This window comes from Macaca thibetana, chromosome 2 (genome assembly GCF_024542745.1).
Source record: "Macaca thibetana thibetana isolate TM-01 chromosome 2, ASM2454274v1, whole genome shotgun sequence".
NCBI classification, from domain to species: Eukaryota; Metazoa; Chordata; class Mammalia; order Primates; family Cercopithecidae; genus Macaca; species Macaca thibetana.
Window position 1 is genome coordinate 134,649,773 of NC_065579.1, and position 66,319 is coordinate 134,716,091.

Here is a 66,319-nt window from a genome sequence, read left to right on the forward strand (position 1 = left end):
GACCCTCTCCTTACACAAAATTAAGAAATTAGCTGGGTATGGTGGTGCACACCTGTGGTCCCAGCTACTCAGGAGGCTGAGAGGGGAGGATGACACGGGCCCAGGAGGTCAAGGCTGCAGTGAGCCGTGATGATGCCTCTGAACTCCAGCACAGGGTGAGAAAGCAAGACCCTGTCACAAAAAAAAAAGAAGGAAAAAAAAAAAAAACCCAAAAACCTCTTTACTCTTTTGTATTTGTTTGCTAGGGCTGCTGTAATGAAGTACCACTAATTGGGTGCCTTAAAACCACAGAAACTTATTGTCTCACAGTTCTGCGGGTTAGCAGTCTAAAGTCACAGTGCCCCAGAGCCATTTTCTTTCTGAAGCTCTGGGGGAAAATCCTTCCTCTCCTCTTCTGGCTTCTGGTGGTTTGCTGGCAATCCTCAGTGTTCTCTGACTTGCAGCTGTAACAACTCAATCTCTGCCTTGGTCGTCCATGATATTCTCTCTCATGTGTCGGTATTTCTTCTCCTCTTCTTAAAAGGATGCCAATCATAGTGGATGGAGGAAGCACCCTATTTCAGTATAAGATGATCTCATCTTAATTAATTACATCTATAGTGACCCTGTTTCAAACAAGGTCACATGCTGAAATACTGGGAGTTAGGATTTCAATATCTCCCCTCCTCTTCCCACCCCTCCCCTCCCCTCCTACCTTTCTCTCTTTTCCTCTTCCTTCCTTCCTTCCTTCCTCCCTCCCTCCCACCCGCCCTTGCCCTCGCCCTCTCTCTCCTGACCTCTGGTGATCCACTTGTCTTGGCCTCCCAAAGTGCTGGGATCATAGGCATGAGCCATCACGTGCCCGTCTTTCCCTTCTCCCTCCCCCGCCTCCTCCTCACCCTCCCTTTCCTCTTCCCTTTCCCCTTCCCTTCCCTTTCTATTTTTTAATTAGAGACAAGGTCTCACTTTGCTGCTCTGGCTGGTCTTGAAGTCTTGAGTGCAAGCAATCTCCCACCTCGGTCTCCCAAATCCTGCGAGGATTACAGGCATGAGCCACCACATCCAGCCTTCAATATGTCTTTTTTTAAGGAGGGAGGGGACACAATTCAACCCCTAAAACCCCCTTACAGTCAGTTTGCCACAGTTGTGCCATCGTGAGCTGCTGTTGCTTCTTTTTTCTTTCTAAATAATCAATAGACACAGAGAAACGAACTAAAAATATCAGTTGGATCACTCTCCTGGCTTCCCATCACACTGAGAGTAAAATCCAAGGTAGGCCTACCATGCCAACTTTCAATCTGCTCCCTTCCTCCTTCTCCATCCACATCTGTTCCAACACCCCGCTTCACTCATCTGTGCCAGCCACGCCGACTGTCTTTCTCTGCCCAGAGCATTCTGCACTCCTCCCAGACTGGATCTTTGCTGTTCCTTCTGCCTGGAATGTGCTTCCACCGGATGTCTGCCCGGATCTCTTTCTCACTTCCTCTAAGTCTTTCCACCCAGGGCCACCTGATCCGAAGTAGAACAGTCCTCTCCTGTTCTTTCGCTTGTTCGGCTTCCTTTACTACATGCTATTATGTCTCAGATTTATTTGTTTATTTTATTTTTTTGAGACAGGGCCTTACTTTGTTACCCAGGCTGGAGCACAGTCATGGCTCACTGAAGCCTCTGATTCCTCAGCTCAGGTGATCCTCCTGCCTCAGCTTCCCAAGAAGCTGGGACTACAGGCATGCGCACCACACCTGGCTAAGTTTTTCAGTTTTTTTTGTAGAGACAGGGTCTCATTATCTTGTCCAAGCTGGTCTTGAACTCCTGGGTTCAGGTGATCTCCCTGCCTCAGCCTCCCAAAGGGCTGGGATTATAGGAGTGAGCCGCCAGGCCTCATTTCTTAATTTGTTTATTATAGTATATGTCTCCCCCGCTGGATTGTAGGCTCCATGAGGGAAGGAATTTTTTTTTCATTTTAAAGTCTTAAATATATGTTAAAGTAAATTATATTGTGGCCAGGCATGGTGGCTCATGCCTGTAATCCCAGCATGTAATCATATGCGTTATTATTTTCTCATCTTACATTCCAAATATCATTATGTACATAGTCTGAACCCTGACTTTTTTTGTTTTTTTTTAAACAGTCTATTTTTTTTTTTTTGGAGAGGGAGTGTCGCTCTGTTGCCCAGGCTGGAGTGCAGTGGCGCAATCTCAGCTTGCTACAAGCTCCGCCTCTCAGGTTCACAATATTCTCCTGCTTCAGCCTCCCCAGTAGCTGGGACTACAGGCTTCCGACACCACGCCCAGCTAATTTTTTGTATGTTTAGTAGAGACAGGTTTTCACCGTGTTAGCCAGGATGGTCTCGATCTCCTGACCTTGTGATCCACCCGCCTCGGCCTCCCAAAGTGCTAGGATTACAGGCATGAGCCACTGCGCCTGGCCTTGAGACAGTCTTAATCTGGACTGGCTGGAATGCAGTGGTGCAATCTCAGCCCGTTGCAACCTCTGCCTCCTGGGTTCAAGGGATTCTCCTGCCTCAGCCTCATGAATAGCTAGGATTATAGGCATGCACCACCACGCTTGGCTAATTTTTGTAATTTTAGTAGAGATGGGGTTTTGCCATGTTGGCCAGGCTGGCCTCAAATTCCCAGCCTCAAGTGATCTGCCCTCCCAAAGTGCTGGGACTACAGGTGTGAGCCACTGTGCCCAGCCATGAACCTTGATTTTTTTGTCTCTTGAAAATATTTCCTCATCATCATTCCTTATCAGTTTACAGATAAGTTTCTTCTTCTTATATATATATATATTTTTACAGCTGCATAGTATTCCTTTCTGGGGACACATCCTGGTTAATCAATTCCCTATTGATAGACACTCATTGCTTCCCATTGTAAACTAAAAATAAAATCCTAGGCTGGGCCTGGTGGGTCACGCCTGTAATCCCAGTACTTTGGGAGGCTAAGGTGGGTGGATCATGAGGTCAAGAGATTGAGACCATCCTGGCCAACATGGTGAAACCCCATCTCTACTAAAAATACAAAAATTAGCCTGGCTTGGTGTCGCGCCTGTAGTCCCAGCTACTCGGGAGGCTGAGGGAGGAGAATTGCTTGAACCCAGGAGCCTGAGGTTGCAGTGAGCTGAGATTGCGCCACTGCACTCCAGCCTGGCAACAGAGGGAGACTCATCTCAAAAGAAAAAAAAAAAAAAAATTCCTGGGCTGGGTGTGGGCATGGTGGCTCAAGCCTGTAATCCCAACACTTTGAGAGACTGAAGCAGGAGGATCACTTGAGCCTAAGAATTCAAGGCTGCAATGAGCTATGATCTGCCATTGCACTCCAACCTGGGCAACTGTGCTTAACTCTGTCTCGAAATCAAATAAACAAGAAAACTGAGCTCCCTCAAGTGACTACACAGACCCTTCCTGGACAAAGAGATCCTAGGAAAATCTTAGAAACTGAGTTCCTTCCCTTGACAAGATGGGAAGTCAGTCACACCTGGTTATACCTCCTCCTTTGTGTGGTTTAGAAACAACAAATGACCAACATTAACGTTAAAATAGAGATCATAAGACTGACAGAATGGACTCTGTGACAATTAGATAGCAAATTATAAACAGGACCTAAGGCCATACTAGGCAAGGGTTAAATGACTAACTGCAAGGTTTTTCTTTTTCTCTACCAGCTAAACCAGCACTGGCCTGGAAATAAATACAATTAAAACAGTTACAACTCTCTTCCAGATGCAGGCTAATTGATCTGTTCCTCAAGCCTAACTGTGGCTTTGATTAGACAAGCGACTGACTTCTGTAACTTTCTCCTGTTAAGAGACAGCTTACTATGCATCCATGCATTGGTTCTGGCTGGCTTTTTGTTTTGTTTTTTTGTTTTGTTTTTTTGAGATGGAGTCTTGCCCTGTCACCCAGGATGGCTGGGGCATGATCTCGGTCACTGCAACCTCCGCCTCCCGGATTCAAGCGATTCTCCTGCCTCAGTCTCCGGCATAGCTGGGATTACAGGCGCATGCCACCATGTCTGGCTAATTTTTGTATTTTTAGTAGAGACGGGGTTTCACCATGTTGGTCAGGCTGGTCTTGAACTCCTGACCTGAGGTGACCTGCCCGCCTTGGCCTCCCAATGTGTTGGGATTACAGGCATGAGCCACTGCACCTGGCCTGGGCTAATTTTTTGTATCTTTAGTAGAGACAGGGTTTCACCATGTTGGCCAGGCTGGTCTCAAATTCCTGACCTCGTGATCCACCTGCCTCAGCCTCCCAAAGTGTTGGGATTACAGGCTGTGAGCCACCACGCCCAGCTCAGTTCTGGCTGGTTTTACAGAGGCCAAGCAGTTGAATGCCTTTCTGGTCCCTGATTCACTTTCTGTTTGGAGGGCCTGATTATAATACATTTACTTTATTTATTTATTAATTTTTTTTTTGAGACAGGGTCTCACTCTATCACCCAGGCTGAAGTGCAGTGGCATGATCTCGGCTCACTGCAACCTTCGCCTTCTGGGTTCACACAATTCTCCCACCTCAGCTTCCCAAGCAGCTGAGACTACAGGTGCATACCACCACGTTCGGCTAATTTTGTATTTTTAGTAGAGATGGGGCTTCACCATGTTGGTCAGGCTGGTCTCAAACTCCTGACCTCAGGTGATCTGCCCGCCTTGGCCTCCCAAAGTGCTGGGATTACAGGCATGAGCCACCACACCCTGCCTGATTATAATACATTTAAATATTAAGTCGCCACCCTTAAATGAACAAGGTCATATGAACCATACAGATTTGTTCACTATGTAAGTGTCAAGACCACCACCTTCATACATATTAATAGCTCCTTTCATAAGTGAAATATGTTTACTTGGCCAACCCTTCAATATAAATTCTTGTTGCACCGTTCCCTCTCTCAAAGTGCTTACTTTTTTTTTTTTTAGCCTGAGGCTGCACTTCCTGCCTACAGGTTATAATCCTCTTCTTAAGAAATAAAGCTCTCCTTTCTAAATTTATAAACTGTGTGATTTTTAAGTTAACACTATTTTTGCTACTACCAAAAATGTAGGACAGGAAGTTTTATTCCACGCTAACTCTTCCAGAGTCTTGAAGTCTTCCTGCAGAGTAGATTGCTGATGAACGATTATAGAAAAAAAATGAATGAATGAATTAACGAATGAATAAGTGGATGAATGACGAAAGAACCAACAGTGAATGAATGGAGAGAAAGCCTCAAGGGGGCCCGCGGGTACGCTGTGCTGCGGGGCATTCCCACCAGGTGGCGCTGCAAGCGGCGGGGGGGCCTGGTCAGACGGGCCGCGCCGCTCTTGCCGTGGGTGCAGACGGCGGCGCCGGGAAGGGCGTGGGGGGTAGGGCGAGTCATATGACCCGCTTAGCTTCCTGGCTCTGGCCGCTGCTGCCCGCCGGTGTGCGCCCGTGTCGCGCCGGGGCACCGAGGAGCCGTTGGGGGGTCTGGGCGGAGGCCCGCTCGTGTGGAAGTCGTCGACGCCGCTGCTCGTCCGTCCTCCCGTCCGTCCTCGATCCCGGCCGCCATCATGCTGGCGCTCATCTCCCGCCTGCTGGACTGGTTCCGTTCGCTCTTCTGGAAGGAGGAGATGGAGCTGACGCTCGTGGGGCTGCAGTACTCGGGCAAGACCACCTTCGTCAATGTCATCGCGGTGAGTGCCCGCCCACTCTCTCGCCCGGGGCTCCGCAGCCCGGAGTCCGGCCCGGCGCCTCTAGAAGGCCTGAGTCTAGAAGGCCCTCGGCGCGATGGGACTGATGGCGGGGGGGGGCGTGCGAAGCTGGGCCTGTCGCCTCCCGAGGGCCAGAATTTGGAATTTCCCGCGTGTTGGCGGCGCGGGGAGTAGCACTGAGATCGGCAGCGGAAGGGTTAAGTCTATGTAGACATTTTCCAAGGGCTGTGTCCTCAACGCCGCGGGGGCTCGGAAAGAGTTAAATTGGGCTTGTCACATTTTTTAAAGCACTTGGGGATTGGGGTTTCCATTGGGTTTGCCCAGTAGGGGCAGCCAAAGAGTTAAGTCCAGTTTGTCACTTTCCCAAAGGGTGGGATTTGGCAAATCCGTCAGCCCTATGAGAAAGCGTAAGCATTAAGATCTTCTCTTAAGTTGCCACTTTGGACCAATAGCCCCATTGTGAAAGCAGGAGACCAGTGTGGGCGCCTTCCTGAATTTTGTGGGCAGCTCGCCCCATCTAATTTAGTTACTTGTTTTCACCCGTCACCCAGGCGCGGAGGCCAAGCTGATTGCTGAGCTCCAGCTAGCCCACAATACATAGTATTTATGAAGCTAAAAGTTAATTGTTTTAAGAGAGTAGATAAGATGGATCTGCAGTCAGCATAAAGTTAACTACCCTGCGAAAAAGGGGTTGGTCTTTCAATGGTGTTTTTCACTTGAAGAGAAAAGAAGGTACTGGGCAGGTACACAGCTTAGCAGGCGCAGGGAATGGGTGGAAGGAAAATTGCAGGGAGGACTTACATAGAATGTGGTGTTTGTTCATCAATGATTGAGTAGAAAGATGATTATTTCGTTTTGCTTGTTTGGTTGGTTGGGAAAGAAATAGGAGCGAAAAATTTCTCCTTGATCTTTATTTAGAGCCCAGGAGTTGCTGTGACTCAGTTTTAGCTGGTAGTGGCTTGTACACGCCAGGGGAGTTTTAGAACTGTTCTGAAGAGAGATGGCAGCAGTTCTTCCACCTTTTCAATGACTGTTGAAATCCTGAAGACTAGCTGTCCGACTGGTTAGGTTACACAAGAATAATTCAAACACAGCTTTCATGTTTGAGAAAATAGGTAACTTGTGATTCTTAGTCCTTGCAGTAATAAAGCAACAGGAGTGAGTAAGTCTTGGAGAAAAAGAGATTAGCAGAAACCCCAACGTCCTTTGAAGAATGGTGTGTATAAGGAAGTTTGACCTGCTTGTTGTTCGGCTCCTTTTCTAATATTATTATTATTACTTTTTTTTTTTTTTTTTTTTGAGACGGAGTTTCGCATTGTCCCCCAGGCTGGAGTGCAGTGGCGAGATCTCAGCTCACTGCAACCTCCACCTCCCACGTTCAAGCGATTTTCCTGCCTCCACCTCCTGAGTAGCTGGGATTACAGACGTCCTCCACCACGGCCGGCTAATTACTTTTAGTAGAGACGGGTTTTGCTGTGTTGCTCAGACTGGTCTCAAACTCCTGACCTCATGTGATCCACCCGACTTGGACTCTTAAATTGCTGGGATTACAGGCGTGAGCCACCGTGCCTGGCCGCCTATTGTAATATTATGATTTTTTGAGCTTCCACAGGAATAGAAGGGTGGAATGTGTATCTAATACTACTAATTTTTTTTTTTTTTTTTTTTTTTTTTTTTTCTGGTAGAGACAAGATCTTCCTATGTTGCCCAGGCCAGCCTTGAGCTCCTGGGCTCAATCGAGCCTCCTGCCTTGGCCTCCTAAAGTGCTGGGATTACAGGCATGAGCCACTGTTCCTGGCCTAATACCACTAAAATTAATGAGGAAAAATGAACTTACATATTTATATTAGAATTTACATATTTTATATTAGAATTTTTTTTTCTTTTTTTTTTTTTTGAAGACAGGATCTTCGCCCAGACTGGAGTGCAGTGGTGCAGTCGTAGCTCACTGCAGCCTCCAACTCCTGGGCTCATGTGATCCTCCCTGCCTCAGCCTCCCAAGTAGCTGGGACTACAGGCACGTGCCACTACCGTGGCTGGCTATTTATTTATTTTTTTAATTTTTTTTTATAGAGATGGGCTCTTGCTATGTTGCCAGGGCTGGTCTTGAACTCCTGGCCTCAAGCAGTCTTCCTGCCTTGGCCTTCCAGCGTACTGGGATTATAGGCTTGAAGCATCACATCCTGCTAGAACTTTTATATAATGTGGAAAAGATGAGGCGTAAGCTTGAGTGAAGTTGAGCTCAGTTAACTAAATTTTCTCATGTCCCTTTGAGCTGAGAATTGGAGTCATCTTGTAAATCTTGTTCTTTTGACAACATTGAATTAATGTATCATGTAGATAGGTGTATTAATACAGCCAGTTGTATTTGTTGCAGTTAGGTCGTTATGCATGGGAAGTCTGAAAAGTTGAGCAAATCTTTGAGAAACTTCTTGCTGATTTTCATGCTTCTGTTTTCAGTAGACAGTGTAGCTTAATGAGCATGACCTTTGAAGTCAGACAACCCTGGATTTGAAATCTGGCTCTGCCACTTAGCAGCCTTATATCCTCTTTGAGTCCTTACTTTCCCATCTATTAAATGGAGGTAATGATATATTTCTTACAGAGTTACTCTAGGGATTAAATGACATGAAAAATGTTAAGTAGCTAGCACTCATATTGGCCCACAGAAGGGGATAGGTAAATGGTAACTGTTGTTATTATTTGTAATTGGGTGTACCCATTGAATGCAGGAACAATGGCTTGAAAAATACTGAGAAGGGACTCAGGTAGTATCATTTTCTACTTTGAATCACTATTCAGATGTGGGCTGCAGTAGTGGATTTATGGATTGTGGAAAGTGATCACATCATGTGTTCCCCCCACCCCCCCATTAGATTATTATGCTTAACAACAACAAAACTAATGCAAAGCTGTTGAAGTCAAAGTGAACCAGTGGCTCCACTATTACCTCTTTTAATATGGAGTCCTGCTCTGTTGCCCAGGCTGGAGTGCAGTGGCGTGATCTTGGCTGACTGCAGCCTCTGCCTCCTGGGTTCAGGCTATTCTTGTGCCTCAGCCTACCGAGTAGCTGGGACTACAGGTGTGCGCCACCATACCCAGCTAATTTTTGTATTTTTAGTAGAGATGGGGTTTCACTATGTTGGGCAGGCTGTTCTTGAACTCTTGGTCTCAAGTAATGTGCCTGCCTTGGTCTCCCAAAGTGCTGGGATTACAGGTGTGAGCCACTGTGCCTGGCCCACTGTTATCATTAGACTATCCTTTTAAAAACTGTAATGGTGTGGGTAGCTTCAGTTAAGAAAAAGAAAGTCACAAAGATAAGGTGATGGATGTGGTAATTAGCTTGATTTAGTCATTCCACATGGTAAACATGTATCAGAACATCTTGTATTCCATAAATGTATACAGTTATGATTTGTCAATTAAAAGTAATACTAATTTAAAAAAGAAAAAAAAATCTGAGCTGTAATTCACTGATGCTTTTAAGATGCTGAAAAGAGGACCTCAGTAAATTTCATACTTTTTAACCTCAAGGCTCTAACCTAACCCCTGATTCTTATAGAATATATTGAGGATGTAGTGATTAAAATCCAAGTTAGTGATTAAAGATGATTTTACAGATTTTTAGGTAGAAACAATGTGTCCAAAATAGTAAGCTTAGCCTTTTAAGAAATCAGCTGCATTTTTTGTATTGTATATAAAATGTTTGCTTTATAGAATCAGACATACAGATGTATTGAGTACTACATGTCACTCTAGAAAGTTGACCATTTATTCATTCAAATTTAAGAAGCAACTTCTCAGGTATGAAAAGCTTCAGCTGAAGCCAGTTTTCTTTTTGTAAAAATCAACATTTTGTAAACAAATTAAAAGGTCACTACATGTGCCTTAAACATTAAGGAAGATTTAATAGATGTCATTTAACTTACTCAAAAGGTTCATGAAGCTGAATTACTATTATATGTAGGGTTTGGTTTAAGTCTAAAAGACAATGCTGTTTAGTTACAGAATGCTCAGACTTAAAATGCTTTTCCGTAGGATTTTAAAACTGAAATGATACCTCATTTAATCCAATTTTATGTAGAGACACTTGATATATGTAGTATTCTCTTTTGTTTTGGACGTTATAAAAAAGTAACACCCTAGTTTTTAATTTTCTGATTAGTGTCAGGGAATGAAGTATTTTCCATTGCTAACTGTTCTGGCAGTTATTGCACAATAAGTCATGTGCCTACATGTGTAATGTATGTTGAGTAATCGTTATTTTTAACTGGGGCTCTTAGACATGTTATAGTTATTTAAAAAATAGGATTTACCAAAATAATACGGGATAAATCTTATGGACATTACGTATTTTTTAAATGGAAGTATAAAAATTTGTTTACACGTTTGCGCGTTGTTGATATCTGAGGTTAATCCAAGGAAAAGTTTATTACTGCTGAGAATTAGGAAAAGAAGATATTTGGGAAGACTGTGGAAATATGAACCTAGAATCATTTTTAAAAGAGTTTGTAGAAACCTTAATTAAGTAGTCTAATTTAACCTTCAGTTTTTAGATGTGGCTAGCAGATCCAGTGAGGTTAAGTGGAATTCCTAAGGCAACAAAGCTAATTAGTAGCAGAGATAGAATTAGAATCCAGGACCAGTGTACTTTCTACTTTTCCCACCTCTTTAGATCCAGCTGAGGTTAGAACCATAGAACTGTGAATTGGGAGATCTTAATCCATTAAACATCTTTTTTGTATTTAATTTAAAAAATCAGCTGCACTTTTTGTATTGTATATAAAATGTTTGCTTTATAGAATCAGAAATACAGACGTAATGAGCACTCTGTGTCACTCTAGAAAGTAGAGAGAGTTTTAAATCCAGGCATCTTAAGCATATTGACTAACATTTGAGGACTGTATATTTATCTATGAACATGAATTAGGAGAAGGAATGATAATCTGTGGAAAGTGAGAGTGGAATATTATGTTTGGATATTTAAATAACTGGCTCGCAGACATTGTTGAGTTGTTGAAGTACCTTTAATATCTTTAAAAAGCAGAGGGCCGGGCGCAGTGACTCATGCCTGTAATCCCAGCACTTTAGGAGGCCGAGACGGGCGGATCATGAGGTCAGGAGTTTGAGACCCGCCCGACCAACATGGTGAAACCCTGTCTCTACTAAAAATGCAAAAATTAGCTTGGCATTACTCAGGAGACTGAGGCAAGAGAATCGCTTGAACCTGGGAGGCGGAGGTTGCGTTGAGCCGAATTTGGGCGACTGCACTCCAGCCTGGGCCACGGAGTGAAAATCTGTCTCAAAAAAAGAAAAACCAAAAGCAGAAATAATTTTGTATTTGGTTGTATTGCTTATTATTTAATTTCTTGGGAGGTAAGAATGGCAAAAACCATTTTTAAAGAAAATGGGCTGTGGTTCAAGTCTAGGTGTTTTACACATCTGAAACTTACTGGAGAAGCTAGTCTTCCAATAAGGTGGTTTTCAAGTATAGATTCCAAATTGTGGAAAATGAGGCATGTTACAAAGGAACATCTCTACCTTCCATAAAGTACTCTACCCTTCATCCCCTCTCCAGTTACCTGTTTTTCCTTGCAGACCAAGAATCTTGAAAGCCAAATGTTCTCATTAAGAAGCTGTTAGAGTGCAATAATGCATTCTAAATGACTGTCTTAGATATTTCATAAGTTAATGGATTTTTTAAGTTTTTCAAAGATATAGTAAGTAGATGGTTACTGAACATGGATACAAAATACAATGAACCTATAAAAAAGTTACTCAAATATTATTTAAACATTTTTTTTCTGAAAATTTTGTGTTACCAAAACAATACAGGCTCATTAGTGGAGATAAGAAAAGAATAGTATAAAGTAGAAGAAGCCACTTATTTCTACCATCCAAGATTAACTACTATAAACATTAAAAGCATTTCGTTTTTATCTTTTTAATATGTCTATCCAGATGTCTTTTAAAAAGTTCTGAGATAATATTACTTATAATGCTTTATATTCTGGTTTAATTGTTAACAGTGTATGCATTTTTCTATCTAAAACATTTTTCATGTCTTCATAGTTTATTCCATTGTGGTATGTCTTGTGGATATACCCTATTTGGTAATTCCCTCATTGGACATTTGAGCGATTTCCTATGTTTTCCTGTTGTACTCAATTTGATCTGCATTTCCTGAGGATGCATTCCAGAGTTGGTGTTTTTGGGTCAAAAATGCATATTATGTCATATGGCCAAATTGCTTTCCAGAAAGCGTGTACTCCCACTGAGAAGGTCTAAACAGTTTTTTTTTGTTTGTTTGTTTTTTGTTTTTTAAGACAGAGTCTCACTCTTGTTGCCCAGGCTGGAGTGCAGTGACACGGTCTTGGCACGCTGCAACCTCCACCTCCTGGGTTCAAGCGATTCTCCTGCCTCAGCTTCCCGAGTAGGTGGGATTACAGGCTTTTGCCACCTCACCCAGCTAATTCTGAACAGATTTCATGTATAAAGTTGGACTTTGGTTAAGCACTTTGTCCTCTGGTATTTTTTAGGACATACATAGTTTTGTTGATGAAGTAAAGCAGTATTTTAAAATTATCCTATTAGATACTGCTCTGTTTGTGTTTAATGCATTTTAAGAAGTTCCTTTTTATATTTCAGCAACTGCCAAGACTGATAACTATAGAGAACATAATTCTTTCTGAGACAAGTTCTTCCTCTGTTGCCCATGCTGGAGTGTAGTGGCATGATCATGGCTTATTGCAGCCTCCACCCGCTGGGCTCTGGCTCAAGAGATCCTCCCACCTTAGCCTCCCAAGTAGTAAGGACCACAGGCGTATGTCACTATGCCTGGCTAATTTTTTTAAAAAAGATTTTTGCTGCTGGGTGTGGTGGCTCACGCCTGTAATCTCAGGATTTAGGGAGTTAGAGGCAGGAGGATTACTTGAGGCCAGGAGTTTAAGACCAGCCTGGGCAACATAGTGAGGCCACATTTTCCACATTGTCTCTCTCTCTCTCTCTCTTTTTTTTTTTTTTTTCAGACGGAGTCTTGCTCTGTCGCCCAGGCTGTAGTATAGTGGCATGATCTTGGCTCACTGTGACCTCTGCCTCCTGGGTTCAAGTGATTCTCCTGCCTCAGCCTCCCAAGTAGCTGGGACTACAGGCACGTGCCACCACACCCAGCTAGTTTTTGTATTTTTAGTAGAGACAGGGTTTCACCATGTTGGCAAGGCTGGCCTTGAACTCCTGACCTCAGGTGATCTGCCTGCCTCAGCCTCCCAAAGTATTATTATTATTATTATTATTATTATTATTTTATTTTATTTTTTTTTTGAGACAGAGTCTTGCTCTGTCACCCAGGCTGGAGTGCAGTGGTGCGATCTTGGCTCACTGCAGCCTCCACCTCCCAGGTTCAAGCAATTCTCCTGCCTCAGCCTCCCGAGTAGCTGGGACTACAGGCGCCTGCCAACACGCCCGGCTAATTTTTTGTATTTTTAGTGGAGACGGGGTTTCACCGTGTTAGCTAGGATGGTCTCGATCTCCTGACCTCGTGAGCCACCTGCCTTGGCCTCGCAAAGTGCTGGGATTACAGACGTGAGCCACTGCACCTGGCCCTATTTTTTTTTTTTTTTTAGTAGAGACTGGATCTTACTATGTTGCCCAGGCTGGTCCCGGAACTCCTGAGCTCAAGAGATTCTCCTGCCTCAGCCTCCCAAAGTGCTGAGATTACAAGCAGGAGCCACCATGCTTGCCCCTGAGACCATAGTTCTTTTATGTTGACCTTCCCAGGGAAGCCATGTAAGTATAAATATAGCTTACCCCCTTTAGTTATCATGCTACTGTTTTGTTTTAAAAGTATTGGTAGATTGCATATTCCATAACCCTGATATGTTTCAATATAATCCTTACCTAATCTTAGACCTATTATAGTGGGATGCTGCTTGCTTGTGTTTTTTTTTTTGTGGGGGGGCAGGTGAGGGGATGGAATCTTGCTCTGTTGCCCAGGCTGAAGGGCAGTGGTGTGATCTCAGCTGACTGTAACTTCGGCCTTCTGGGTTCAGGTGATTCTCCTGCCTCAGCCTCTCCCCAGTAGCTGGGATTACAGGCGTGCGTCACCACGCCTGGCTAATTTTTTGTATTTTTAGTAGAGATGGGGTTTCGCTATGTTGGCCAGGCGAGTCTCAAACTTCTGACCTCAAGTGATCTGCCTGCCTCAGCCAGGCATGAGCCACCATACCCAGCCTATGAACCTATATTCTTACTTCAGTATGCAAAATGTAGCATAATGTTAAGAATGAGGTTGCTTAAAATCTAGATTAGATACGTTGCCTGCCTTTTCTTCACTCTTTTTTTTTTTTTTTTTGAGACAGAGTCTCTCACTCTGTCATCCACACTGGGAATGCAGTGGCACGGGGGTTCAAGTGATTCTCCTGCCTCAGCCTCCTGAGTAGCTAGGACTACAGGTACCCGCCCCTACACCCAGCTAATTTTTGTATTTTTAGTAGAGACGAGGTTTCACCATGTGGGCCAGGCTGGTCTCAAACTCCTGTGATCCGCCCGCCTCAGCCTCCCAAAGTGCTGGGATTACAGGTGTGAGCCTCCGTGCCTGGCCACTGTTTTCTTGAAAGCTCATTTTGTCCAGAGAATGTTTTAATGCCAATACATGGGCTTCATCATTTGTAAATAGTTCTTATCAGAGGAAAATCTAGGAAAAGAAAGGAAACCTACATTTCTCACCTTCATAATTTAGGTATTTTGTTTCTAGCTTTGGGCTTTCTTATTTCTATCTTATTTCAAAAAAAAAAAATTTTTTTTAATGTTTTTTTTTTTTTGAGACAGAGTCTCACTCTGTCACCCAGGCTGGAGTGCAATGGCGCGAACTCGGCTCACTGCAACCTCTGCCTCCCAAGTTCAAGCCATTCTTCTGCCTCAGCCTCCTGAGTAGCTGGGACTACAGGCACGTGCCACCATGCCTAGATAATTTTTGTATTTTTAGTACAGATGCGGGAGGTTTCACCATGTTGGCGACACTGGTCTTAAACTCCTGACCTCAGGTGATCCACCCACCTCGGCCTCCCAAAGTGCAGGGATTACAGGCATGAGCCGCTGCACCCGGCCCCTCTCATTATTTTTAACCATCAGAAATTATCTTGTTCTCTTGTTTCTAATATTCTTTGCCCCTTTTCACAGAGGCAAGGCTTTATCATATTTTACAATGCTGTACGCCAGTGCTAAGAACAGTCCCTGCCACATGACAAGCTCTTTAAATACTGAATAAATGAATGAATGAATAATAATAGCGAAGTGTATCTATTCTATGCATGCTTAAACTGTGTGCAAGGCATTGTGATAGATAACTTATGAATGTACTAGACAAGGTCATTTATGGTAGGGTTTGTGCCATGTATAGGATAGGAATATTAAGTGCCTTGAGATTGATACAAAATGCTTTTGGAATTCTCCCCTGACCCCACCCCATTAAGACATTGGAGGAGTTTTCTTTAGTAAGGCTGTTTGCTAAGTTTTGATTGGACAGTGGCAGGAGTGGCTTTTGAGCTGGGTTGTAAGAGTAGAGGAATTTCATTTATTCAACAGATATGTCAAGCAGTGTTTTGGGCAGCATGAATATAATGGGGAGCAAAGCAGACAGTGTTCTTGCCCTTTTGGAATTTCCGGTATCATGTGGGGAAAAAAAGACATTCAAGCAGGAACAGTGGGAAAAGCAAAGGTACAGCTGAGGGAAGTAAATTTTTTTTGTTGGATTAGGCATAACCTTAGTGAAGGAAAAAGAAACAAAGACTGGAAAAGTAGATTCAGTCATACTCCCATTCAGGCCTTGACTGAGTATGACATTAGGCATGGAGAGCCACTGAAAGTTTTTATTCAGAGGAATGAGATAAGACCTGTGTTTCCAAAGGATTAATTTAGCAGCAATAGATACCATCCACAAGGAAATTGGTTACAAGGTTATTACAGAGGTCTGGTTGAGAGACATTGAGGGAGGCAGCTGGGGAGGAGGGGAAAGGCACACATTATTATGGAAGTAGGATGAGTACAAATTAGCAATTAAGTCAGATGTACAGGACAAAGGGGAATTTGCAAAGACCCTTTTAAGGATTTGATTGAATGGTGGGGAATATGGTTGTGCCATCAGCAAATAGCACTTATAGGGTGGAGAAGAAAGAATGGGTTTAGAAGAAAAAGGGATTATTTGAGTATAAATTGTATTATAGGCTGGGCATGGTGGCTCATGTCAGTAACCCCAGCACTTTGGGAGGCTAAGAAGGGTGTGGATCTTTTGAGCCCAGGAATTCAGGGCCCGCTTGGGCAACATAGTGAAACTCTGGTCTCTACAAAAAAATAAAAAAATAAAAAAAATTAGCTGGATGTGCTGCTGCGTGCCTGTGGTCCTAGCTACTGGGGAGGCTGAGATAGTAAGGGGATGGCTTGAGTCCAGGAGGCTGCAGTGAGCCATGATAGTGCCACTGCATTCCAGCCTGGGTGACAGAGTGAGACCAGGTCTCCCCTGAGCTGCATACCACCCCCCCACCCCCTGGGAAAAAAAAGTATTACATAATTATGATATAAAGGGATTGCTGGTGGGAAATGACAGGCTATGAATGCTATATTTAAGTTCAGTGGTACAAAAACTGAGAATTAATATTTCATCCTACTCCTAATTTTGTCTTGAGGAGTAGTAAGAGATATAGGAAGTAGTTGAGATCCATTCCTAGTTTCTCTTCAAAAAAGTGAGTTGTGGGATCTCTCATTTCTGCTGATTGCTGTCACTTACCCGTACCCTGCTGATTACTCATTTTGCCAATGTTTTGGACACAAGGACTAGGCAGAATGTTCTCCACTCCTCAGAATTGCTGTTGGGCTATCTTGATTTATTTGTGGTACTTATGTACATTAATCTGTGGCCAGAATGCAGGCTGCCCAGAAGAGGTCTTTAATAGCTGGGATGAAGGCTGTATATTCAGAGTGGCTCAGATTCATTTGCAGGCTGAGAAACCTTTGCTATCTAATTCAAAGAGTAATTTTTCTATTTCTGGAAAGTGCCTGGCTTAGGTTTGTAAAGTGACTTTCCACTGAAGAGAAAATTTTCTAGGTGTAATTTGTGTGCTTTAAACCCAAAGGGTATTTGATTTCTTGAGATTTAAGTTGGGATTTTTCTTTGGTGCCAGGTAAACATGTAGATAGTGTTAGAGTATCATTTTTCTTCTACTCAGATTACATTACTGATCGTTTTACTGTGTGGTTGAAAAGACAAAGTGTGATCCTTGGCCCTCATAGCCCAGTTAGGTTCTTTGATACCTGCTTAGAGACTCAGAGCAGTCTAATAATGGATTTATAGCACTCACAGATAGCAGTTCATTTGGAACATTACCATAAAACAAGTTAGGAAATGGCTGTTCCACCTTCACTATGTCATTCTTTCTGTTGAGATGGAGTCTCGCTCTGTCTCCCAGGCAAGAGTGCAGTGGCGCGATCTCAGCTCACTGCAGCCTCCGCTTCTGCCTCCCAGGTTCATGTGATCTCGTGCCTTCACCTCCCAGAGTAGCTGGGACTGCTGGCACGCACCACCACGCCTGACTAACCTTTGTATTTTTGGTAGAGACGGGGTTTTGCTATGTTGGCCAGCTGGTCTCGAACTCTTGACCTCAGGTGATCTGCCCACCTCAGCCTCCCAAAGTGTTGGGATTACAGCCATGAGCCACCGCGCCTGGCCTACTATGTTGTTCTTTAGGCTAGTTAACATAGAGTTAGTTCCTGGACATCCTATTTTATGTAATCATCGTTTCCTCCCATTTCCAATACAAAGAGCATTCAGTAAAAATTATTTAATTAATGAAACACACCTGATCTTTTTTTTTTTTTTTTTTTTTTGAGACAGTCTCACTCTGTTGCCCAGACTGGAGTGCAGTGCTACAGTCTTGGCTCACTGCAGCCTCTGCCTTCTGGGTTCAAGTAATTCTTTGCCTCAGCCTCCCTAAGTGCTGAGATTGCAGGCATGAGCCACTGTGCCTGGCTCACTTAATTATTACTATTATTATTATTTTTTCGAGACGAGGTTTCACTGTATCACCCAGGCCGGAGTGCAGTGGTGCAGTCTCAGCTCACTGCAGCCTCCACCTCCCAGGTTCAAACGATTCTCCTGCCTCAGCCTCCCAAGTAGCTGAAATAACAGGTGCACGCCACCAAGCTCAGCTAATTTTTGTATTTTTAGTAGAGATGGCGTTTCACCATATTGTCCAGGCTGGTCTCAAACTCCTGACCTTGTGATCCGCCCACCTTGGCCTCCCAAAGTGCTAGGATTACAGGCGTGAGCCACTGCGCCCGGCCTATTATTATTATTTTTTTGAGTCGGGGTCTTGCTTTGTCGCCCAGGCTGGAGTGCAGTGGCGCGATCTTGGCTCACTGCATCCTCTGCCTCCCAGGTTCAGGCGATTCTCCTGTCTCAGCCTCTGGATTAGCTGGGATTACAGGCACATCCTGCCCTGCATGGCTAATTTTTTTGTAGTTTAGTAGAGACAGGGTTTCACCGTGTTGCCCAGGCTTGTCTTGAACTCCTGAGCTCAGGCAATTCACCCGCCTTGGCCTTCCAAAGTGCTGGGATTACAGGCATGAGCCATCACATCTGGCCTATTATTATTATTATATATATATTTTTGAGATGGGGTCTTGTTCTGTTGCACAGACTGGAGTGCAGTGGCATGATCTTGGCTTACTGCGACCTCTGCCTCCTGGGTTCAAGTGAACTTGATTATTTTATACAATGTTTTCACTTAAGGCATTATATTATTCTTTTGACCCCCTTGTTTTAAGTAGACATTTATTGATTTATATAAGATAAAGATTAAGTGACACAGTTAATTGTCATTTGGGTCTGAAATTCATTTCCAATTCAGCCTGAAGTGTCCTATTCCATAAAATAGATGAGTTATGAGGAATCTGGGTTCCATTTTTACAAATCCTTTAGGATCTTGCTTTGACTCCTGATAAATCTAATTCTTCCGCCTCCTGTAACTGAAATTAGTTTGGAAATTGGGCATGACCTTGTGGTGTTCCATGTGCTTTTTTTTTTTTTTTTTGCTTTCTTTGGCTCTTTGTGCCAGATGTTTTAAGTCTGCTGTACTGGCTGTTTAGTACTACCCTATGTTTTCTTTGCTAGGAACATTAATAAAGTGTAGTATTTATTCTGGCAGGGTTTGGAAAGAGGATTTAAATTAGCTAGTGAAAATTACAGCAGAATGGCTGTGGGCAGAAGGATAGAGGAAGTAGGCCTTTGAAGTAAATATTAGACTGTGGTAATGATGGAGAACGAGATGCCCAAGATACCAATTGATTTTCTTTGCCTGTGATACCTGTCCGTTGCTACTCCTTTCCCCCTAGATGGCACTGTCTTACTCATCGTTCAGGTCCCAGGTCCGTATAACTTTGCCCTAACTCTTCTCACAGCACTTGATCGCAATTATATTTATTTGTGCAAATTATCTGTTCATTGGTCTCTACCTTCAGACTACAGCCTCCCTTTCAGTATTTATGGCCTTTAAATGAAGCAGTGTGCCTACTACTCTGTCATTGTTGACTTAAATAGAGTAAAGCAGTATAGGGTAATGTTTAAGTATGTGGGATCAGGCAGGCCTAAATTTAAATTCTGGATATGCCAGAATTCTGTGACCTCCTCAAAGCTTCAGTTTCCTCATTGGTGATTTGGGCATGAGAATAGTTGCCCCATGAGCTCATGGTGAGGTAAGACAGTCAGCACAGTGACTGGCATAGAATGAGTACTCCTTAGGTGGTAGGTTGATGTGATGTTCGGGGGTTAGGGCAGGATCGTGCTCTACTGGATGCCAGATGAAGTGGAACCCCCTCACCTTTCAGGTGAGCACTGAGTAGGAATTCAATTTCAGAAGGTAATGAAAGGTTCCTGAGTTTCAGAGTAGAAGTGTACTGGGCACAAGGGACCAGTTTTTAATTCTCTCTCTCTTTTTTTTTTTTTTTTTTTGAGATAGACTCTCACTCTGTCACCCAGGCTGGAGTGCAGTGGTGCGATCTTGGCGCACTGCAACCTCTGCTTCTTGGGTTCAAGCAATTCTCCTGCCTCAACTTCCCAACTAGCTGGGACTACAGGCATGCACCACCATACCTGGGTAATTTTTATATTTTTAGTAGAGACAGGGTTTCACCATGTCGGTCAGGCTGGTCTCCAACTCCTGATCTCAAATGATCCACCCGCCTTGGCCTCTCACAAAGTGCTGGAATTACAGGCGTGAGCCACCATGCCCAGCCCTTTTTTTAATTTTTAAAAACTTTTTATTTTTTGTGGTGACAGGATGTCACTATGTTGCCCAGGCTGGTTCAAACTCCTGGCCTCAAGTGATCCTCCCACCTCAACCTCTCAAAGTGCTGGGATTACAGGCATGAACCACTGTGCCTAGCCTGGTTTCTGATTCTGATTCTTCTTCACTTTAAATCTCCTTTCTTTGCTTATTATTGTGATTTTTTAATGGTTTCTGATTCTTGAAGGTTTTGTGTCATTCTGAGAGAGAAACTAAAATGACAGTTTGTTGTTGTTGTTGTTTTTTGCCATAACCCATCCTAGATGTGCTAGGATGTTAGGGGCACTTGGTGAAAAATTTGCTGGTTTATTTGGGTTTTTCTTCTGCTGATAAGTTTGGTTGTAGTTAATAGTTTTGGCTTGGTGGAAGAGATAGTGATTGCTCTAAGTTTTTTTTTTTTTACTGGAGTAGAAGACTAGCAGAGCATCTATTTACAACCTCTCAATTTATCATGGAGTTTGTATTTTGTTGTTCAGCAGTCTAACATTGGCTTCAAGCTTAATGACTCTCATTCGTTTGCCAGCAAATAACTGCCAAATGCCTGAGGCATTACAATAAAGTGGAAAATCACTTTTAGGGCTTTTAAGTTTAAACTTAGGTTCAAATTCCAGTTTTGCCACTATTTAGCTGTGTGTATGTGACCTTGTGACCTTGACGTCAAGTTTTCTTTTCTGTAATACGAGGGCAGAGTAAAATGAGTAATGTTGAGCCGTTATCATTATTATTTTTAAATAGTGTAAGCCAATTACATATAGCCTAACTAATAATAAGGATGTATTGTTGATGCAGTCATCACATGTGATTGAAAAACATTCTTGTCACTCCAGCTTCTTACTGCGCTTACTGCACCTGCCAAACTCCCCACCCTGATGATAGTAAGTGGAATTTTAGGCAGCTGCTGAATAAATAATGATTTTACTATCTAGAAGGCACTGCAGTTTGGAACCTGAGAAGTGCGCAGTGACTCAGTATTTTATGACTGTCCATCATTTTAAGAGTTGAGTTTCACTGTGAAACAATGTCAAAAGCACTGACTGGGCTAATGGAATGGCTTTACAGTGCTTACTGTTTCTTCAGTAATACCCAGAGAGAGCTGCAGTGTGGAAGAGCCATTGAAGGAATGTATTCAGCCCATGGCATTCTCGGCAGCCACACCACTGTACTGCCAGGATCACCTGAGAAGGGTGGAAGCAGAGATGTCTCTACTGATAGATAAGCAAACAGCTAAAAGATTCCATACTCTGTGGTTTAAAATGATTTTAGGGTATTATTAATAATATTTTAAAAAGTAAAGTGTTACTGAATTTTTTACAGTGGAGGGGAACACAAGACAATCCATAGGATACTATTAGTTCGGGAAGTGAAGTTGCAAAATTGTGAGGCAGAATGTTAGAAGTAGGCACTAAAGGACTAAGAAGGTAAAATCTTGGCTTTAATGTATCCAATGACAGGTGCCATGGTTTGCTTCCTCTAGAGTCTAACAGGCAAAACAGTGTTTGTAAACATTTTCTTGCCTCTGCTATGCTTTGGCTAGCAGTCTTTAAAGATAGTCTTTAAAGGGAGGATTACCTATTTATCTTATGATATACCTGTGGAATAGAATTTTAGGGGCTTCATTTATCTTCCAGGTAGAAAAGAGCTGATAAGGGGTTATGGAGATGTTGTCACCTGGCATTATACGCTATAATCCTTGGTCACATTTATAAGTTTTTTTACTCTTAATACAAAGGATCTGATTGTCATTAGGAGCCTTGCAGACAAGTGTTTCTGGGTAACTTCTCAGTAACATCTTTGACATTTGTTTAGTTGCAGACCTAAATGGCCACTGATGGACGCTGCGGTTTCAGTAAGCAGTGAAGTTTATTTCCCTGGAAGTAGAATGATGCAGACCCAGAATATTGTAGAGTGGTTGTCATCAGCTGTATTTCTTCATGGCCCAGAAGAACTCCTGTGTAATTTCCCTTAGAGAAATGGAGCTGAACGGGAAGCAGAAGCAGTTAATGGATGATATTGGATCTGGGAATTCTAAATGATTCAGTTCAATTCCTGCAGGGTGTCCTGTCTGAAAGAAATTAGGGTGGTATGCAGTGCAAGGCTTGCAGGGCTCCTAGGTCTTTCTGTTATATTCTTTCAGAGCTAGCAATGGTCAGGATAGCTTCTCACTACACAGGATGTGATTCGTTTTTGTTCCTCACTTTGGGGAGCATGTGTGGCAGTGTTTAAAAATAATGCTCTCCTGTTGGTTCATAGGGAACAAAGCCTTGTGATATGGTTTGGCTGTGTCCTCACCCAAATCTCATCTTGAATTATAGCTCCCATAATTCCCACATGTTGTGGGAGGGGCCCGGTGGGAGAGAGCTGAATCATGGGGATGATTTTCCCCATACTGTTTTTGAGGTAGTGAATAAGTCTCAGAAGATCTGATGGTTTCGTGGTAAGGGGAAACCCCTTTCGCTTGGCTCTCATTTCTCTCTGGCCCGTCACCATTAAGAAGCCCCTTTACTCTTTCTTCATCTTGTGCCATGATTGTGAGGCCTCCCCAGCCCTGTGGAACTGTGAGTCAATTAAACCTCTTTCCTTTATAAATTACCAGTCTCGGGTATGTCTTTATTAGCAGCATGAGAATAGACTAATACACCTTCTTGGTGGTTTTTTTTTTTTTTTTTGAAAAATTTCAACACATTAGTCTTTAATTCTCTAGTGAATGTTGGAGCAGGTTTCCAGATTGCTTAAAACTGAACTAGGGGTACAGTCCATAGGGAAAATATGCCCTGAGGGACCGTATGTGTGCAGCCGTATGTGTGGAGCTGTGATTTGTTGTAATCTGAAAATTCTAGGCTATAATAATGGTTCCTGGGGCTCAAAGAAACCATGACAGCAATAACATTCTGGTGGGATGTTGGTTCATGCCTGTGAGAAATACACATTTACCCATCCAAACCCAAAGACTGGACTCGGAGACATGAAGAACAGCGGAAGCGAGACTTTTAATGACGGTCTTGCAAGATCTGGTGTTTGATAGGCGGTCACACCGGGGACAGTTACAACATTTAATTTATTTCCTAGCATGCAAGTCCATCCCCCTGTTCCTCACTGGTTGAGTACTGTGGGGTTACAGTCTTCCTGGACATTGCCTAAAGTTTTATTATCCCCCTTATAAGGTTATACCCTGGTCCCTTTCCCCACTTCAGTTTCGATTTCCCAATAATGAAACTTTCTCCCGTTTTAGGGGCTGACCCCTCCCCTACATTCTGTTCGCTTATCATAACCTTCTAGGTGCATGAGCTGTGCGGTTTGTTACATCTACAGGCTGACTTACAGTACTTAGATTTATTATGCCTTGAAAATGGACCACTTAAAATGTTTTCTCACACATTTCCTTCTTTTCCTTCCTTTTCTATTTACTTCCTTTGGTCTCATTTTCATTTAAACCGTTTTGGTCCTCAAATTGCTTTAGAAGTCGTTTACTTTCTTCCTTATATGAAAGTGAGTTTATTTTGGTTTCTAATAGTAGCAGGTTATTTTGCTGGTAACTTATTGGCATTTGTTTATTAATAGCTGTTTTAATTAATCTCTGTGCTAGTCCCCTCACACACAAGATAATACTACATCCCACTGCTAAGACTCCTGCTACAATTATGCGAGATGTAAGGACTGAAGCCACCATGCCTTTCCGTTTTCCAAACCAACCTTTTAGCCAACCCGTAAATGGGTTATTCATTCCAGCATTTTCTGCCTGTTAGTTGGCTAGAGTTGTCAGTCCTTGTAAAGCTTTTGTGATGGTCCCATCTGGGGCAGTATTGTTGGGAATGAAAGTATAACGTTTCCCACCCAGCATAACACATACACCCCCTTTTTCTGGTATTATGTCCAGGGCAAGCCTGTTTATCCAGGCCATTCGGCTGGTGGCGTCTAACTGGCTAGCCACCCCTTTGAGGGCATCCTGAGTATAATTGATGAATCTCTATTGATTATAATAGATGTAGTTAATTCAGTTCACATTGTTATTAATAGCTGACCACAGAAGAGTGCTAACTGAAACCCAGCAACTATTTGGTTTTGGGCCTTAAATTTATTCAGCACCCCCCTAGTGACTCCTATTGAGTCAACACATATATTGGGATTAAAAGAGTTTGTCATATCTCTCTGCTGTCAGTGGCCACGTGTGTTTTCGGGTATCTTATGGAATGCCAGAGAGAAGGGAATGGCCACTTGGACTACAGCACAAGTCTCAGTCCAGTTGGATGGTAACAAGTTGCGGAGGTTCCTTTTCCCACAGTACCACCAGAGGTTAGCCTGGGGTATATGGAGAGCTGAGTGATTGCCATTGCCTGACTTACCAGTGATATTTAGGATGTGGGTACAAATTGAGAGTTTTCCCATGGGCTTATTGAACTCTGCCCCCTATCTAGAGAGGCAAGAGGAGTGGTTCATATTCCCTGGAGAGAATGAGGGGATTGCTTTGGGATCTGACCTCTGCAATGTGGGACAGAGCAGTGACAGACTCTTACAAACCTTATTTTCCCATGCATCTTTGTCCTGGTATAGAGCCAGCATGTAATCCATTTCTTCAGGATCGGTATCTCATCCTAGGGGAAATGGAACCACCCGTGCTTGAGGTCCTCCCGCAGCACACGCACAGCAGTCACTCTTGTTGAGGGCTTGTACCGAAAATTTGATACGTCTGACCCAGGCATTTACATCCCTGTACCCTGTCTCAATTTCTAAAGTTTGCCTTAAATCCTTTACTTCAATTTATTTTTACCCTTTTAGGGTTATTATTTGGCAGACTAAAGTGTTTATTAGGGTCTGGAGTTGGGGTAGTTCCAGGCAAATGGGACATTGAGTTTTTGATTAGTTTGAGAACAAATCACCCTACGGGGTCTTTCGCTGTGATGTCTGCCCCTAACGTATATACCTGAGACGCTACTTTTGGTTCTTGGCCTAGAACGGCTGGATTGCTAATGGTGATGAGTATAGGATTGCATTCTAAATTTTGGCAGTCATTTGGCAAGGAGCCGTTGGACAGATGTAGTTTATTCTTTTAAGTGTCTTCAGCTTGGAGTTACCCACCCCGTGTTTACTGTCCAACCCTGAATTGTGTGGTTCACCATACATCATCCCAGCTGGGGCGTGGTAATGCCCTACTGTAATCTGTATCTGGTTCAGGGCAAAGATATTTATTCACCTGCGAGAGAGATCTCTGATTTTCAAAATTCCCACAAGGTGAGACCTGGCAGCCATCAAATCTTATAATCTGGGGTGCTACCATCTTGGTTACATAGATTACAAACCTGATTGGGTAGGGAGGAATCCCCTGCCAGTTTCCATTTTGACCTTCTGCTCTTTGTGTGGTAGACCATCTCAGCTATATTAATTTCCAGAAATGGGGCCAGCTCATGTTTTCTTTTTAGATTTTTCTCAGAGTTAACTTTAAGGGTTCCTCCGGTGACCTGTGCACTTTCCACTGGTCTTTTTCCCTCCCTTCCGAGGTCTCTTTTACCAGTCCTTTGACTTGAGTACAGTGGGTCCACCCCTGTTCAGCTGTTCGCACAGCCATCTCAGTGGTTAGGAGCACTTCTTCATAGGGACCTTCTCAGCTTGGGTGGAACTTGTCTTCTTTCCAAGTCTTAATCAGCACCATGTCACCAGGGTGGAAGTGGTGAACTGTGAACTCAAGAGTCAGAGTTTGAGTCCTTTTAACCTAAGGGATGACAGGGTAGAGGATATGACCAGTATGTAATTTCTTAAGAATTGATCCTTGGTTTCCAAAGTAGGAAGATCTGTAGCTCTGCCCAAATATGGGAGCCCATATAATAACTTGTAGGGGGACAATCCCAAGTCTTTTCTTGGGGCTGTCCTAATTCTGAGGAGTGCTGTTGGGAGACATTTCGTTCAAGGCATTTTGGTTTCTAATATTAGTTTGGTGATAATGCTTTTTGAGAGTTTGATTCATTCTTTCTACCTTTCCAGAGGAAGGGGGATACCAAGGAGTGTGATAATCCCATCTAATTTGTAAACCTTCCATAATTCCCCTTAACACCCTTGAGGTAAAGTGGCTCCCATTGTCTGAATTAATATTTTCCACTAGGCCAAATCTAGGTACATTCTGTTCTAATTTTATTGTGACTACATTCCCGGCAGTGGCTGTTGGGAGTGGAAAGACTTCCAGGACCTAGCCAGAAAGGTGATCTATGATCACCAGTAAATACTTTTAGTTTTCCTACTTTGGGCATTTCTGTGAAATTTACTTGAATGCTTTTAAATGGTCTTAGTCTGGGAGGTCTTCCTCCTGTGGCCTGTTTACTAATCACCTTTTTGTGTATCCTTTGACAAGTTACACAGCTTCCATGTACTTGTTTATCGAAAGTATAACTCCCTATACACTCATCATTCTTATGTATTGTATTAAACAGAGCCTGGGGTCCCCAATGACTCCCTTTGTGTAATATAGACATTAGTTCTCTCATCAGGGGTTTACTTATTTCTCTCCCATCAGGAAGTACCCATTTCCCATTTTCAGTTTGTGTGACCCCTATCCTAATTCTTCCTTCTCCTCTCTGGTAAACTGGGGCCTTAATACTACCTTAGGGATGTCTGGGATCAGGCTAAATAGTCTAATTTCTTCCTCCAGGGAGGCTTGCATAGCAGCTTTATCTGCAAGCCTGTTTCCTACGGCTTCTATGGTGTTACCTTTCTGATGACCATTTATGTGAACTGTGGCAACCTCTGCTGGAAGCCGGAGGCTTTCTAAAACCTGTTTGACCAGTTCCCCATGTGCCAGTTCTTTCCCCCTACTATTTGTTAGGCCCTGCGCTGTCCAGATTTTTCCAAAAGTGTGTACCACCTCATAGGCATATTTAGAATTAGTAAATATAGTACTTTCTTGGCCTTCAAGGAGCTTTAGAGCCTGGTTAAAAGCATATAATTCACAGGTTTGGGCCAACCAACCATTAGGTAATCTACCTTTCTCAGATAAGGAGTGTTTATATCTATCAGTGACAGCATAACTATTATGTCTCTTGCCATCTATCACTCGGGAAGACCCATGCACAAACAGCCTTATCCCATCATGTTGTGGAGCTTCGCTAAGGGCAGGTTTAGCTTTGGTTTGATATTCAGTGATACCTAAGCAGTTATGATCTGATGACTCTTTGTTCTCCTCTCCTTTGTACAAGAAACTGGCTGGATTCAGGCAAGTATTTGTTGTTATGACCAAATCTTTTTTTTCTAGTAGTATGACTTCATATTTTAGAATCTGAGAATCCAGTAGCCATCTTTTTGATTTAATATATTCCTGACCTGGCTTACTATTCGGGCCCCACCAAAGGATAGCTTTCGACTCTCCTCAACCAGCAGGGCTGTGGCAGCTACTGCTTGCATACATTTGGGCTACCCACAAGAGAGACAGGATCAAGAAGCTTGGAGACAAAAGCAACATGTTGCCTCTTCCCTCCCCAGGTTTGAGTGAGCACCGCTAGGGGCATGCCCTGGTCTACTGTTACAAACAGATGAAGTGATTTCTCTAAAGATGGGAGGACTAGGGCCAGGGCTGTAGTGAGGGCCTGCTTTAGCTCTTTCACTGCCTGAATTTCTTCTGGGGACCATTGCAAGGAATCAGGTTCCTCCTCTAGTAGTTTCAGATACAGAATCTTTGTCTTTTGAGCCTATGAGTTAATCCATAACCTACAGTAGCCAGTTAAACCTAAAAATTTTCAGAGTTCTCTCTGTCTTAGGAAAAGGTAGACCCTCTATTCCTGATATTCTCTCTGGGTTTATTCTGCTCCTTCCTTCACTAATCAGGTATCCTAAATATTTAATTTCTTTTTCTACAGAATGCAATTTGTTTTTAGAGACTTGTAATCCCCTGTCTCCTAGGAAATTATTATAGTGATTTCTGATACCTTGGCCCTCCTCTCCCCAGAAATTAAAAGATCATGAACATATTGTAACAACTGGGTTCCCCTGAAAGGTTGGAATTCCTCCAGGACTTTTTCTAAGACTTGACCAACTAAGTTTGGGGCTTCCTTGAAGCCTTCTTGCAGCACAGTACAGTGGTATTGTTGTTTTCTCCCAGTTACAGGGTTTTCCTGTTCAAAGGCAAAGAGGTCCCTACTCCTAAGGTCTAGGGGACATGCCCAGAATGCATCTTTTACATCCACCACACTGAACCACTTATGTTCATAGGGCGTCTTACGAAGGAGGGTGTAGTTACCACAGGGTGGCAGGTCTGGACAATTTGATTTATAGTCCTTAGATTTTGCACCAATCTGTATGACCCATGAGGCTTTTTGATTTGGAGAATTGGAGTATTGTATGGTGACATGCAGGATTCTAATAGTCCATCTTTAATTAATCCCTCTATTACTGGTTGGAGCCTTTTTCTCTCTTCAGTAGAAATGGGATATTGTTTTCTGCAAACTACTTCTCCTGGTTGTTTTAGTTCAATCTGTAAGGGTGTGATTTTTAACCCTCCCCTGTTGCCTTTTTCTAACTGACACATGGGGATTATTTTGTCTTTCTTCCTCCTCTGTTAGGAGGCCCATTATGACTTTTATTTGTCCTGCCTGTATTCCTAATTCTAAACCCAATCTCACAATCAGGTCTCCACCCAGGAGATTAGTTCCTGCTTTGGGAACATATAAGAGTGACCCCTCAATTTGTTCTGGTCCCAATCTAATTAACATTTTCTTGAATGCTGGAACCTGAGATCTCTCCCCTTTAATCCCTGATACTGTCAATTTTTCCTTAGTTCTGTACCCCTTGGTTGGTGAATTATGGAGGAGTAGGCCGCCCTAGTATCAACCAAAAATGTGCCTTCTTTTTCCTCAGGTCCCACCTTCAAATTTATCAAGGGTTCCTAGTGGGACCTACTCAGAAGGAACCCCTGACCCCACTAGTCTTCATTAATGGTCATGAGGGGGATTTTTTTTTTTTTTTCAATTTATACTTTAAGTTCTAGGGTACATGTGCACAACATGCAGGTTTGTTACATAGGTATATATGTGCCATGTTGGTGTCAGCATTAACTCGTCATTTACATTAGGTATATCTCCTAATGCTGTGCCTCCCCCAACCCCACGACAGGCCCCGATGTTCCCCACCCTGTGTCCAGGTGCTCTCATTGTTCAGTTCCCACCTATGAGTGGGAACACGTGGTAGTTTTCTGTCCTTGCGATAGTTTGCTCAAAATGATGGTTTCCAGCTTCATCCACGTCCCTACAAAGGACATGAACTCATCCTTTTTTATGGCTGCATAGTATTCCATGGTGTATATATGCCACATTTCCTTAATCCAGTCTATCATTGATGGACATTTGGATTGGTGCCAAGTCTTTGCTGTTGTGGTTTTTTTTTTCTATTCAGGACATTCTCTCTTAAAATGCCCTGGCTTTCCACATTTGTAACATCCACTCATAGTCTTAGGAATTTTTTCCTGCATTTCCCTTCTTTCTCTGTGTCAGAACGTATCATTCCCTTCTCTCCTTCGAGGGAGATTTTGATTTAACGTTTTTCTGACTACCTCTTCCACAGTGGAAACCATGATTTTTGCTTTTTGTTTCTGCTTCTTTTCCTCTCTCCTTACAGAGACCTTCTGAGCTTCCCTGAATAATTCCTTAATTGGTTTTTTATTCTATCCATCAATCTTGTCTAATTTTTTTGTAATGTCAGGCCAGCTCTATGTTACAAAGTTAACCTTCAAAAGGCCTTGCCCTACCGGGTTCTCCAGATCTAATTTTCTCACGTGATTTTTGAGCCTCTGCAGGAATGCAGAGGGAGTTTTCTCTTTTTCTTGTTGAATCTCGAGTGCCTTTGAGACATTTTGTGTCCTAGGAGTGGACTCTCTGATCCCTTTAATTATTCTCTGAGGTCCTGCATTTGGGCTTGGTCCCTGGGATTATTATTATCCCATTTGGGATCCACATTTGGAAATTTTTGTTCAGCTGGCAAGACTTTTTGCCCAGGAGGATGTTGCCTCTCCCAGATGGTCATGGCCGCTCTCCTAATCATTCCCCTTTCTTCTCCTGTGAATAGGCTATTCATGATAGACATCATTTCAGCCCAGGTATAAAAGCTGGGTCCTACGAATTGGTCCAGCTGGTCTACTAAACTGAGGGGATCTTGTTGGAGTGATTTCATTTCCTTCTTGAAATTCCTAACTTCAGTACTTGTAAGAGGAGCATTTACAAAGCCAATCTCTCCCAGTCCCATGGGAACTTCCCTAAGAGGGAACATTGCTAGATTCCTGCTGTGTGGAAGGGATAGAGAAGTTCTCAGTGTCCCTCTGACACTGTTCTAATTATTTTCTTAAATTTGGATAAGGATTTAAAGGAGGAGTTGGTTTGGCTCTCCTGTGGTCTCCAGGTCTGTCTTCCTCTAACCCTCCTGCTGTCCCTTGATCTTGCTGTCCACTATTTTGTGAGATGTATGGAGGGGGTGTGCATGATAGGGGGTCCCAGGGCCTTTCACTGGGTGAGGGCTTTTTATTAGGTTCTTTTTCTTCTTCTTTGAGGGGGAACATGGGGGCTAATTTTTTGACCCATGTGTCATGGGAGGAACCCAGTGGGAGGTGATTAAATTATGGGGCGGATCTTTCCCACGCTGTTCTCCTGATAGTATCTGATGGTTTTAAAAATGGGAGTTTCTCTACACAAGCTCTCTCTTTGCCTGCTCCCATCCATGTATGATGTGACTTGCTCCTGCTTGCCTTCCACCATGATTGTGAGGCTTCCCCAGCCACGTGGAACTGTTAAGTCCATTAAACCTCTTTCTTTTGTAAATTACCCAGTCTTGGATATGTTTTTATCAGCAGTGCGAAAATGTACTAATACGTATACCTACATAAATTGAAAACCACACTAATGTGGAATTTTACCTTTTCTTTGAAAAAAAATTTTTTTCCTTTCAGCCATCAAACATTTTGAAGTATTTAAGGGGAGAAGAGTTTATTATATTTACCCAGGTATTTACCATTTCTTTTGATTTCTCTTCATTTTTAAAGTCCCAGCTTTCCCTCTGGTAGTTTCTCTTTTGCCTGGAGAACTTCCTTTAACATTTCTTTTGGAGCACATCTGCTGGCTACAGATTCTTCTAGTTTTCCTTCATCTGAGAATGTCTTTATGACCTTAATTCCTAAATAATATTTTTGCTGAATATAGAATTTCAGACTGGTAGTCTTTTTTTTTTTCCTCCAGCACTTCAGAATAGGCTTTGATTGTTTCTGATGGGAAAGTTGTAGTCATTTAAATTGTTATTCTCTAATGTCATGCATCATTTTTCTTTGGCTGCTTTCAAGATATTTTCTTGTCTTTGGTTACAGCAGTTTAATTGTGATATATCTGGATATGGATTTCTTTCTGCTTACTCTGCTTAGTGTTTGTTGTTCTTCTTGACTGTAATTTTGTCTTTGGAAATTTTGGAAAATTTCAGTCATTTTTTTCAAGTATTTATTCCTGAGTTACTCTATCTCTTATTCCAGGACTTTGACATGATTGTTAGTCCTTTTTATATTGTCCCACAGATCCTGTTCATTTCACAGTTTTGTTCATTTTTTTTTTTTTTTTTTTTAATTTTATTGTGGTAAAATACCTTTTTTTTTTTTTTTTTTTTTTTTTGTGAGACACGGTCTCACTGTATTGCCCGGGCTGGAGTGCAGTGGTGCGATCTTGGCTCAATGCAACCTCTGCCTTCCAGGTTCAAGTGATTCTTGTGCCTCAGCCTCCCGAGTAGCTGGGACTATAGGCAGCCGCTACCATGCCCAGCTAATTTTTGTGTTTTTTTGGTAGAGATGGGGTTTCACTATGTTGGCCAGGTTGTGTCTTCAACATTTTTAAGTGTTCAGTGATGTTAAGTACCTTCATATTGAATGCAACTATTACTGCTATCCGTTTCCAGGAACTCTTTTTATCTTGTAGAACTGAAACTCTGTACCCATTAAACAGTAACTCCTCACTCACCCCAACGCCACCCTAGCAACCACTGTTCTACATTCTGTCTGTGATTAGTCTTGCTGTTTTGCCCAGGCTGGAGTGCAGTGGCGCAGTCTTGGCTCTCTGCCTCCCGAGTTCATGCGATTCTCCTGTCCCAGCCTTCTGAGTAGCTGGGATTACAGGGACATGCCACCATGCCCAGTGGATTTGTGTGTGTGTGTGTGTGTGTGTCTGTGTGTGTGTATTTAAGTAGACACGTGTTTTCACCATGTTGGCCAGGCTGGTCTCAAACTCCCGACCTCAAGTGATCCACCCACTTCAGCCTCCCAAAGTGCTGGGATTACAGGCATGGGCTACTGCGCTTAGCCCAAGTTACTATCCTTGCATTTCAACTTGCAGAATTCCCTTTATCGTATCTTACAGATTAGGTCTGGTAGTAATTTCCTCAGCTTTTATCTGGGAATATCTTAATTTTTCTCCAACTTTTGAAGGACATTTTAGCTGAAAGTAGGATTCTTGGTTAACAGTTTTGGTTTTTTCATTTAGCACTTTGAATATATTAGCTCATTGCCTTCTGAATTCTGAAGTTTCTGATAAGAAATCTGCTACTATTCTTGATTATTTATATTTGATGAGTTGCCTCTGTCTTGCTGCTTTCAAGATTATATCTGTCTTTATCTTTTAATAGCTTGTTTATAATTTGTCTTGGTGTAGATCTCTTCAAGTTCATCCTACTTGGAGTTTGATGAGCTTCTTGGATGTTTATGTTCATGTCTTTCACCAAATTTGGGAAGTTTTGGATCATTATTTCTTCAAATTATGTCTCTGCCTCCTATTATCTGTCTTCTTTTAGGATTTCCACAGTATGCATGTTGGCTTTCTTGATGGTATCCCATAGGTCCCTTGGGCTTTCTTCACTTTTCTTCATTTTTTTTTCCCTTTCTCTGACTCAGACTGAATAATTCCATTTGTCCTATCCTCACATCTGTTGATTTCCCATGCCCCCCACCCCCACCTGGTCAAATCAGCCTTTGTGTTCCTCTAGTGAATTTTTCATTTGAGTTATTGTACTCTTTAAACGCTTTCTCTTTGGCTTCTTTTTCAGTTTTCTACTCCTTTATTGGTATTTCTATTTTGTTTGTACATAGTTTTCTTTCATTTTTCTCTGTTTTTGTTGTTGTTGAGTACCTTTAAGATAATTGTTTTCTTTGTGTGTGTTTTGTTCTTGTTTTTGAGACAGGGTCTTGCTCTGTCACCTAGGCTGGAGTGCAGTGGCGCGATGTCAGCTCACTGCAACCTCTGCCTCCTAGGTTCAAGAGATTCTTGAGCCTCAGCACCCCGAGTAGCTGAGACTACAGGTGCACACCACCATGCCCATCTAATTTTTGTATTTTTGTTAGAGATGGGGTTTCACTATGTTAGCCAGGCTGGTCTCAAACTTCTGACCTCAAGTGATCTGCCTGCCTCGGCCTCCCAAAGTGCTGGGATTATAGGTGTCAGCCACCGCACTTGGCCTAAGATAATTGTTTACTGGTCTTCTTCAGGGTCAGTTTCTGTTGGTTAATATTTTTTCCTTTGAATGGACCATACTTCCCTGTCTCTTTTATGCTTTGTGATTTTTTTTGTTGAAAACTGGAAATTTGAATCTAATAATGTGGTAACCCTGGAAATCAGACTCTCCCCCTTCCCCAGAGTTTACTGCCTTTTTTTTTTTCATTGTTCGTTTGTTTGGTTTTTGTTGAGATGGCATCTCACTCTGTCACCCAGGTTGGAGTGCAGTGGCACGATCTCGTCTCACTGCAACCTCTGCCTCCCAAGTTCAAGCGATTCTCTTGCCTCAGCTTCCAAGTAGGTGGGATTACAGGCACACGCCACCATGCCCAGTGAATTTTTGTATTTTCAGTAGAGATGGGGTTTTGCCGTGTTGGCCATGCTGGTCTCCAACTCCTACCCTCAAGTGATCCACCCGCCTTGGCCTCCCAAAGTGCTGGTATTATAGGCCTGAGCCACCATGCCTGGCCTCAAATAGGAATTCAAGCATTCGCCACCATGCCCAGCTAATTTTTGTGTTTTTAATGGAGATGGGGTTTCACCAATTTGGCCAGCTGGTCTTGAAATCCTGACCTCAAGTGATCCCTGTCCCCCCTCCCCGCCCCCAGCCTCCCAAAATGCTAGGATTACAGGCATGAACCAGCTACTGTGCCCAGCCATGATTCTTCATATGTTCAGTTACTTTGGATACTTTTGTATTCTTCTTTTATTCTTCTTCATTTTTCAGTTGTTTTGTATACTTTGAGTAATGCGAGACTCTAGATTTTGTTTAAATCCTGTGGAGAGTATTGATTTGTTATTTTGTTTTGTTACAGCAGGCAGTTAACTCAGTTTAGGCCACAAGATCCAACCCACCTTCTATGGGCTTTGGTTCTAATATGATGTTAGTTTTCAAAGCCTTGCTGGTGCTATTTGGGTCATTTCTGTCTATGTGCTACCCAGGGGTCAACCAGGAACTTGGGTGATGGTCTACCTTATAGTTTAGTTCTCAAAGCCTTTGATGTACTGTTTGGGATGAGATCCATATGTCACAGCTTGGGGATGAGCCCAGGAGTTCATACACAACTTTTGTCAGATGTGTTACTCTAGTTCCTTCCCTTCTGAGTGTCCTTGATACTGTCTTTCTCTCCCATCTCCCACTTCCTGGTCCTCTGCCTGGAAAGCTTGAGGCCCATGCCTTTCCCTCAGTTGAATTTGTCTCAGGGGCTACAAGGTAGGAGAAGGAATCACAAAACAAAACAAAACAAAACAAAAAACCCAAAGCAACACAAGTTCTTTCTCCATAGCACTCTACTCCCTCCCCTCCCCAAAGCACTTTATTTAGACCACAGTTTTCTGGTCAGAGAGGATTTTCTTCTTCGTAGGTACAGCTGGTCCATAGCTGCTTTAGGTGTGCCATAGCTTCCAGGCTTGGTTTTGTCTGGGTGCGATGGCAAGAGAGAGGGTGGAAATAATAAATTTCTCCCACTCTACTGTATTCCTCACACTCCCAACCTTCTTGCCCCCCATATACACACACACACCTTACACCAGAAAGAGAAGTCTCCTCTTGGAGCTTTTATCTCTTCATGACTGGTACACATTTCTAGCAATTGGGCTGCCTTTGTATCCAGACTGGAAGATTGGGAGAAAACAGACAAAAGTAGGAAAGAGCACCAGATTGATTGTGCTTCAAGTTCTAGTTCCATTCTCAAATCTGTCTGCTACCATTTACTTTTCAGAGTCCTCAGATAGCTTTTTTTTTAAAATGTATTTTGAGATGGAATCTTGCTCCGTCGCCCAGGCTGGAGTGCAGTAGAGCGATCTCAGCTCACTGCAACCTCTGCCTCCCGGGTTCAAATGATTCTCCTGCCTCAGCCTCCTAAATAGCTAGGATCACAGGTGCTTACCACTTCGCCACCACCCCTGGCTCATTTCTATATTTTTAGTAGAGATGGGGTTTCACTATGTTGGCCAGAGCTGGTCTCAAACTTACGACCTCAGGTAATCTTCCTACCTCGGCCTCCCAAAGTGCTGGGATTACAGGTGTGAGCCACCACGCCCAGCCTGGGGCATGCATTCTGTCCAGGGTTTTAGTTGTATTCAGTGGAAGGAGCGGGTAATGGTTTTCAGTGGAAGGAACAGGTAATGTCACATCTCATGGACCCTGCATGATGGTAGCAAACATTGAATGCTTTTCCTGTACCAAGCATTGTTCAAAATGCTGTATGTGTTTTAATTCATTTTACTTGTAAATAGCTCTGTGAGGTAGAGACTATGGTTGTCTCCATTTTATATTTGGGCAAAGAAAGGCATTACAAAGTTAAGGAATGTGTAAGAAGGGCACATCGATAGGCAAAAGGTAATGTCAGAGTTGTTACCTAGTGTGACTGTTTCCAGAGTCCCAATTATAACCACCAGAATAACACTGCCTGTGTATCATTGTGTTTTAACATTTATTACCTGAAAAAATGAACAAGGTCTCTTAGGGTAATTCTAGAGCCACTGAAACTCTTTATGTTATACTGAAATAGTTATTTGTCAGCTATGTGACTACTATTTTAGCAGGCTTTATAAATGACATTTAAAATTTTATTAGTCCTTGGGTTCTGTCTTACTTTAATAGGTCTTGATAAAGATTAGGCTTTAAAAATTTTAATGAATATGAAATTCATTCTGTTGTTTATGGCTTATAAATTTGTAGTATATGCTGAAGTCTTCCTCCGTAAGGGATTTGTTTTTCTAAAACTGAAGGACAGCAAGGCATGGTGGCTTATGCCTGTAAGCCCAGCACTTTGGGAGGCCAAGGCTAGAAGATCATTTGAACGCAGAAGTTCGAGACCAGCTTGGGCAACATGGCGAAACCCTGCCTGGAGGCATGCACCACCACGCCTGGCTCATTTTTGACTTTTGTATTTTGTACCAAAAATACAAAATTTGAGCCAGGCGTGGTGGTGTGTGCCTGTAGTCCCAGTTACATGGGAGACTGAGGAGGGAGGATCACCCGAACACAGGCGGTTGAGGATACAGTGAGCCATGATCACATTAGTGTACTCCAGCCTGGGTGACAGAGTGACTCTGTCTCCAAAAAAAAAAAAAAATGCTAGGTGCGGTGGGATTACAGGCTGGGATCATGCCTGTAATCCCAGCACTTTGGGAGGCTGAGGCGGGTGGATCACCTGAGGTCGGAAGTTCGAGACAAGCCTGACCAATATGGAGAAACCCCATCTCTACTAAAAATAAAAAATTAGCCCGGTGTGGTGGTGCATGCCTGTAATCCCAGCTACTTGGGAGATTGAGGCAGGAGAATCGCTTGAACCTGGGAGGCGGAGTTTGGGGTGAGCTGAGATCATGCCATTGTACTCCAGCCTGGGCAAGAAGAGCAAAACTCTGTCTCAAAAAAAAAAAAAAAAAAAAGAGAGAAAAGGAGAAAACACTGAAGGACTTTTGTTACATGCATTTCTTTTCTTTTTTTTTTTTTTTTTTTTTTTTTTTTTTTTTTTTTTGAGACGGAGTCTGGCTCTGTCACCCAGGCTGGAGTGCAGTGGCGCGATCTCGGCTCACTGCAAGCTCCGCCTCCCGGGTTTACGCCATTCTCCTGTCTCAGCCTCCCGAGTAGCTGGGACTACAGGTGCCCGCCACCTCGCCCGGCTAGTTTTTTGTATTTTTTAGTAGAGACGGGGTTTCACCGTGTTAGCCAGGATGGTCTCGATCTCCTGACCTCGTGATCCGCCCGTCTCGGCCTCCCAAAGTGCTGGGATTACAGGCTTGAGCCACCGCGCCCGGCCTACATGCATTTCTTACTAAGTTAGAAATCTAGAAATCTCCATTAAGAAACCTAGAAATATAAACTGTTTTACAATTTTTTTTTTGAACAAGCAGCATTTGTACCCATAGAAGGGCATACAGTGACAAGTCTTTTTCTCGTTTTAGTTCCCCAAATACGCAGTTTTCCCCAGAAAGAAGAAAAGGAACTTCTAAATAAAGTTATTTTCTAAATTTTAAAAAGTTTTTATGTTAGAAATGCAAACATTCAAAAAGTAGTGCAAATGTTTAGAGACCAACCAGTACAATAGTATCAAGGCCTGAAAATGTGACTGGTATACTAATAACCTCAACACTCGTGCTTCCTACTTTAGAACCCTACGCAACCTGCATGCAAACAGTAATCTTTTTATAAAAAGATGCAGGTGTTTATTAAGGATTATGGTGGACCTTTGATTTTCACGGGAAATATATCCAGATAACTTTAGTGACTTCACAAGTTGAAAAATAATGTTATTTGCTTGAGCTCTCTAGCACTAAGATTTCTTTTAGTGTCTATTTTTATATTGCTGTTGGCTCATCAATGTTTCTGAATATTTGAGTGAAACTGCTGGGTGGTTGACAATGGATACTCACTAGCAAACTAATCACAGACAAGCAAGTTGAATTTCTATTCAGCAGTTTTTTGGATATAGATTTAGTGGCACCATTATTAGAATGCTGTTAAAGGTATAGTGATCATATGAAATAATCTTTAGAGACCTTTTAAAATGACTATTTTTCGGGAATAGAGGTTAGCAAGAATGAGTTTTCAGGCTCCTAAATAAAATTGTGGTTTGGAGAACATTTTAATCCTCAAGAGTTGTTTTTGTAAAGGAAATTGCTGCGAAGTAGCTCCCTTTCTATTAGCAGGCAGTAGAGTTAGTTGTTTCAAGTGAGTTAGAATTGGAACGACAGCATGTAGTTAGTGGTTGGAGAGTTCCTATGCCATTACGCTTTATAGAAAGTTATCTAGATGTGATATGACCAGTTGATCCCCTGTAATAAAAACAATTAAAACATTTTCTAGAGAATTTTTATCCGCTATATTCGATTTTCATAGCATAATGCTGAAGAAAATGTAATGAGTTTTTCACCAAGTTTCGTTGTTCCCATTCAAAAAGAACTATTTAAAAATCCATGTTGCTTAGGTGTATTTGTATAAATGTGTTATTGGTATATGTTCCAAAATTATGGGAAACTGCTGTAATTCTGATATGACTTTAGTGTATGTTGTTAATAATTTTAATTGTTACATAAAATCATTCTATGGCACAGAGGTAACGAAAAAAAAAAAAAATCCGTGTTGCTACTATTTGGGATGTTATGTATCCTGACAGGATAAATAAAACTTGCCATTAGTTTTTTGTTTTTTGTTTTTTTTTTTTGGAACAGGATCTGGCTTTGTCACCGGTATCTGTAGAGTGCAGTGGCACCATCTCAGCTCACTCCAACCTCTGCCTTCCAGGCTCAAACCATCCTCCCACCTCAGCCTTCCAAGTAGCTGGGACTGCAGGCACACCCCACCACACCTGGCAAAGTTTTGTATTTTTTGTAGAGACAGGGTCTTGCTTTGTTGCCCGGACTAGTTTCAAGCGATCCACCCACTTCGGCCTCCCAAAGTGCTGGGATTACAGGCTTGAGGCACTGCACTGGCCTTTACCACTAGTTATCTTGAAAAAATAATTCAGCCCCTGTCCCCTAAGGCAAATCTGATTGCTTGCCAAATTACCATAAACTCAGCAATATCAAAAAAAGACAAAACAAAAACCCAGCAATATTAACACTGAAACTTGGGAGTCTTGCCTTCAGGTGTGGTCCTCAGTCCAAAGTGTATCAAGAGCCCCACTGACATCAGAGAGGCAATGTTTGAGTGGTTTGCAAAAAACAGTACAGCAGTTAAGAGTTAAATATTTCATCTTAAGGGTTTGAGTGTGTCTGTTTGCCTCATAGGTGAGGCAAAGGCCTCATCTAAAGGCCAGCTGTTCAGGAGCAGGAAAGAAGCAAAGAGGCAAAGCCAGCAGTAAACACTTGAGGTTTGAGCTAATATAGGCACTTAGGAGAAGTGGCAGTAGGGAGAAAGGAGACAATACCTTTGCATTCTGATTAAGAGGATTTAGAGTTCTCTGTATCTAATATAATCAAAAGTGACATAGATAGGACTGAAATTTAGATTTCTTGACTCGTTTTCAAGTAGCACAGTGGGTAGGCACTCTACAGAAACATTCCTATTGTTAAGTGTTAAGTTAGTCCTTTTAAGCCCTTAGACATTTAGGGGCTTAAATGTCACTACTTCAAGAAAGGCCTTCTTGGATACTCAATCACCTCATACAGTTTCCTCTGTTTTGCATGGCATATATTTATTAGGTGATATTTGTATATTTGTTTCCTAGTTTCTCTTCTTTTTATTGTTGAATTACTGACTGATGACTAAGTGAGGACATAGAGGCAGAGACAAAGTAGCTTTAAGAGTTTTTATAAGACCACAGGAAAAAGTGAACAGCAATAGGTATTTATAAATCAGTATAGCATAGATTTGTTATCTGTGTGTGCTGTCAAGGTACACAAAACTCAGCTGTGTGAATAGGCTGCTATTGGACTGGATCATTTGTGTAGCAGTCTTTTACAGTTGGCCTGCCTGCCTTAGAACGAGGAGAGCCAGAGTTCATAAATACATAGTATGAGAGCTATAGCCACTTCTTCATCTGTACAGATGCCACAGATTAAAAAGAATGTCACTCAATGAACTCAGGTTGGAGCCACAGTCAGTCCATTTGGATTAGTAAACTAGATGAAACGTTGGCATCCAGGCCACAGTCTACACAGGGGTGCCTGTTCTTAGCAGGAATCTAAGGTTGCCTTTATCTTTCTGGCTAGTGTTTTTGGAAGAGTTAGAAGATTTGTTTGAGTCTTTATTGTTGTACATTGTCAGTTTTGAAATGATAATCTTGGAATGTTATGACTTTGCAGAAGGTTTTGTTTGATTTGCTTCAGAGAAATAATTTCTGAGTTTGGTTTATCTGGGATGTTGGCCCATGGGGAGAATTTGGGCCATCAGGTAAAGGGAGCCTTAATTAATTATATCCCTAAGGAATTTTGAAGTATGAGTTTAAAATTTTTGCATGCTACTTCTTAATTCACTGTGATAATTACAGAAGAGCACTTTCTTTAGAAACAAACAAAAATAAACCCATTGAAGTTTTGAGAAACTTTATTCTTTAGTAATAAGACTTAACTGCTCAAATGAATCTTTTATTTGTATTGTAGATTCAGAGGAACAGGGGCAGGTCTCTTCCATGGGTATATTGTGTGATGCTGAGGTTTGGGCTTCTACTGATCTTGTCACCCAAATAGTAAGCATAGTACCCAATAGATAGTTTTTCAGTCCTTGCCCTCTCCCCACTTTTCGGAGTCTCCCATGTTGGGCCTATCGTTATGTCTGTGTGTACTCAGTGTTTAGCTCCCACTTTCTTCCTTTTTTTTTTTTTTTTTGAGATGGAGTCATGCTGTGTTGCCCAGGATGGAGTGCAGTGGCATGATAGCAGCTCACCTGCAACCTCCGTCTCCCTGGTTGAAGTGATTCTCCTGCCTCAGCCTCCGAAGTAGCTGGGACTACAGGTGTGTGCCACCACACCTAGCTAATTTTTGATTTTTAGTAGAGACAAGGTTTCGCCATGTTGGCCAGACTGGTCTCAAACTCCTGACCTCAGGTGATCCACCCGCCTCAGCCTCAGAAAGTGCTGTGATTACAGGTTTGAGCCACCACACCTGACCAGCTCCCAGTTACAAGTTAAGAACATGCAGTTTTTGGTTTTCTGCTTCTGTATTAGTATTGCTGAGTCTTTTAACCTGTACTTTCTAACTAAAATCCTTTGAGAAGGAGTTATGTCTGTGGTTGGAAGTAAATCCAAATTTGCATATAAAATAAATCAAATTATTGATCTTTGGGAAATTATTTAAGGAAAGATTGTCCACAGTGTTCTGAAATTGGGAGAAAATGAACATTGTATATATGATTCTTGAAATGTTACTGTAGTGAATGATTATAAACATGTTTTCTAGCACCTTAAAAAGACAGTGCTGCTGGGTGCCATGGCTCATGCCTGTAACCCCAGCATTTTGGGAGGCCGAGGTGGGTGGATTACCTGAGGTCAGGAGTTCGAGACCAGCCTGGCCAACAGGGCAAAACCCCGTCTGTACTAAAAATACAAAAATTAGTTGGGCATGGTGGCACGCGCGTGTAATCCCAGCAACTTGGGAGGCTGAGGCAGGAGAATTGCTTGAACCCAGGAGGCAGAGGTTGCAGTGAGCTGAGATTATGCCATTGCACTCCGGCCTGGGTGACAGGAGCAAAACTCCGTCTTGGGAGAAAAAAAAAGAGAGTACTGTAAAGGGAATCTCATGTTTGAATATGATGTATGTGTTTGCAATAACTACTGTAAAGAAGAGAAAGATAAAGAACAGAATATGATTATACTTTGTCCCTCAGTATATGAGAGGGATTGGTTCTAGGACCCCCTCTGTTTACCAAAATCTGTATGTATTCAAGTCCTGCAGTCGGCCCTGCACATATGAAAAGTTGCTCCACACCCCCCATATATTAGGTGTTTGAATCCATGAATACTGTATTTTTGATCTGCATGTGGTTGGAAAAAATCCATGTGTAAGTGGACCTATATGCACTTCAAACCTATGTAGTTCAAGGGTTAACTTTAGTTATAACTCTTCTACTTTTTCCTGAACTAATTGTGAGAATTCTTTATGATTGATTCTGTTCATGAATTTTACTATTATTTATTATTGTAGTAGGTAATAAGTGGTAGTGGCATGACTAATTTATCTTCTATTTCCAGATGCACTTGATACAATAAAGAATAAGGTAGTATTTGATTATTTCTATTTAAAATTTATTTTATTTGGAAACCATTTAAAATTTATAGAAAAGTTGCAGAAATAAATGCATCGCAAACAGCACTCATACCCCTTTCCAGGATCAAACTGTGGTTAACATTTTACCTCATTTGCTTTCTGATTATCACCTTACAGCCTTCAATTTTTTGAAACATTGGAGGGTGAGGCCCTTGTTTTCTAAGTATGTAGTTTGTAAGATTAGGGATATTCTTTTACATGAGTATAGTTAAGTTACCAACTTTAGTACATTTAAAAGTTGATACATTATAGATTTTATCTATTCCATTTTTGTCAGTTGACCCAATAATAATATCATTTGTAGCCATTTTTGTCCTTCAGTACAGGATCCAACTAGGATCATGTACCGCTTTTAATTGTCATGTTTCTTTAGCCTCCGTTAATCTGAAACATTTCTACAGCTTTTCTTTTTCTGGCATTGACATTTTTGAAAAATTCACACATGACCCTTCTTTTAAATAGAGTGTTCCTCATTTTGGGTTTGTGTGATGATTAGATTCTGTTATATATACTCAGCTGAAATACTACATAGGGGATATTGTGTCCTTCTAATGGTATTGTGTCTATAGGCACATGATGTTAATCTGAGCATTGAGATACTAATTGTGATCACACAAAGTGTTGCCTGATTTTTCCATTGTATAATTACTAGTTTTTCCCATCTTGCAACTAATGATCAGTTTGTGGGAGATATACTTTCAGACTGTGAAACTTCTTGCTCTTCATCAAAATTTCCCCCTAGATGAGTATCTTATTACCTTCCTTTTAAGTGTTTTCCCAGCAAAAAAAAAAAAAAGAAAGAAAAATTGGTTGTAATTCTTTTTCTTACTAAATTGAAATACAAAATTCTACTTACTACAGAAATATAGAAAGCATAATAATTTGAAAAATGAGTATTGGTAATTATAGTGACTTCATGTATGAATTAAAAGTTCTTAGAAGGAAAAATGACTAATTTGGGTATTTAGTTGGTCATATCCTCTCACTTGCCCAGTGTGTGAATTTTGGAATTAAACAATTGAGTCCTGGTGTGTTTTGTTTTAAAAAGAAAAGACCACTCTGCTTAGCATGTGAAAAGTAGCTTCTTCTATACTGTACCAAAAGAAAAAAATTAGTATGAGGCTTTGTCATGTTCCATATGTCATTCTGTCTTCATAAAGTGGCTTGATAACCACACCCTTAAAAAATGATTCTTAGAGAAAAAAACTGTGAGACGTTTGTTAAAGTAGGTGTTTTTCTATTTGTCTTTTTAAGTTTATTGTATTGGATTGAACCGCTGCTATAGATGGACAGGTCAAGCAAAGAGAAACTTCATTTCCCATGTTGTTGTTAATAGCTTGCTTTCTGCATGTCTTCATTTAAAAGAGCAATTGTAAAATCTAACCTAATCCATTTAGTACTACTCTACTTTGAAAGCATTAAAACATATGAAGAGGATTTCACTGTGCTCTTTCCAGTGTCAGATATCACTGTTTACAAGCAGTCAGTGCACAGTACATCTCTGGTATATTAACCTGTTTACAAAGAATAGTTGCATCCACCCCTCACCCATTTCTATTGTCTTAAGGTATCCTTTTTTTTTTTTTTTTTTTTTTTGAGACGGAGTCTCGCTCTGTCACCAAGCTGGAGTGCAGTGGCGTGATCTCGGCTCACTGCAACCTCCACTTCCTGGATTCAAGCAATTCTCCTGCTTCAGCCTCCCGAGTAGCTGGGACTACAGGCACGCGCCACCACGCCCAGCTAATTTCTGTATTTTTTTGTACAGACAGGGTTTCACCATGTTGGCCCAAATGGTCTCGATCTCTTGACCTCATGATCCACCCGCCTTGGCCTCCCAAAGTGCTGGGATTACAGGTGTGAGCTACCACGCCTGGCTGGTATCTTTTGTTTTTTGTTTTGGTAATGCTCTGTGGCCCAGGCTGGAGTGCAGTGGTGCGATCTCAGCTCACTGCAACCTCCACCTCCTGGGTTCAAGCGATTGCCTCAGCTTCCAGAGTAGCTGGGACTACAGGCATGCTCCACCATGCCCAGCTAACTTTTTATATTTTAGTACAGGTGAGGTTTCACCACGTTGCCCAGGCTGGTCTTGAACTCCTGAGCTCAGGCAGTCCACCTGCCTTGGCCTCCCAAAGTGCTGGGATTACAGGCATGAGACACTACGCCCGGCTGTCTTAAGGTATCTTTAGTAAAGTGTCTTTTCACTATTAGAGGTTCACCACCTCATGTCTTCAGTCTTCCTGCTGTTAATTTTGATTGCTCTCTGTACGGTTTTCACCATTTTCCATTTGTCTCATTTCTGAGATCTCTAGTAGAAAATTTAGGTGAGTGCTGCAAAGTGGAGTTGGCACTGATAGAACTTTCTGGGACAAGGTCTGCTTTAGCCTTTGGTATGCTAATGAATTTGGGAAGAGCCACATTTTTCTGCTGTTGTAGCATTCATCTCCTTGCTTACCTGTATTTTAAATGAACAGCCTATGAATAGAACATAAAACCATAAATGTTAGGTCTGGAAGTGACTTTGGAGATACTCTTCCAATGTCCTTTTTCTAGATAAGGAAGCTGAATCCCAACGTCACATGACTTGCATCTGGTTAGTAAGTAGCATAATTGGTAATAAGATGCCCTGACTTTGAGACTAGTCTTCTTTTCACCATCTTATTTTGCTTCAGATTCATTTTGTTCAACCAAATTCCAGGTACACTACCTTGCAAGTTTGTCTTATAGGAGGGTAAGCATTGTGACAGTGACAGCTCCATCTACCATCACAAAATCACAGCGAGTGCCACGTGTGATCATGGCATTTAAGAAGGCAGGCATGAAAGCATGCACTGGTCCCTCTTATCCATGGTTTTGCTTTCCAGTTTCAGTACATATGATCAACCTCTGAAATAATGACTCCAAAGCAGAAGAGTACTGTGCCTAATTTATAAATTAAGCTTTATCATAGGTATGTATGTATTGGAAAAAACATAGTGTACATAGGGTTAGGTTCTATCTGTGATGTCAGGCATCCACTGGGGTTCTTGGAATGTATGCCCCAAGGATAAGGAGGGACTACGTATTTTTATGTCTCTACTCTTCCCCCCAAGTCAGATTAACTCATAACTATCCAGATCTTAAGAACAATATGACTTTAGGCAAGTGACTTAATCTGACATTGCCTTGTTTTTCTCATCTGAGAAATGAAGATAATGCTACTCATTTCATTGGGTTGTCATAAGGATTAAACTATGCTGACGAGTATTAAGTGCTTAGTATTATGTGTTTGTTAAATTTGTTAAAATAAGTAGAATGATACACCACTAAGTAGTATTTTCTAAACATCTGTTTCCCAAACCTGTAGTCTTAATTAAGCAGCTTCTTGACAGCTCAGACATAAATTCTCAGGTATCTATTGCCCAACTGCCGACTGAGTGGTTATAGTTGTTCAACGCAAGCTTCGAAAAGTGATGATTAAGATTGGACACTAGGAAAGAAGTAGAAAATATTTCCAGGTCCATAAAGTAATTATTGCACAAAATTCATGCATCAAAGTTAAGCACTTTATTGGCAGAAGAGTTCCATCATTTTCCTCCTTCATGGCCTATGGTTTTTTGTTTGTTTTTTTTTGAGACATGCTCTCACTCTGTTGTCTAGGCCATAGTACAGTGGCAGAATCTTGGCTTAAAGTCATATTGTTCTTAAGATCTCAACCTCCACCTCCCAGGCTCAAGCAATCCTCCCACCGCAGCTTCCCTAGTAGCTGGGACTACAGGTACATATAACCATGCCCAGCTAATTTTTGTGTTTTTTGTAGAGAGAAAGTTTTGCCATGTCACCCAGGCTAGTCTTGAACTCCTGGGCCGCAGCAACCTGCCTGTCTCAGCCTCCCAAAGTGCTGGAATTAGAAGCTTGAGCCACTATGCCCGGCCCTAATAACTCTTACTTTGTTCAACAAATAGTTATTGAATATCTTGCTGTACTCAAGACTTTTTGGAGTAAAAGCTCAAGGACTTGATTAGCTGATTTTCAGTTTTTGCATGTTAGCAGTAGCAACTGAATTACAGGAAAGTTGTTAGCGTCGGCCGAGGTAAAGAAAAGAGATAAATGAACCCCTGAGAAAGCTCAGGGGTACTCCAGTATAATGGCAGCCCCTACATTATTTCATTACAAAGGGGTGCTGTAGTTGATGTTCATAATCATAAAATTTTACCTCCAAAAGGGAGGGCCCTTGAGTGTTGTCTAATTTAGTTTTCTTGTTTTGCAATAGATAAAATGACCCTGAAACATTGAGAACACATTAAATCATGTTCTATAGATTGTTTGTGGGAAGTTAGCCAAGTGTGTATTGCCTTTTAGAAAGCTTTCTATGCAAGCTAATTATAAAGTTTGGTACCTAAAAAGTTTAGCTACTATTTCCTGCCTTTTCATTAAGTAAAATACCTAAAGATATGAAATAAATGAGCATTATCTCACGTAGATCTCTCCTTAGAGATTAAAGCCTATCACAGTAAATATAATTACAATGAAAATATTTAAGAAAAATATAATCATGATTTAGCCATGTGACCTTGGGACTCTACTACCTGTTCTATAAAATGGTAATGATAATTGTCCTTCCCTATATCATGACTAGTTTTCAAAAAATTTTGGTAAAATACGCAGAACACAATGTATCATCTTAATCATTTTCAATTGTGCAATTCAGTAGTGTTAAGTACATTCACATTGTGTAACCATCCCACTGTCCACTTCTAGAAATTTTTTATCTTTTCAAACTGAAATTCCATACCCATTAAGCAAATAAGTATCTTCTGTCTTTATGAACTTGAGTACTTTAGGTACCTCATAAATTGAAATACTGTGTGTGTGTGTGTGTGTGTGTGTGTGTGTGTGTGTGTGTGTGTGTATGAGAGAGAGAGAGACTTCTGGCTCATTTCACTTAGCAAAATGTCTTCATTTCTTTTGAGTGTATATTCAGAAGTTGAATTGCTGGATCATATGATAATTCTATTTTTAGGTTTTGAGGAACTGCTGTTCCATTTTTCATATTAGCTGTACCATTTTATCTTCCTGCCAGCAGTATACAAGAGTTCCTATTTCTCTGCATTCTTTCCAGTGCTGACTTTCTGTGTTTTTTTTTTTTTTCTTAATAGTAGCCATCGTACTGGATGTTAGGTGGTATCTCTTTGTGGGTTTGATTTGCATTTCCCTAATGATTAATGAGTTGAACATCTTTTCATGACTTTATTGGCCATTTATCTTTTATCATGGCTTAGTTTTGATACAACGAGTTTTGATATAAGGACTAGATTTTCACGTATAATCACATACATGAAAGTCCAGAGAATTATAATTATAATGTCTTATATAAGTGAAATTAGTGATTACAGTTGTGTTAACATTTTTTTCTCATATTAATAAAACTGCACAGAACGGTTAAAAGAGGCAGAATTCGAGTTCTGTAGAGGAAGTTGTTTGTACAGTTGGAATTCATTGTGCTCAAGACTTAAGACAATTTTGGAATACATGTGTATGTGGCTAGCATGAGGCCATAGCAAACAATTGCCCGGTGTTAAGGCCATGAAAATAGTCCTGTTTGTTTAACCAGTCCCTTGTTGAGGTGTTTGTTAATCCTGGGTTGTTAGCCTAAAATTTAATAGTAAACTCAACTGAGAAAGAAACTGAGAAATTTGCTAACGTAACTAAAATATAAATGCATAAAATCAGTATTAATTGTGACTCATTAAGATGTACTTCACAAGAGCAGTCAAAATAGAGAATATGGCAAGAATATGGTAAGGCATAAGAGAATCGTGATACTTTACTGAAGAATATAAAAGATTGGGATGACTAACTGGTCAAATATGTGCCTGAATGAAAAGACCTGATAGTAGTTACATATTGAGTTAAGTGTGATTTTTCTCAAATTAATATATTTAGTGTAATTCCAGTCAGTATTTTAACAAAATTATTAATCTCTGAAGTTTATTTGGAATGTGGGTGATGAATAAAGATAATACCAAAAAATCTCAAATTTTTAATCAGCTGTATAGAATAATACCTAGTATAAATTGTAGTAATAAATCTAGTGTTTATTCAGGAATAAACAGAGTAATGGAAAAGAATTGAGGACCCAGATACAGAACTGTCTGTCTATGGTGTTTGACATATCACTTATTATTTATTTATTTGGAGATAGAGTCTCACTCTGTTGCCCAGGCTGGCAGTGGCACAATCTCGGCTCACTGCAACATCTACCTCTCAGGTTCAAGTGATTCTCCTGCCACAGCCTCCCAAGTAGCTGGGATTACAGGTGCATGCCACCACACCTGGCTAATTTTTTTTGCATTTTTGGTAGAGGCAAGGTTTCAGCATGTTGGCCAGGCTGGCCTTGAACTCCTGACCTCAAGTGATCCACCCGCCTTGGCCCCCCAAAGTACTGGGATTACAGGTGTGCGCCATCACACCCGGCCTGATGTATAATTTTTAATTAATTGGTAAAGGACAGACCTTTTTTTTTTTTTTTTAAGATGGAATGTCACACTGTCACCCAGGCTGGAGTGCACTGGTGTGATCTCAGCTTACTACAACCTCTGCCTCCTGGGTTCAGGCGATTCTCCTGCCTCAGCCTCCCGAGTAGCTGGGATTACATGCACCTGCCATCATCCCTGGCTGATTTTTGTATTTTAGTAGAGACGGGTTTCATCATGTTGGCCAGGCCAGTCTTGAACTCCTGACCTCAGGTGATCCACCCACCTTGGCCTCCCAAAGTGCTGGGGGTACAGGCATGAGCCACGCCCAGCCAAAGACAGATTTTTTAATTAGTGGTGGGATGATTGTTGGTTATCTATTTGGAAAAAGAGACTTTCCTTTAGTACTGTGTATCGTCATACTCCAGTTGGATACATGTTTTAAATTTGAAAAAGTCACATAGTATTAGAAGAATTTAATTTTGATTTCATGACATTGAGATTAGAAACCAAAAAGAGAACAAAATTGATTACATAAAAGGAAAAACTTCTGTATGGCAAAATATTTTATAAGCCTTATTAAAAGACTTGGAAATGCTATTTAGCAGTGAATTTTAATAGTTATTGTCAGAATAATTTAAATGCTGAAAGTTTGATATCTGATTTCATCTACTTTGTGTGTGAAAATGTACATCAGGTGAACACATTTAAATATTTTCATATGTATTTGTAATATAAAAAATTTTTTAACATAAGGAAATATGTGAAAAATTACATTAGTTTCAAAAATATCTTTTTTAGATGGGAGAATTTATCTTTGTTGGGACAAAAATAATGCATCTCTTCAAGAATTATGGCCATAAGGAACATATTCTTAAAGTGGATGGTTACCAATGGTAAAAAAATATTTACTAAAATGGGTACAAATGCAATGTTGATATTAGAAGTTTATGCAGTGTCATTATAAATGTTGATTAGTCTAACTTCAAATGTTTTATTTTGTTCAGTCAGGTCAATTCAGTGAAGATATGATACCCACAGTGGGCTTCAACATGAGGAAGGTAACTAAAGGTAACGTCACAATAAAGGTATGTTATTTCTTGCCATATGCAATTTAAATTGTTAGCATAAACACCTAGAAATTATTCTGTTTAATTTCTATGTTTTTACTGAAAATTTGCAGTGTTTCAGTAATGAATGTGCATGTTTCAAAAGAATAGTTTTTTGTTGTTGTTGTTGTTGTTTTTTTTTTTTTTTTTTTTGAAGCAGAGTTTTGCTCTTTCACCCAGGCTGGAGTGCAGTAGTACAATCTTCACTCACTGCAACCTCCGCCTCCCGGGTTCAAGTGATTCTCTTGGCTCAGCCTCCAGAATAGCTAAGATTACAGACTTGTGCCACCACGCCCAGCTAATTTTTTGTATTTTTAGTAGAGACAGGGTTTCACCATGTCTATTAGGCTCGTCTCAACTCCTAAACTCAAATGGTCTGCCTGCCACAGCCTCTCCAAAGTGCTGGGATTACAGTCGTGAGCCACCACGCCTGGCCAAGAATAGATTTTTAATCTATTTTGTTTTTCAAAAATAAAATCTATGGCCTGAGGCTTAATGTCCATTTTGCCCAATTATTGTGGTTCACAGAAGCTGTTCACTTTCTCTGTGGCTCATCTAATGAAGTTCCAGATTCAGTCATGTGCATGTTTCTTTATGCTTATTACCAGTTCTGTAGTTAAATTGGAAACCTCTTGAAGATAAATGCCATGATTTGAGACTTTGATGTAGCCCAGTGTCTAGTGTGATGCCCTATGGAGTAGACACAATAATAAAATGATTATGGATGGTGGCTTTTATATGGATAAAATAATTTTTATTTTTTTGAGATGGAGTTTCACTCTTGTTGCCCAGGCTGGAGTGCAATGGTGTGATCTCAGCTCACTGCAATCTCCACTTCCTGGGTTCAAGTGGTTCTCTTGCCTCAGCCCCCGAGTAGCTGGGATTACAGGCACCTGCCACCACACCTGGCTAATTTTTTGTATTTTTAGTAGAGATGAGGTTTCACCATGTTGGCTGGGCTGGTCTCGAACCCTGACCTCAAGTGATCCACCTGCCTCGGCCTCCCAAAGTGCTGGAATTACAGGCGTGAGCCACCACGCCCAACCAAAATAATTTTATATAAGAAAAACACCTATATGGAAATGTTGGCTACTTATTTACAGGATAATTTAAAAAGGTTAGGCATTAATGTAGAACAAATCAGACAATTAAGCTTTAATAGATTCTGAATTGCTGTTTTCTGTCTTGGCATTCAAATCTGGATGGTGCATGGTCCTGTAACTTTTAAATTGTTATAAAGACATGTTTTCAGTAATAGAAGTATATTAGTTAACAGGCAAACTGTTGCACATAAACCAAATCTTTGCTCAAGCAAACTTTTAGATGTATTGTAAATGTATTAAATATGGACTTCAAGTTTAGAAGTGGCCCCAAGAATTCCCATATTAAGAGCTTGTTTGAAGTCAAGTTTTTCAGGAGCACTTTGCCTCTTAACGTTGTAGAAATAAGTGTATCTTCCTGATCTTTTTCATTTTCTGTTACTTCCTCTTTCAATCATTTATTTAAAATATCTTTATTAAGAATTGCCTTGTTTTGGTTTAAAGATATGGGACATAGGAGGACAACCCCGATTTCGAAGCATGTGGGAGCGGTATTGCAGAGGAGTCAATGCTATTGTGTAAGTGGTTTTTTTGTTTGTTTGTTTGCTTTTAAATCAATTTAGGCATCAAAGAAGAAAGTTTATTTTAGTATTTCTGGAGGCTCAATTTTTATCTTGAAAATGAAAGTCTTTCTTAGCTAATATCCTAGTGCAAGTCCATTAACATGGGATTTAAAAAAATTAATCATAGAATAAGATCTTTATGTTTTTTGTTTATGGAGCCAAGAGCTAAGGGGTATACATGTTTTACTATCATGTATTAGTCTCTAAAAACAGTCTAGTTAAAAAGTATTAAAGAGTGCTGAGCCTTTCTTTAGGACATAGTTTATTTTGGTTAACAATTTCAATAATGTAAATCTTACGAAAATTAAAAATCAGTAATACCAGTTGTCGTCATCAAGTCATATGGAGAAGGTATGTTGAGATCACTTCATTTTTTTAAGTTACATGATAGATGCTGCAGATCGTGAAAAGATAGAAGCTTCCCGAAATGAGCTACATAATCTTCTAGATAAACCACAGTTACAAGGAATTCCAGTAAGTACGGAATACTTGTTATTTTACATTGTAATTATATAATGATATTCATTATGGTAATTATACAATGATATTAATTATGTTTGAAATCAGTAACATCTTCTTTTTTAAAATCTGGAAGACTTGTTTACCGTGTATCTGCCATATACTGGGCATTGTGGTAAATATGAATCTCGTAACCAGATATCTACTAAACTACTGTGCATCAGGAGCAGTGCTTAGGCCCAGAGATAGAGTGATGAACAGAAATCAGTAGAAACATACTCCTTGCCGTCATGGACCTTATGGTTTAGTGGGAAAGGTAGATACTCTGAATAATGCAGCTTTAAGTGCTAGGAAGAAAGGTGCAAGGGGCTATGAGAGTTGTAATTTAGAGGGGAGATTTGATCTAGTTTGCAGGAGGAAGGAGGGATTCACGAGGAAGTAATGCTTGAGCTGAGATCTGAGGGATACATACGAATGTGAGGTATATGACAGCTGGAGGAGAAGAGAGTTCCAGGTAAAGGCCTTTGGGTGGGAGGAAGTGGGAAACTGAGAAGAGGCCAGTCTCTAGAATACATTTAGGAATTTGCATTTGGATTAGGAATGCTCAACCAGTAAGTATATAATGCAAATCCAAAAAAAATTCCAAAATTCGAAACACTTCTGGTCCCAGGTATTTTGGATAAGGCATACTAAACCTGTATTAAGAATAGCAGAATGTGGCTGGGCGCGGTGGCTCACGCTTGTAATCCCAGCACTTTGGGAGGCCGAGATGGGCGGGTCATGAGGTCAGGAGATCGAGACCATCCTGGCTAACACGGTGAAACCCCGTCTCTACCACAAAAAATTAGCCAGGCGTGGTGGCAGGTGCCTGTAATCTCAGCTACTCGGGAGGCTGAGGCAGGAGAATGACATGAACCTGGGAGGTGGAGCTTGTAGTGAGCCGAGATCACGCCACTGCACTCTGGCTTGGATGACAGAGCGAGACTCCGTCTCAAAATAATAATAATAAAAAAAAGAATAGCAGAATGCATAGCATAGACTCAGAATATTTTAAATAGAAGTTGGCAACCACACACTGAATTAAGGGCACTTCCATTGTAGGAGTTAAGCGAATACCAGTATGAGCAATGAAATGAATGAGATAGGCCACCACAAAATGCCTTAATATTGTGGAATGTGTTAACATCTTAATTTTATGTCTTCACATATCAAGATGATAAACTTCTGTGACTTTTTCTTACATAAAAGTGTGCTCTTAATATCTTTTCTTTTTAAAGGTGCTAGTGCTTGGAAACAAGAGAGATCTTCCTAATGCCTTGGATGAGAAACAGCTAATTGAAAAAATGTATGTCTTGAATATGCTATTTTAATAATTTGCTTCTAAATTACCATATTTTGCCCACTTGTTATGTTATTCCTAATGATCATAGCCATATTTTTTAGATAGATAAATTTTAGCCTATCAGAGAAGTGAATCCTAACATTTTAGGATTGCTACAATGATTTCTTCAGTATAGTAATAAAAGTAATGAGTAAAATTGAACAAAGTGATAAGTATGACAGCTGTTCTAAGCACAAACTTATCCTCTTCTTCTCATAGGAATCTGTCTGCTATTCAGGATAGAGAAATTTGCTGCTATTCAATTTCTTGCAAAGAAAAGGATAATATAGGTAAGAAATGACTGGTAATTTTGGAAGAAATGGGTATCATTGGAAGGAATGTCTGTGCTTCTTACAGCTTATTATCTCGATTTCTCATTAAGTGACTTCCTTTACAGAATACTGTTGCTTTTGCTTGAGAAAAAAGAATAGATGTTATACCTTTTGACAACAAATATAGTGAATCTTCACTTTACATTATTGATGGCTTCTTGGAAATTGCAGTTTCATCTCTCTCTCTCTCTCATATAAATATATATAAAATATATCTAATAATATATGTAATATGTTATATATTTTATATATAAAATATACTATATATAACATATTATATATATATATTTTTTTGAGACAGTCTCACTCCTTCACCCTGGCTGGAGTACAGTGGCGTGATCTCGGCTTACTGCAACCTCTGCCTCCCGGGTTCAAGTGATTCTTGTGCCTCAGCCTCCTGAGTAGCTGGGAGTACAGAGGTGCACCACCACGCCCAGCTAATTTTTGTATTTTCAATAGCAACAGGGTTTCACCATGTTGCCCAGGCTGGTCTTGAACTCCTGACCTCAAGTGATCCACCTGCCTTAGCCTCCCAAAGTGTTGGGATTACAGGTGTGAGCCCGGCCTATATGTTGTCAAACTGTTGAACAGCAAAACATTTTTTAAAAAGAGGAAATTGTACTTTTAAGTGAAATGACATACAGTAGGCCCTCATTTTGTTCAGTGTTACAATGTTAATGAGAAAAAAAATAGTTTTGTTATACACCGTTTCACTTAAAGTGGCAGTTTCCAAGAACCTGTCAATGATGTTAAGTGAGGACTTAATGTATAACATCCTGAATCTTCTTTGTGCTATTTAAAGAAGAAAATGCAATAAAGTCTTGACTAAGATTATGTGATACCAATTTATTGTATTAATTTTTGCAGAGCTAGTATCCAGCTGTGCTTTATAACAAAATGGCATTTATGGAATAAGACTTTACAAAAATCAGTTTACAGCCACTACAACAATTTTTCAGTTATTGAACGGGTATATTATTGCAGTATGTTAGCACTCTATTGGAATTATAAGCCCAAAATACCTTTCATTTACTCAGTGCCCATATTAATTTCTTAGAACTGCCATAACAAAGTACCACAAACGAGATGGCTTGGAACAGTAGAAACTTAAGTCATTCAAAATTCTGGAGGCTGGAAGTCCAAAATCAAGTTGTCAGCAGGGTCGTGTTCTCTCTGAAAGCTGTAGAAGATCCCCCCTTGCCTCTCTCTAACTTGTGGTGGTTGCCAGCAATCCTTGGCATTCCTTCACTTGTTAGATGTACCACTCCAGCCTCTGCCTCACATTCATGCTTCTCCCCTGTAGTTGTCTCTGTCAGTGTATTATCTTTTCCTAAGGACAGAAGTCACTGGATTACGGCCTACCTTAATTCAGTATGACATTATCTTAACTAATAACTTGCAGAGACCCTATTTCTAGTAAAAGTCACATTCCGAGGTTCTGGATGGACATGACTTTTTAGGGGGACACTAAACATTCTAGCATAGTATCCTTACAGAATAGGTATGTATGGCTCAACTTCAGTTTCTTAACTAATTTGGTGTGAGATGATTTGATACATGAATGTATTGGAATAAAATGTAATAAATAGTACCAAAATAGTATATTTACAAAGTTTATGCTGATATTTTTTCTTTAGCTTTTGTATTCCAGTCTGTCCTTCCCTAACTCACCTTCCACCCCTCCTGCAAACATGGCTTTATTTATTTTTTATTTTTTTTGAGATGTAGTCTTACTCTGTTGCTGTGGCTGGAGTGCAGTGGCAAGATTTTAGCTGACAGCAACCTCCACTTCCTGGGTTCAAGTGATTCTTGTGCCTCAGCCTCCTGAGTAGCTGGAATTACAGGTGCCCACTACCACGCCTGGCTAATTTTTGTATTTTTAGTAGACACAGGGTTTCACCATGTTGACCAGGCTGGTCTTGAACTCCTGACCTCACATGATGCACCTGCCTTGGCCTCCCAGAGTGCCTGGATTACAGGCATGAGCCACCATGCCCAGCCACAAACATGCTTTATTCAGCTTAAAGTGTGGATAATTGTTCTGACTGATTTTGGGCTTCCTTTAAAGACCATCCAGGGTGGTCTCAGCCCTAGTAACAGCTGATATACACAAATTTTCCTTTATAAATGGATAGAATAATTCACTTGTTACATTGGGAGCGTTTATTTGAGAACAGACTTGTAAGCACTTGTGGTTACTTTTAAAAGTTTTTTCTCTAAGTGGCGGGGAAAACCCTTTTTAAAATTTAAGATATGCTCCATGAGAGCATTTATTTCTACGTCAGTGGTTCTCAATGGGGAGCATTTTCCCCAGGATAGTTTGGAGACATTTTTGGTTGTCACAACTAGGAGGGTGATGCTGGCATCTAGTGGGTAGAGACCAGAGATGTAGGTAAACATACTATAGCATCCACAGCAAAGAATTATCCAACATAAAATGTCAGTAGTGGCAAGGTTGAGAAATCCTGTCACACTAACCGTAATTTTTAGTCCATTGTGCTGTTTTGTAAATCCATTACTCCCTATATGTTTTCTGTTTTTCCATTGTTACAAACTAGTTGGATGCTTTCCTGAAAAAAAAAATATGGGCTCATGTATGGAAGTGCAGTAGAGCTGTGAGGACTTCTTTTGCTATTTGAGGCTGATCTTAGTAGTTTGCTAAATAGCTCAGTAGTAATTTTAGAACTCCTGACTCACTTAAAATGTTATCAAGCCCAAGGAAACCGATCCAGTCTAATAAGATCTAGTCTAGTAAGATTCGAAATAAGTATTTTATAAATCGGTTCATCTGATTATCTTATTTCTTTTGTCTTTTTCCCTATTCATAAAGATCCATTTGTCTTTAGGATATGAACTTCTATCAGTATCCATAGAGGCTTCGTATAGTTCTTTAGTGAATTTCTTTTTTTTTTTTTTTTTTTGAGATGGAGTTTCACTCTTGTGACCCAGCTGGAGTGCAGTGGCGCGATCTTGGCTCACTGCAGCCTCCGCCTCCTGGGTTCAAGTGATTCTCCTGCCTCAGCCTCCCGAGTAGCTTGGATTACAGGCACCCGCCACCATGCTTGGCTAATTTTTGTATTTTTAGTAGAGACCGGGTTTCACCATGTTGGCCAGGCTGGTCTTGAACTGCTGACCTCAGGTGATCCACCCACCTTGGCCTCCCAAAGTGCTGGGATTACAGGTGTGAGCCACCGCGCCCAGCCGTGAATTTCTTAAATATTTAAATTTGGTTATTTCACTTCAGATTTACCTTTCTCCCATTCAGTTCAAATGAGTGTGGCTTTGCTCTTATTGTGTACTGTTGTCCCCATTTTAAGGTACAGAGGTGCTTCTTCAGTAGTTGCGTGAAATCGCTGTTTCCACAGTGGTGAACAGGCCACGTTTGTTCATAGCTCAGCCCTGTGTTGTTTCGTTAATGCATATTAGCTGGGAAACTGGTAGTGAATTTACCCTCATCTTTCAGGCTTGGAGAATTGAGTGGTGCTTCTAATAGACTCTCATGTACCCTTTTGAAGAAGTGAGGACAAGAATTATCCAGCCCCAGATGTTGAAAGGGCATGATGTGAATCCTGCACTAGCCTTGGCAGTGACAGCCTTCTCTCCCATCCCTCTGCTTTAGTCACGTTGTATCACTCAGAATCCATCCAGAGCTCCACAATGTTTCATGCCTTTTAAAATTCTTTGCCGTTTTTTTTTTAACCTGGAATTTTGTGGGGTGGCCCCCAAGCCCCAATAATTACTGCATCTTTTCTGTGTATTATACTTAAAAGCTCCTTGAGGCCAGACAGGGGTTCTTCCTTTTTTTTTTTTTTGCCTTCCTGGCAATTTGCAATCGTATGGGCAACGCATAAAAGATGGCACCAGCCATCCTATACACAACTTAATTTTTAAATCAGAAAACCCTTCAGTCTCTGATAATTCCTCATATTCTCTTTAAGTTCAGGTAATGGACTATGGGAATACAGATGGCAGAAAAGCAGAAGAGGTCAGGCATAGTATGTGCCTTGAATTAGCAGCATTTTAAATATTGTCTTGTTTGATGTTTAGTTTTTTAACTTTAATGTCTTCGCTTTTCCCCTCTATCTTTAGATATCACACTTCAGTGGCTTATTCAGCATTCAAAATCTAGAAGAAGCTGAAGCATCTCCTGAAGTCTTCCAGTCTTTCTTGGCTATAATCCTAGAATTATTGTCCGTTCCTCTGAAGTAATTCCCAGAATACGGTCCTTCCTAAACCCAAGAAATTGCCTTTTTCAGAGTTTATTTCTCATGTGCACTGCTGAAGATGAGTATCCCTAATCCTTCATAAAGAATCAGCTAGAGTTGTCATGATAAAGTCAGCACACACAAAGAGGCTCCTTACACATACCTGTCTTAAACCATGTGTAGAGCTTTTTAAAACAAAACAAAACAAACCCCCATACACTTTTGACCATCTTAAATCAAGAAAATTGCATATTTCCATTCTGGTCTTTCTGGGCCAGATTTTTGTATTGGTTTTCAGTAAATGTCTATCTATAATATTTCATTATAGAGTCCAGTAGCTTAGTACTGACACTGACTTGATACAGCATGAAGTTTCTAGTGCCACACACAGTATTTAGAAAACCTTTAAGCGTGAATGACTTATGTGGGATATATATAAACATAATGTTTATTTTATCTCACAAATGCATGTGAAATGTATAATTACATCCTAGGAATCCAAAATGGTCTGCAGAGAGTGAGCGGAGGCACCAGATCAATGTTGGTTCTTTACACTGGTGAGATTCTACCTGATGAATATTAAAGATATTCTACTTTCTGAGAACTCTTTATCACCAGATGGCAGTTGGGATATGGGAGGAACTAAAGCATCCTGTTTTGTATCTGTCCAGATCATTATTTCTGTCGCTTGTTTTTTCTTCCCGGTTCAGGATACTTTTTTAAGGGATTGAGAATTGAAGATTTTCCAAAAGCTTTCATGAATTTAGAGCATTCCACCCAATATAATAAAACCTGTTAAGAATGTCAGACTTTGTTCAAACATCTGTTTGTTCTATCTCCAGTCATTAAATCAGTGCTGCTGCATGACACTCTAACTCCTGACTTTTTATATCCAGTCATAAAGTTGACTTTCAGCACAACAGATACTTATAAACAAATAAAAACTTTTTATTTTTCTCTTTTATCGATGTAAGGTTTGGCACTCTTTTGACTGGTGCCATTAGACATCTTGATTATTGTGACAACTCTAGACCTGCCTGCTCTATCTAATGTAATCATGCTCGGCGTCTGCAGGTTGTTTAATAATCAGTCACACAGAGAACTGAGGAACTGATGCTGTTTGTTTGCTTCTATGATACAGAGATGTCTAAAAACTTCAAATGGACATGTTTTGTAGTTTAGCAACTTCCGTATACATAAAGGGACATATTAATACTGGTTCATTTGTAAATTATTATTCATATAGACCACTGTAGTAGATATAACTCTATGGTACACCTGCTTATGTGTTGCCTCACACTGTGTGTGATTTTGTTTCTTTTGTTAAGCAGCACTTACGTAGACTGCATTTCCAAATGTGTTGAGCACTCAGAGTGTAGTCAACAGTACGTTCTTTTAATGAATACCAGTTTTAATTTATAGACTGCCATGGCCTTAAATATATTCTGTACAATATACTGCACTGTGTTGCACAGACACTACTTGCTTTTCTCCATTCATACTTTTATGAGTAGAATCTGGGCTTTTAAATTTCTCTTCTTATTCTTTGAAGCATGTTGCATACTTCCCTGGTGAGATGGATGGTTCTGTAAATGAAGGGATATTTAAACTTGCTACTATTGTTCAACACCATTCATGGTCAGTCTGAACCATTACAAAGAATGTGGCAACTTGCTTGTGCCTAAAAGGAGGAATTGGAACTAGAATGTGTGACTTTGTGGGGACTGCATAGGTTTATTAATTGACCTATAGCTAAACCTTAATGTGTTTGTGTGTCTATACATTGCTTTAAGCATTTCAAGACATCCAGACGCTATTACCAACATTTTCCTGTGCATTAACTTCTGCATGTGAAAACTTTTAACAGTTACTGAACTATGTAAATATGTGAATTTTTTTTATTTAGGTGGATGCATTTTTTGTCTGTTTACTGCTCTTCTCAGCTTTATTCAATAAACTTGCATTTTAAGGGTTGTATTGGCAATTTTAACTTAAAATGTGCATCATGATGGAAGGTGCAGACTTTTTTGGAAGGTGATAGTAAGTTTCCAAGAGGAGGGTCTATAGACCATTTGTCAGAAATCAGCTCAGCCCTCAAAGAATTGGGTCTGTGGGCTAGTTAAAATAGAAATAAACTTTTAAAATATCCACAGAATTGATATTGTGATTTTTTGGGGGCGAGGGAAATGCTACTACTTGTCAATGGTTACAATACACCAAATTTAGGACTTTAAGTGGCAAGCGCTAGTAAAACATTTTATGATCCAGTTTTAAAAAATCAAACCAAGACCCTGCTAAGCAAATGAAGTTGCAAGACATGCCTATTTACTGACTTCAGTTCAGAATGAAAATATTTTAAGTACCAAACATGCTGGTTTTCCCACAAAGGCATATTTTTAGCATAAAGCTTTTTGCTAGTTTGGTATCATCTGCCCATAAAATAAGTCAATACTTATCAAAGCTATTGGAGAAATAATTTTGTATATGTTTATTTGTTTAGAAAAGTTCAATTAGCATTTTCTCCATATCCATACTATAATTCTGTATAGCCAACCCTTAGTGGCTAATTGGATGTATGATTTAGCATTTCTTTCCCTACCCACGTTTATGGTTTTTTTTTTTTTTTTTTTTTTTTTTTTTTTTTTTTTTAACTAAATTAGTGGAGCCATGTAGTCAAGCATCAAGTTTCATCCACTTCTTACCATTCTCCTACCAAAGGAGGAGTGTGTGAGAATTGGGGATGAGGATGGGGGAACACTGAGGGTACACATTTAGCTTAATTCTAAATGTGTGTCTGCTTTAAAAAACTTCTAAACTTCTAAAGTTGGTCTTTGATTCTTAAAGTTGGTCAAGTAAATTGGGTGTTTGAGGAACTAATTGCTTTGTCTGTTCTCTCCACGTAAGATTGAGTTACACTGATATCCTGTTGATTTGGTAATTCCAGCTGTTCCAGGGGTCAGGTGGGTTCAGAACTGGAGTGGAAGCTTAAACATAATGTAGCAGGCATTGTGCTGTAACATCCAGTTGGCCAAATGCTTTACTCTAAAAATGTGCCACAGTAGGGAAAGCACAATGTTTGATGTTTAAAATGTTTTCGTTATGTTACAAACTTTTAAGGTTATGCCCTCAACTATGTGCATAGCAGTGAAGAGACTTGAAAAGGAAGACAGTAAAGCCTTACAGACTTCCCTTAAGTTTGCTGCTCTACAAGTATGCAGCCTGCTGCAGGTGTTTCCTGTTGGTTAGTAAATAACCTCCACACATTTGCTGTTTAAAATTCAGCTATTAATAAAAATGTGTACTTTTGTCATTGCTCCTCTTGGGTGTTCTTAGGGAAACCAAAGCAGGTCATTGTCATCAAAAATCTAAGCCACAGCAGTAGTCATTTATTATTCCATTCTGTTAACCAGCCTCTTTTCAATAAGATAATTCTATTTTGAAATCCCAAGACATCTGGCATTTAGGTAATGCAGATTTCCCAATAGGAATCGGGGCCGGGGAGGTGGGTGGATAATTTAGCCTCATTTTACTGAGGCTTACAGTAGGGATGTAGGGAAAGAGTTTTTAGCTTACGATGCTAATATAGCTTAATTCTGTGGAGAGTACTGGGTTGGCATTTGGGAGAATGGGTTCTTGGCCATTAACGTGTGACTGGTGAGTTGCAGAACTTCCTAGTGGCTCCTTAAGTTTTCCCATTTATAAAATGAAGAGGAGAGGATTTCTAACCATAACTTCTGCCACTGACGGGCTGATTCTAGCAGCCTAGAGATTTGCTTGGTGGCTAGAAAGAGAAGAGATACAAAAACACCCATTTGTCCTAGTGAATATGTTAATATTACATGTTCCTTCAATGGAAGTTAATCCAAAAATACAGAAATATTTACATGTTATAACTTTAAATTTTAGCACAAGAGCTGGAGATTGCAGACATTTTACAGAATGATACAGTAAATTTATTTTGTTTAAAGGAAATTCTGTAAATATATAGCTTATATTTTGAAGGGCATTTACAAATTTCAGAACATTTTCCCCAGACTGCAGAAAATATTTGGTATGCATTCTGGAAAAGTATGTACTTACTACCGATTGGAGGGTAAGTGGTTTAGAGCTAAAGTTTAACCCTTTATAACTGCTGTGTTGCTAGGTTTTTTTTTTTGTCTTTTTTTTTTTGAGACGAAGTCTCGCTCTGTTGCCCAGGCTGGAGTGCAGTGGCACAATCTCAGCTCACTGCAACCTCTGCCTCCTGGGTTCATGCCATTCTCCTGCCTCAGCCTCCCGAGTAGCTGGGACTACAGGTGCCTGTCACCATGCCAGGCTAATTTTTTGTATTTTTAGTAGAGACGGGGTTTCACCATGTTAGCCAGGATGGTCTTGATCTCCTGACCTTGTGATCCACCTGCCTCAGCCTCCCAGCGTGCTGGGATTACAGACATGAGCCACCATGCCCGGCCAGCTAAGTTCTGCTAGAATTTATCTAGAGCTTTGGAGAAACTTGGAATGGTTAGAAACTACTACTCTTCAAAGGAAAGGGGCTGGAGAACCAACAAAACCATTGTGTCCCTTTTTGGACATGGGAAGTAGAACATTAACCACTTGCTAATTATAGCATCTCCCTTAAGCAATTCTTATCTACAACTGTGGCCTACCCTCAGTGTTGTACAATGTGTGTCACACAATGTGCTATCTTGTTTCTGTGGCTTAAGAGAATTCACCATTTCTACCTACTGCTACCTAATACATGAATTAGATAACTCTTCCATTTGTATATTTTATTCTGTAAGAAAAATTCAAATTGCTGTTATTTGTCACATTATTAGCTAATTTATGAAAGTGCTAGCCCTCTCATTCAAAGAAGGGTTAAGGATTTATAGAATTCCTACATTCTCTGGAAGCATCAGTAACCTAAAGGCTAGAGCATGGTATGGGCATGTGCATGATGAATATTTTTGATATATAGTTGATATATTTGTTTCAGTGGTTTGGTATTAGAAATGCTGGAAGGGAATCTCAGTATATTTTTTTTCTTTTTTGAGATAGTCTTGCTGTGTCATCAGACTGGAGTTCAGTGGCACGATCTCGACTCACTGCAACCTCTGCCTCCTGGGTTCAAGCAATTCTCCTGCCTCAGCCTCCCAAGTAGCTGGGACTACAGGCACGAGCCACCATGCCAAGCTGATTTTTGTATTTTTAGGAGAGATGGGGTTTCACCATGTTGGCCAGGCTGGTCTTGAACTCTGACCTCAAGTGATCCACCCGGCTCGGCCTCCCAAAGTGCTGGGATTACAGGTGTGAGCCACTGCGCCCGGCGACTTGTGCTAATGTTAAACAAAAATTATGGGGGGTCGTTTTTTGTGGATTAAGTTTCTGCACTAGGTTCTAGCAGACCAAAGTAGTTACATATATTAAATGCCACACAGTAAAATGGAAACTTTACAGTAATCAGTTTTTCCTGAAAACAGAAAATCCCACTCTGTCTGAATCGGAATAATAAGGAAGTCCCTTCTGCTTTAACCCTTAAAGAAAAGTAACCCGATGTTAACCAATCAGTTATTTTTCATTGTTTTGTTTCCTTACTCTCACAAAACCCACTATTCTGCTGTTTGTCATTGGGAGCTTTCATTCTATTTTGTAGAATGGAGGCTGGCCCATTCATAAGTTATGAATAAACGCCAGTTAGATCTGTAAGTAAATTTGTTGTAATTTTTTCTGACACTAGGAATTGCCAAATAGCCCTTCACAGGGGAAGTACTAGTTTTTGTTTTTACCAATCCCTGTCCCCTATGCCTTTTTAAAAAAGAGATGAAGTCTCACTGTTTACCCAGGTAATTAATTGCATTGCCTATTTACAGCCATGATCATAGCAAACGCAACTTCAAGCTACTGGCTCAAGGGATTTTCCTGCCTCAGCCTCTGGAGTACCCTGTATTTTGTTCACAGAGCATGTTGACAAACTTGGATTTCTGCCCATCAAATAAGTTTGAACTATAATTATACACTTTTTTTTTTTTTTAAGGCCATCAGCTTTGCAAAACCCCTGCTTTTTAAATATCTTTTTTTTTTTTTTGAGATGCAGTCTCACTCTGTTGCCCAGGATGGAGTGTGGTGGTGCTATCTGAGCTCACTGCAGCCTCTGCCTCCTGGGTTCAAGTGATTCTCGTGCCTCAGCCTCCTGAGTATCTGGGATTACAGGCGCCCACCACTACACCTGGCTAATTGTTTTATTTTTAGTAGAGATGGGGTTTCATCATTGTAGCAAGGCTGGTCTCGAACTCCTGACCTTAAGTGATCTAACTTGGCCTCCCAAAGTTCTGTGATTACAGGCGTGAGCCACCGTGCCCAGCCAGGTGCTAGTTTTAAAAGGTTCAGAGTTGAAAAGTATTAACAATAGGGCTCACTGTATAACACGGTGTAAGTACTATACACACACACACACACACACACACGTGTATGATGTAATTCACAACTGTGATAAACATTGTCCTCATCACTCACCCATTTTATGGATGAGGAAACAAGTCCAGAAAAGTAACTTCCCAAGGTCACTCTTAGGGCAGAGCTACTATTTGAACACCTGACTTCTGAATGTGAGTTCTTAGTCGTCATCTCTTTGGCAATCCCCAGAGTAAAGGAAAAAGTGCCTCCTTATCAGTCCCTGATGCTCTTGTGAGATTGCTGGAAAACCTGTCACAAATCAAACTGTATCTTAAAGAGTTGATTTTTAAGGTGGAGTTTTCTGATTAGGTATGGGTGTTGTCCCAATATCAGTTGTATTTACCTTAAGGGGAGTCCTAATCGAAAGGACTAGCACAAAATAACCCATTTCTTTCATTTCAGTTTCATTCCAGAAGGAAACACTTTCTGAACCTAGATCCTAATGCCTAGGCTATGCCTTGCAGGGCACTAATGTCAAAACTGTTGCCTTTGGATGGCTTGGAAGGAGCCGAGGGACCTGTCTGCTCAAGGGCCAGCTATTTGAAGTGCAAATTGCCCTAAAGTGTAGTAACTCTCTTTCTGCCTAGAGTCAACAGGCTCTGAGAATTGAGCCCCCAACCTGATTTCTTCCGTTATGGCTTGTGGAATAAGCCTTAGAATGTTTTCTATGAAGATTAAATGAGCACACATGTCAAAGTGTTTTGAAAACCATCAGGTTTACCATGAAAAGCATCTTTCAGGAGTTGGATGGTTTTCTCTGGTTATTAAAATATTTCTTTTTATAAGAGTTTTTCTCTAACATCAAGACAGGAGCTGTCCTCAGTGTGGCCTGCAGTTAACCAGATTAAGTTTAAGTTAAAATTTGCAATAAAGTAGCCCTGGAAGGAAACATACAACATGCAACTGAATATTCACATTCAGTTTGCAAGTTCCGGGAAGGCAGAAGTTCAGGATCAAGGGCTGGAGCTGGGCTGCCAGCACGGTCCCCAGGCATCCTTCACTGAGGGGAAAAAGCAGAAGTTATGTAGTCTAAAGATCCTGACGCAAGTTGTCTTCATAATCTTTTTGCTGCTTGGGCTGCTCTCGATGTCTCAATGTTGGGAAAGAACAAGGCTCAGCCAATAGTAAGGACCTTCCTATGTGCCAGCTACCATGTGCTGTAATCAAGTGTTTTCTTAGTTCCCCTTACACCTGCTCTGTATTTCAAAAAGTCCTCTACCCTGAAAATGTGCTGAGAGTGCCACATGACAACTTACCTTCTTATGCACTCCCTTGGTCGGCCATTCAGCCAATATCTGATTTGGGGGTCTAGTCAGGTCTTGCTTCCCAAGCTTTTCAGAAACCCTGATGAAACAGGCATAGGGTCTAAACTTAGAGCAAACCTTACAGCCAACTCCAAGTGCAGCAAGCAAAATAAAACGTCTAAACCGTTGAATCTTTATGTGAAAGCCATAGCCCTTTAGAGCTAACATTTGCAACCTTCTTAATTATAGGAAGTAGATATAGAGGAGTAAAGTGATTTAACTGGGAATCTACCCCACACCTCAAAGGTTAGGTCGTTAATTGCGGGTGCACAGGAGAGATGGTGGGATGGGAGGGACAAGAGAAGACATATTTAGGTACATCTGGTTAATAATTTGGTGGTGGTGGGAGCCTTGATTCCCACCCCCAACCCGCACCCCCCTTTTAAAAAAATCCTATTGCCGAGACAAAAGCAATATAACATAATTTAGTATTTCCTGAAACTGCCGGTTTCTAGGAACTGCCCAAGAGTACCTATACGCACATTCCCGAGACACTGGAGTTGGATAGGTCTAGGGAGGGATCTGGGGATATGCGTTTTACAAGCATCAAGAGCGATTCTTAAAAATTGGGTGTTTAAATCAAAAGATTTATGATCTTTATGTGGCCTGCAGTTAACTGTTTTGTGCACTCCTTGAGCTAAAAGGTAGTATCCCACCCCCTCCATAAACAGACATCTAAGTTATAAAACTTCTGCCCTCGATATGCAAAAATAGTTCCTTTTATACAGAAATGATCCTTTCCTTCTTTTCAGTATGTATCTTTTAACTGTCATCACTCCTAACCTAGACCTAGAGTGGTTTTT

The 66,319-nt window shown here is 40.8% G+C and overlaps 1 protein-coding gene across 1 annotated transcript; it reads left to right on the forward strand.

The window, feature by feature from the left end:
- Nucleotides 1-5,282: 5,282 nt before the first annotated feature.
- On the forward strand, nt 5,283-59,930 carry ARL8B (ADP ribosylation factor like GTPase 8B). The gene is given in 8 exon segments (XM_050778587.1): nt 5,283-5,457; nt 5,459-5,635; nt 49,639-49,719; nt 51,285-51,358; nt 51,784-51,877; nt 53,140-53,207; nt 53,463-53,533; nt 57,665-59,930. Coding segments are annotated over 8 exon segments (732 nt in total). The 5' UTR covers nt 5,283-5,340; the 3' UTR covers nt 57,715-59,930.
- The last annotated feature ends 6,389 nt before the right edge of the window (nt 59,931-66,319 follow it).